The following is a 72,089-nucleotide window of genomic DNA, read 5'->3' as shown; positions in this document are numbered from 1 at the left end:
GGATGTCGACCATCTACTCCCCAAAACCCAAATTTACCGTTCATTTCAAGTCATTTAAGTAATTATTTTTTAACCAGGGTTATTTACATAAATAATAAATTTTTTTGAGTCATTTAAGTAAATAGCCTATAATTTGACTTTTCAATTTTATTATTGTTATTTGATATTTAAAAAACACATTTTTTATTGGACACGAATAATTTTTGAATAAAATAGGATGAAAGTACTAATACTAAAGTGGGAAAAAACACTTGAGTACTAAGGTTGAAAAAACGAGCATAATTCAGGACCTATGACTTAAGCCTATTATTAAATATTTGATTAAAATTTACATTTTTTATAAACTTATTCAAGAGATCATTATACTATAAGGTCGGAAGTAATCAAGTTTCTTTCGGAAGAAAAAGAATCAATTTAGTCTATTTACTATTAAAAGTGGGCAGAACAAGACAGTTAATACTTGCATTAATTATTTTCATTAATAAATAATTAGGGTCTGTTTGGACAACATAGAGTAATTGAATGAAAGTGTAATTATTACATTACACTCTCTAGTAATTACAAAGAATTGTAATTTCAAAGCGTGTTTGGTGGCGGAATGTAATTATATCGTAATTCCTTATTGCATGTTTGATAGTGCAAATTGTAATTACAGTTGTATAATTTATATTTTTTAAAAATATTAATTACTATAAAAATAGTATGATAAAAATCATTTCTAAACTAGTAACCAATATTAAAATCAAATCATCATTTGTATTATGTTAGTCTAAAAAGGAGTTGATAATACGAATACTAATAAAAACAACAAGGAAAATAAACATCATGTGCAATTTTATCTAATTGTTCTAGTGCATATTTGTTGAGTTATTCCTTTTAATATTTAACATATGCTCATTATCATCATCTGTTGGTCGTTGATCGAGTTCATCATCATCTGAATTTGAATATGCATCATTAAGATTATCAAGACCTCTTTATTCTATTTATTTTTCAAGTATGAACCATCTTAATTTCACTTGATTGAAGTTATGAAATATGCAACATGCTAGTAGGATTCAACATTATTATTTTTATACTATACTAAGGTGATATTAATATGAGAAATATTTTTTTAAAACAAAAAAGTATTCTCAACCAAATTTTGAAGCCTTCAATGCCTAAAATTAAAGAGTTCATGAGTTACCTATAGTGCTTTTGTCTGACACCATTCTCTCAAATAGTATAATGCTCAGGATATGGTACAAGAAAAATATTTTGTATTTATATAATTAGTATCGACCTTACAGTATTTGGGTTCACAGTCAAATAGTTTAAAGCTTTAATTATAAAAAAATTATATAAATTTAATTTGGAGAAAAACTTATGCTAAGTTATATTTTTATAATATATAAATCAAATAAAAATAATATAAAATTTATAATATATAACCTTTAAAAATAGGGTAAACTACAACCATGGTCACTTTTGTTTACCTTAGGTTACGTTTAGTCACTTATGTTTGAAATGTTACGTTTTAGTCATTTACGTTATCATGTTGTAACATTTTAGTCACTGAGCCGTTAATAAATCGTTAATGGTGTAACGGTAAGTTGACGTGGCACGTTAAATCATCATTTCAAACAAAATTTTAGGTTAAATTATAAAATTGATCCTCATATTTTTTTCGTTTTAAGTAATTTAATTTTTTTTCTTTTATGTTCTTTAAACTTTCTTCTTTTTTTCCATTCTCTTTTGTTTCTCCCTCTGTTTTCATATCTTTCTCATTTCTTTTAACATATTAGGAAGTCGAATTGGCAGTGAAAAAAGAAGTAGGAAGTCGACTATCATCATTTGCCTATAACCAAAACCCATAAACCCATACCATGCTTCTTTCTTCACTACCAATTCGACTTCCTGGTATGTTAAAAGAAATAAAGAAGGTAGGAAAACAGAGCGAGAAGCAGAAGAGAATGGAAAATAAAGAAAATAAAGAAAGAAAGTTAAAAGAACATAAAAGAATTAAATTGCTCAAAATGAAAAATTTTGGGGACCAATTGTATAATTTAACCTAAAGTTTTTGTTTGAAATGATAATTTAACGTGTCACGTCAGCTTACCATTACACCATTAATGACAATTAACGGCTCAGTGACTAAAATGTTACAACACAATAACGTAAGTGACTAAAACGTAACATTTCAAACATAAGTGACTGAAATGTAACCTAAGGTAAACAAAAGTGACCATGGGTGTAGTTTACCCTTAAAAATAATGTTTTATAAATTGTACAATAAGTTTCATAACATTTCTTATAAACAGTATAAATTTTTGTCATAAATTTTTAAAGTTACTTTTTATAAATAAGTTATGATAAAAAATTATAACATTTTTCTATGAATAAGTATATTATTTTTATAATATATAGAATAGACACAAAAATAAGTTATATCAATACTTCTTGACCATAAATTTTTATAAATAAATATATTATAACACTTTTAATACATATAAATTATTTGTTATAATAAATATTTTGATCATAACTTTAAAAATCTTTTACTATTTAAATAATGTAATTTTTGTTATGACTTTATAAAATATACAAATTATTTTTATAATATAATTTTTTAAAATTTATAATATAATAATTTTTTATCATAACTATCCGAAACACATATATATTCATGCTTATAATATAATTTTTACAAATAGTATAAAAATAACTTTTCAAAATTAGATTTGTTTGGGTCTGGAAAAGTGTCTTGCACGGTGAGATCTGCTTCTTAAAAAGATTGATTGGCAAGTCCAGAATGGTCAAAGGTTATGCATTAATCAACGAAAGGCACTTTATACAAGTCTAATGATCAAAAATGAAAGAAGGGATATCCTAGTAAAAAAAAAACTAATGCATGAGGTAAGGGAATCAGAATAAAAAAAACCACCACTTTTTCTACCATGGACTCAAAAAGCAAAGCCAAATTACAAAGCAAAAGTTTGTCCATGATTGGAGGTGAAGACCAACTTGTTTGCAATTTTTCTATAGGAAACTACACAATGCAGTCAGGTTACTCTACATGTTTTCAAGATATCTATAGTGGTTCAATTGATCGAAGCCTTGATATGTGGGTGAGAAGTCATTAAAAAAAAAAACTATGGTCATATGTGGGCGAGAAGTCATTAAAAAAAAAACTACGGTCATTTAAAATTCCATGTAATGTTACACTCTTCTTGTGGAAAATCTGTATAAGATGCTTACCTAGCAAAAAGATCTCAAACTGCATTGAACTCTACCTGTTCACCATGTGGGATCTGATGATGTTGATAATCCTTTCCTGGAATGTTGTTTTGCCAAAGATATGTGGTTTGGAAGTAACCTAGGCATAAAAACTAAGGAAGTCCTTAATGGGAATGTCAAGAACTTTATTCTTCAATACTCATTCTTTGTTTATAGGAAACACGCGCGCGCACACATTCTTGTTCATTGCCCTCTTATGGAATAAATGGTTACAGAGAAACAAAGTTTGTTCTAAAAATGGAAAGTTGATGATGCTAAGCTATTGGAAACATCCGATTCGAAAACGGATTTTTTATATAGTGAAAAATAAAAATTTGACAACCGAGTCGGTTTGTGATATTTATGGCAATAAACGTTTTTCAAAATATACCTATGCTTTGAGCGAGGCAGGTTCTTGTCGTTCCCAACTTTCAACTGAACGACCTTTTCCGCTATTTTCGTACCACGAACTACTTCGAGTGTGGGCTCGAACAATTTCAAATCAAACACAGAACCATAAATTATTTACTTTTACTTTCACTCGGAAAGTAAAACTCACTCTCTAATAGAAACCAATAGAATTGTTATTCCTAAAAAATAGAATTTATACTTAGAAATAAATTCTCACTATTTTCTAATATAATAACAATATCTCAAAAGTTGTGTACAACTTATTATCTTTTTAGCCCTACCAATGACATCTATTTATAGGGAGAAGAAGTGAAACCCTTGTTGAATTAGTAGAAGCATTTAGTGCATATTTAATAGAAAACCAATCTCCTAGTTGATCTAGGAGAGAGGGACTAATAAGGTATGTTTCCCTTCATATGTATTATGATAGGGATTCGGGCCTCTCTTGTATTAGGTCCAATTATATGTGCTTCCTGAACTTTTAATCTAACACTTTATAATTTAATCCAATCAAGTACATGTTTTCTATTTTTCAAAATAGACATTATTTATTAAATTAATTTGAATTAAATAATTTTTGATTAAATTATTTTCTCATTAATTCTAATTTCGTTAAAATCATTACACTTTATTGTAAAAGAATTTATGAGAAAATATATTTAATTTCTACATTCAAAGGATTTCATAATGACCAATTAATTTAATTCTATTTCGAACTTTAATTATTTAATTAAATAATTAAATAATAATTTGAAAATCATAAATTAATTCTTAGGCCATTTTCATACTTAGTGAGAAAATCACATTCATTTCTGAATGTGACCCATTTATGAGAAAACCACATTCATTTCTGAATGTGGCCCATTTATCTAACTTTATCATTTCTATCCATTTCTGTTCATTTAGTTCAACATGTAGTTCATTTATGGTTTCAACGAGCTAGCAGAAGGACTGATTGAACATATGTGATTAGAGCTCAAATGATTTATATTTAAGTTTCAGGATTTTGCCTATTGATTATAAACTTATTTAGTCACGAAGTCATTCTACTATAGTATCGTAACTGAGCTCTCCCTAATGACATATCATTACAAAAGCTATTTGATCAGTGCTCGTCCAATGACCTTTTCATAAGTGTGTTACCCTCATATGATATCCTTAATCTTTTGGGGATAAATTCACTTTCCGAATATGATCCTATTTTATCTCATGGTAACTATTACATCATCTTTAATAAAAATTCAATTACTATCAAATAGTAATTAATTCATTCATCACCAAGACGAACGACTCGTAGCCACGTTTACTTTTCATCTATTCGGTATGCAAATGAGAGGGTATCATTTACCCATGTATTGGGCAATGAACTCTATTAGTATGAATGATGCTACATACTGCAGAAGTCATATACCCAACGCACCAACTTTCGGTTCCTTATCTATTTGAATTTAGACTTTTACTTACATCAAAGTATACGAGTCAAACATACATAATCCATCTGTAACAACCCATTTTTCAGTGGTGTCGAAAATAGTGGTTTCAGAACCACAACTCCGACGTGTCAGTCCATAAATATTATTTATTTAAATGTTTACAAGGTCGTTAATGTTGTACTAAATTTTGGTTAAGAAATTTTATTGTTTAAATAGTTAATTAAGTAAAAGGACTAAATTGTAAAAGTCTGTAAAAGTTAGTTTCTATTAGTTAAATTTATCAAGTGATAATGAGAAATATAGAATAAGGACCTTAAATAGTAATTATACTATTAGAGAAGTTAGTGGACAATGTTGGCTTATATTTAGCCAAAATTGTATGTGTTAATTAAGGGTAAAATTGTAACCAAAATTGTATGTGTTAATTAAGGGTAAAATTATAAATTAGTAAATAAATGATTTTATAAAAAATTAAGTAGGAAAACATTTCCATCTTTTTTCATTTTTCCTTATAAACCCAAAAACCCTAGAAGAAATTAGAGAAAGCTTCAGTCAAACTTTGACCTTTTGATTTGGTGAGTAAACATTGCCAATTTGGAGGTGTTATCTAAGTTCATTCGAAAATCCAGAAACCATTTTGAAATAGTAAAATAATTAAAGTCAACACACAGTGAATAAAACTCCAGTTTATTTGAGGAAAACATCCTTTTAAATAATCCATTAGTTTTGCTGATAATTACTTGTAAAATCACTTAGTTTTGTAGCGAATTTTCTTAGTTAAATAAAGTTTTGGAAAACATGATTTAATTTTGAAATCCATCACTTGTAGAAAGATTTGGCATCATCTAAACGATTCTAAATGAAAAATAAAAATAAAACCATATTTAAAACAGTCCAAAAAAAAATCCAAAACGGTCCTAAAAGTCCAAAACAGTCAAACAAAACGAAAATAAATTAATCTAGACAAAATTTAAGGAAATACAGAGCAAATATGTAAAATCGAGCTCCTGTCACATCGATTCGCCTTATGTTTGAGGATTACCTGAGAACCAAACAAACAGAAAGTGAGTTTACGAGCTTAGTTTGTAACTGATACAGACATCGATGCATAGCAGATACAGATTCAAATGCATAACAGTTATAGATTCAAATGCATAACAGATACAGATTTAGATCCTATCCCCATCCGCTACACATCATTTCCGACCATCTTTACACACCAATTAGGGTATTAAATACCCATCCAGTCCCATACACCGCTAAATGATCATATATCACTTTACAGAATATATGCAGACTACCTGCCAAATCAAAATGCAATAACCTACCTGAAATAGATATATGTGACTGAGCCACCAAATACGGTAGATAAATTAAATTGCCCACACTTCCTCCATAATTATAATCCCACCCCAATGCACATACAAAACTAAACAAATATCATATACGTGTATGACATACAAGCTTTACACATCATATTCAGATAATATTAGCATATAACAAAACATGCTATCTCAAATATCATACTACTCATGCGTTCGTAAGTTATATTTAACATTAATAGAACATTAGAAATTATGATTTACGGCTAAATCTATACCATACAGACCCTACAAAAGGGCTGCATTCGATTCGCACGACGAGTACGACCCTAGGAAAAATTTTCAGAATTTGGGCTCACACGTGGACCACACGGCCTGTCACATGGCTGTGTGGCGTCGACAGTCCAGCTTTTCGGCTTTCAGCCATTCACAATTTTTAGGTTTTCATTACACACCTTGACTGACTTTGATGCGAATTCACCCACGAGACTAGAAATACTTAACTATGAAAAAATTTAACAAATCATAAAATCAAATATTTGGGGCATTACATCGCATTTTATTCTAAGGCCTGAATTGAAAGTTATGCTTGTTTCGGTTTAGGGACTAAATTGAATAAATTGAAAAATATGTATGACTTTGAAATTGAATATGATTTGATATTGAATTTGATACTGTATTATTATAGAATTATTATTCGTAGCTAAAGACAACGCAAAAATGTCGAGAGGGAAAAGAAAGGCGAGAGTGGACGACGAATGACGCAAGCTTTCAGTTTTTATTTCTATGATTTGGGAACCAGTAATTTTTTGCATGTCCATCTTAATTTGCATCATATAATATTGAGGTGAGTTAATATTGGATTTTTGAATTGAATTGCTTCGGTTGAGATTGAATATCGAAATAGAGACTAAATTGAATAAAATAGAAAGTTGTATGGCTTAACTGATATAGGAAATTGGTATGAAATTGAGTTGAATTATGTTATAATATATGATGAATTGATTTTGAATTGAGAATGATGGAACGTGAATTGAACTATGTGATGAAATTGGAAATTGGTTACTCTATTAACTGTATAGGTTTATACTTCGGTATATTCGATTATGCATTTATGTGCTAGTATATTTTCTTCAGCTTATTCGATAATGCACTTACGTGCTAGTATGATTACTTCAGTTTATTCGATGATGCACTATGTGTGCTAGTGTAATTTCTTTGGTTCATCCTATGATGCACCTTGTGTGCCAGTATAATTACTTTTTCTTGCTCGATGATGTACTATGTGTGTCAGTATCTTTCCTTCTTTTTATTCGACGATGCACGACGGTGCCAGATTGAGATGCAAGGTGACAGATCCACGTATCTGGTATGAGTCCATGTTGGTTAATAGGGTTACAAATGAATGAATTGTATAAATGTTATGTGATGTGATATATGAATTTAAATTGTAATATGCGAAACAAATGGAAAATGAGCCTTAGAGGCCGATTAAGTACGAATAACATTATGGACTCGAAAACAATTGAAATGGTAACATGGGATTGAATATAAATATATGTATAAATAAGTTCAAAATGATGAATTTATATCTGTTAATTGAATGGTATGTTTAGATTCTCATGTGATGAATTGAGTTGTAAAAAAAAATTTGCACAAGTTAAGTAGAAATGATAGTTTTAACATGAATAGGTAAATGAATTGGTATGTAAGATTTGTATAAGCATAACTATATGAAATTGAAAGTGTTTGACATAAAATGGTAAGAGATTAGGTTAGGAATTGAAAATGTTCATTTTGCATAATCTTGTTATTTTTTCTTGAATCATAGAGTTACCACTAAGTGTATTTGCTTAGTGTATGATTTGTTTTTCTCCGTGTACAAGTAAAGTAGATTCTGGTGGTTTGAGTAGTTGATCCAGTATCTAGCAATCGATCCCCGACTTAGCAAAGTTCGTGCAAATTTTTTTTTTCTAAGTTTAGCATGTACCTAGGTTGAGTCATTTTAGGTATAACTATGTTACATGCATTTTGGTTCAAAAAGTTGATGAATTTGGTTAGTTGATTATGGCCTGTAAAAAGATTTAAGTTTAGTTTGAAATGGTATTGTATGCTAAAATAGTAATGGCCTTGGTTAAATAGGTATGAATTTATCTAAGTTGAATGTATTTCAATAGGTATTAAACTTATAGATGATAAAACATTTGTAAAGCATTTGCATTTTGTTGAGTAAGGCATTAAAGTACTTGAATTGAAGTTAGAGGGTTACATATGTTAGCTAAATATGAATTGATTGTATTTAGAGATTGATTGGAAGGAAATTGCATGTTGATGTGTATTAAAACTACAAAAGCAATATGTGACGTTGCGACGACATTGGACTTTGATCTTTGCGTCGAGGCTAGACAGTATGTGACATCAACTCAATGTTTTAAACTTTTTACAAATTGGCCCGTTCTGTTCTCGGTTTAACTTTGGAGCTTCCGTAAGCTTGTATAAGACCCGAAAGCTGTCATATATTGTATTGTATGCTTATTGAGTTGAAAATTGAACATTTGACAGAATGAATTGGCTATGATTGTTTGTAGTTGCTCTAGAAATGGATGTGACACCTTATAACTTAGACCCGGTGATTGGGTCGGGTATTGGGGTGTTACAGTTCCAGTTTGCTTTACGTACAAAAATCGTAGGGGACAATATACAAAGAATATTAATGTAATCAATAGATATTTTATTTAATCAATTTGTTCCAAAAATACAAGTATACGTAGATGAAAAGACTACACTAAGGGCATTAAATCTAACATATAGTTGTGCCATTAGCACCAATAGCTCTACAAAAACCAATAAAAACCTTTTATATGTTATCAGTTAGTTAGATCAAAGGTGAGGCTTTCATGATAATGAATACAAATTGATAATATTTAACATAATACTGTAGTACAATAGGAAGCCAACAACAAAACTAGTTGTAAACTACACATTTTAGGAAACACCTTATCGAGGGCAAAGAAGCTAGAAATTAGGGTTGGATTCCATATGAAGAAAGGCAATCAAGTCATACAAATCCTAAAGGGTGGGTTTGTACATTGGCATTGGAATAATAAGTTTTCAGTAGAAAACATCAAAGTACTGAGGCATCAATGTAACACCCCTATACCCTGTCTAACCCTTGGAACTCGATATAGGAATATTACATTTGGTGCCAAAGCAATCATGGCTAATCACTAGGTTCTTTGAACAATAAACAATGAAATTTTAATTTAATCAATCTGATAATATTATTTTAGAAGTTTAGGGACATTACTGGTTAACCGAGTATGTTTAGAATAGAATTAAATATGATTTTCAATCAATAAATGGGACAAGTATTGATACTAAAACATGAGGCATCTATACCTATATAAAATTATCTACACCTCTGATAAGTATCAATACCAAAATATCATTCTGGAACTCAGAAATTTCAAAATTTTGATAAATGTATCAATACCTGATACGAGTCACAAAGGCCCAACCCAAGTTTAAGAACGTGATGGGCTCAAATTACCACAAGGCCCAATAATGATATCAAAGGCCCAACAAATGCGTTCCAAACTAAATGGTACCATTCAGGAGTTCGTTAGCAAGGCCTTAGATGCGTACACAAAAGAACGAGAAAATCAAGATTCACTTTCTTGTTTTCAAGAAAATCAAGAAACCGAATATTGGCCCAATTTTGCTGTTTGGAGCGATTTCAAGAATCAAGAAAATCAAGATTTCAAATCTTGGAAATCTTGGTCCAAGAAACCGAATCTTGCAGCCAAAGCGCATTGGATCTCCATCACGAGCATCAACAACTCAATTTCGGTAAAAGATGGATCACAAGCCCAAGTTCTTGAAGGCAAGGCCCAATAAGAATATTCCAAGCCCAATCAAGAAATACACCCATATTTAGTTGAAAATTAGGCCAAATTGTCAAAGGGCCCAATTTGTAAACATTTTAATTGTTAATTTAAATTTTAGGCTTTAGGAATGTTACATGTTAAAATTCGGCCCAAAACAGTCCACTTAAGTGCATGGCCGAATTTGCCTATTATTTTTATTAATTAGGTTTAATTTTTAAGTTTTCTAATAAGATTAGATTAGTCTAAGGCCTATTTAAAGGCATGGCTGGCCACCCTTGTACTCATTACTTAGAATTTTATTGAAATTTCAGATTTGTTGAGTGCAGAATTTTCTTTGAAGTTTTCTCCAAGAATTCTCTCTTGAGTTTTCTTTAGAAGTAGTTTTAACAATCTTTTTGATTGTGGGAGTCATCTTCAGCCTTCTTCTTGCCATTGTTCTTCATTGGAGGGGAGATTAGAGCCGTTTGAAGGGAGTTGTGAAATCTTTATCGATTTCAAGGCTTCTTAGGACTTATCTTTTAATTTCTTGCTGTCAATTTTTTCTTTTAAATTCTGCTGTGTCGATTTTATTTAATCACTTTGTTTGTTGTTCTTGTTGTGTTTCAGGCGTTCCAAAGCATTCCAAATTTGATTCGCCCTCTTCTTTACTAAAGATCGGATCGCCCCTTTTGTTCTTGGCAGCAAAATTAGTTCAAAATCCCTAAATTCCTTGTTCTTGCCGATTTCTTCTTTTCAAATTTGGGTTGTTTTGATTGCTGGAATTTTGGGGAAATTTAAAATTGCTGTTTGTGTCTTTCTTTTCAGATTCGGCAGATTGGAGTATTCTTTGGGTTCAATTACATGTTCTTGATTCCCCAAGAACCTTTATTAACATTTATTCCTATTCTCAATTTGATTCTTTGCTGATTTGGGGATTTTTACTCCAGATCTGGAAATTCAAAGTTCTAATATTTTAATTTCTGTTTTGTTTCAGATCTGTTTATTTAGAGCCTCGTAGGAGTTTTCTCGTGACTTGGCAACTCGATCTTGGTCCGCGCGCAACCCTCTATCAATACCTTAGGATTAGGTATCGATATCTAGCCTTCAATGTCGATACCAAAATTATTTTAGATACCAAAATTTCTTTTTGTCTCAATTTTTTTTTATTTTAGGGATCAGGTATCAATACTTTACCCCCTGGTATTCATACATTGGATTAAATTAAGGAAAAATCAGTTGGAAAAATTGCTAAAAACCCCATGCATTGATTCAAAAGAATCAAACACTTCAAAACCAATTCAATTAACCTCTAACTCATTAAAGTTCATCACAATAGCCATATAATAACATCATATATGGATGCATATGTTAAACTCTTATAAATTCATTTCCAATACTAACAAAAGATATCATTAGATCACCAAAGTAACAAGGTTTCCAAAGTTTGCATTTTAGTCCATTTAACATTCACTTATACCAAGAACCTACGTACACACCATACTAACCCCATAATTCATACATACAATCTTGCCACTTGGAGTGGTGATGAGACGGGATGCATTTTACCTCCATATTAGCTCGATGGGATCTATTGTACCCATGCGTTAGAAAATTAACGCGCTAAGTCTGTAAAAACTTAGTAAGTACTTCAATTTTTTTTAAAAATCTACTACTAATAAAATTAAATTGCATTCATTATATACTCATATAATTCATATCAAATTTAGTCTCTGAAGTTCAACATTTTCCAAAATCATACTTAGCATTACTTACCGTAACCTATTAATTGAAAGTAGCTAAATTACGATATTGTAGCCTAATGTAGACTAATTGAATGCTTAGGATATACGAAAATGAATTGATAATGCATTGTTAATAAATATCATATATCACTAAGAACATGGTGCAAATAAAAATAAGCACTGAAGTGCAAAATAATATCGATAAGCACCGAAATGCAAATTTTATAATGATGAGCATCGAAGTGAGAAATAATACTATAAGCGCGCTAATTTTCCTTAATGGTATGCCTTCTATATCCTAATAGTTTGGGACTCGTCTACATGGGCTTTTCTTATTATCAAACCTTTAAATTCATTCACTTGACAGGAAATAATAAAACTTTGTAATTTTTATAATTTAGTCCTTATTACAATAAGGACACTAAAACTTGTAAATTTCTATTCATTTTAATCACATACAACACCATACTTTTGCATTAATTTATCTAAACCATTTTCCACATATTCAAAATATCATAACATATTTGAATTTATTTCGATTTAGTCCTTTTGACTATCATCACAATTCATCATATAATGGTACACCAAAACTACAATTTATAATATTTACATTACCTCATAAGGTTAGTAAATAGATCATTACATATAAATCCCTAGTAACTCATGGCATATTCTTGATAAACATTTAGGCTTTATCCATAATCCATCACCCATACATATATGCTTTACACATACTTTTATTGAAATCATATGGTTAATAGATAGTAAGTAAACAATACATCTATAAAACATAACATATATAAAAAATGGATTCCATGCATATTTCATCCATCACACGATAAATCATCATCCATTTTCATTTTGTATATGCATATTCATCTTTCCATATAATATGAACATTTAGTCTTTATACATGCCTTTCCATTGACCTTTTCTAATCCGTTAACCATTTCGAATAACATCGGATACACATAATACCTTCTCATGTAAATATAACCTTTCCTTTTCCTTTTCAATAATGCTCACATGAGTTGTGGGTTAAGACGGTAGCTACATGATGCTGCTCACATGAGCTATGGAGAATCTGCAACACATGCTAGATCTCAGCCATCGGTAGAACCTCTAAGACCAGCACCCAATACATATACTTCCTAATGACATGTCATTTGTATCCTAAGCATTGTCTAGGCTCAACAGGTCTTTTTCTATATCCTTATCTCTATCCTTCAGTCTCATATAACCATCCATGAAATTTACATGCTCATAAATTCACCATAACTCACTTTAATTATTAAATATAATATCATCATCCATGTTATACATAATAATCCATCCAAAATCCATTTATATACATAATAATCCATCCAAAATCCATTTATCTTACTTTTTGCTTTCATTATATATATTTTTTCAATATACAATTCCTTCACCATAATTCCCTTTTTATTATTTTACCCAAACCAAAGCACTATGTCATTCAATTTAATTAACATCATATTTTGGTCTATATTACTATAATATTGTATAATTGTAAATCTAATTATTTATAACATAGTAATTATAAATATGACATACAAAATAATTTATAATAACTTAATCCTTATATGAACTTACCTCGATTGAAATGGTTACTAAAACGAAGTCGACAACTAGCCCGAAACTTTAGCTTTTCTTGATTTAAATTTAATTATGGTGTTTCTTGATCTAAATAATAATTCATCCCAATTAATACATTTCTAGCATTCTAACAAGTAATTTTATGCAATTAAACCCTCCCATTAATAATTTACAAATTTGCCCCAATATTTTAACTTTATACAATTTAGTCCCTAAACCTAAAACTTGCAAATTTATCATTTTTAGCTAAAATTCATGTTAACTGATTTTACCTAATCTCATAAAACCCATATTTATCATCAATTCACAATATTTTCCTTGAATTTTACCATCATAAATAAGTCCTTCAACTTTAAAATCATAAAAAATTACTCAATAAAACATGTCTATTTAACAACCAAGCTTAACAATATATCATAAAACTTCAAAAATATATCAAATCCATTCATGGCATAATCTATAACATTTAAAAATTTTACAAATTGACTCCCGGGCAAGCTAGATTAAGCTACAACGATCTCAAAACCATAAAAATTACTAGAAACGAATTAAAAATACATACCATGCAAGTGTAATAGCCTTGACCGAAGCTTAGAAAGTTCAAAATGGTGTTCTTCACCTAACATTCGGTAGGGCGTTGAAATGAAGATGATAACTCATTTGTCATATTCTGTTTATTTTAATTTATTTAATAATTTACCATTATAACCTTTGTAATTTAATTAAAATTGATTAACTTTACACCTCGAAACCGTCCACTATAATAAACAAGGTATATTTACATTTTAAAACCTTAATTCATTGTTCCTTAGCCATTTTGTACAAATAAACTAATAGCGTTTGACTTTTACAACTTTTACGATTTAGTCCTTTTCCTTAATTAACTATCTAAACATTAAAATTTATTAACCAAATTTTAATACGACATTAATAACACTTCGTAAATATTTAATAAAATATTTATGGCTCGATTTATAGAAACGAGGTCTCGATACCTCATTTTCTAAAACTACTTGACTTTAGGGACATACTACTTGAACCTAATTATTCTTTCATTTAACATAAATCATTAAATCAAATTTTATTATAACACTATATTTAACTCGAAAATATTAAATAGTAATATTTACGGACTCACACGTTAGATTTGTGTCCCCAAAAACGCTATTTCGACACCACAGAGAAATGGGTTGTTACAAAAATAGCGTTCTAGAACTCTAAAATTTCAAAATTTTGATGAAAGTATCGATACCTTAGGCTTAGGTATCGATACCTAGCCTTTAATGTCGATACCAAAATAATTACCGATACCAATATTGCTTTCTGTTTCGAAAATTTTTTATTTTAGGGCCTAGGTATCAATGCCTTACCCCCTGGTATCGATACCTTGGATTAAATTGAGGCAAAATCAGTTGGAAAAATTGCTAAAATCCCTCATGCATTGATTCAAAACAATCAAACACTTCAAAATCAATTCAATTAACCTCAAACTCATTAAAGTTCATCACAATAGCCATATAATAACATCATATATGTATGCATATGTTAAACTCTTATAAATTCATTTCCATTAATAACCAAATATATCATTAGATCACCAACGTAACAAGGTTTCTAAAGTTTGCATTTTAGTCTATCGAACATTCACTTATACCAAGAACCTATATGCATGCCATACTAACCCCAAAATTCATACATACAATCTTGTCACTTGGAGTGGTGATTAGATGGGATGCATTCGACCTCCATATTATCCCGACGGGATCTACTGTACCCACGCATTAGAAAATTAACATGCTAAATTTGTAAAGACTTAGGAAGTAATTCATTTTTTTTTAAAATCTACTAATAATAAAATTAAATTGCATTCATTATATACTCATATAATTCATATCAAATTTAGCCTCTGAAGTTCAACATTTTCCAAAATCATACTTACCATTACTTACCGTAACCCATTAATTGAAAGTAGCTAAATTACGATACTGTATCCCAATGTAGACTAGCTGAATGCTTAGGATATACGAAAATGAATCGATAATGCAATGTTAATGCATATAATATATCACTAAGCACATGGTCCAAATAAGATAAGCACTGAAGTGCAAAATAATATCGATAAACACCGAATTGCAAATTTTACAACGATAAGTATCCAAGTGCGAAATAATACGATAAGCGCGTTAATTTTCCTTAATGGTATGCCATCTATATCCTAATAGTTCAGGACTCGTTTACATGGACTTTTCTTATTATTAAACCTTTAAATTCATTCACTTAACATAAAATAATAAAACTTTGTAATTTTTACAATTTAGTCCTTATTACAATAATAACACTAAAACTTGTAAATTTCTATTCATTTTAAGCACATACAACACCAGAATTTTTGCATCAATTTATCTAAACCATTTTTCCACATATTAAAAATATCATAACATATTTGAAATTCTTTCAATTTAGTCCTTTTCACTATCATCACAATTCATCATATAATGGTACACCAAAACTACAATTTATAATATTTACATTACTTACCTCTACTAAATACTTCTCATAGAACCATTAATATAATAATTAAACTACTTAATTAACATAAATATCTAATTAACATAACTTAAACAAAATTAACTACTTGAAGTACTTACAACCAAAATTTGAGATGATTTGTTCTTTCCTTCTTACTCTTTGACCTTCTCTTTTCCTTTTCCTTCACTTTTACCCTCAAACTTCTTCTCTTTTCTTAAACAACATATCAAACACATAGTATTCATATGTTAAAATCTAATCAAACAAATTTCCTATACCATATAGTGAAATAAACATGTATGTTATGAGAGTTTCCATCATTTCTTACCTTAATATCTTAAAATCACTAACTAATTCTTACTTTCTCTCTCCTTTAACTCCTCTATGGAATCTCTCCTCACAAAACTAAGGTATCTAATAGCTTCATCTATTGTTTTTATTAAAGAAACATCAAAGAAATGGAAGAAAATAAGCTTGATATGGCTTAGAAATTGAGAAAAGACCTAAATGGAATTAAAAAAAAAACTTGGTGAAAACGAGAAAGGGGTGACGACTGGCTTGCTCAAGAAAGAGATGAATGCTTTTCTCTTTCTCTATATCTTTCTACACGTTTCTTAAGAAAAAATCTAATGATTTTAATAAAAATGGTAAATTTTCTATTTAGTTCTCCGACCATCAATCTTTACACTTTAGCCCCTAATAATTACACCCCAAAATATATTATTTAATTAATTACTATTTTTCCTTAATCATTTTCACAATTCCATGTATGAATCATATTTTAATTTGAAAAATTTTCTATTAGGCCTTACTTATTTTTCCACTACTTACATAAATTCTCATAACCTTCTAAATTCCTACTTCCACCATAATAATTTTTATACTCTTTCAATTTAGTCTAAGTTTATACTTAAATTTTCCTATCTTGGAAAGATTTTCTACTTTCTTATTGGGTCTAAGTACTTCCTAATTTAATACTAAAAATCCCCATTTAGTCTATTTCAAAAATTCTCCACTATTTCCTGACTCGATCCATCACTGTACCTAGCTTCGAGTCAAAACATGGCCGTTACAATCAAGTTCTGATAATGAATTGTAGTTAATAGTAGTTGTCTATAGTAAATAAAGTAAGGAAATAGGCTAAAATAGTAACTAAAAATAAAATTATGTATAGTTTTGTTTAAGCTCACATTTTTATGTTGTTTGTGGTAGTTTCCTTGTAAGAACTTTGCTTGTAACGACCCGTTTTCAATGAAATCGGAACAATAGTTTCGGGACTACAAATTTAAAGTTAAAAAATTTATTTTAATATTATTTTGTAGTCTACAGCAAGATAGTATGATTATACAAAAAATTTCGTTAAGAAATTTTACCGTTTGTATGCTCAATTTATAAAAAAGGACTAAATCGTGTAAAATGCGAAAGTTGTGTTCTATTAGCTAAAGGTGTTATATAGCTATAGAAATTTATAGTGGAGGTCCTTATATGGTAATTAGACCATTAAAGGTGATAGTGGATGTGCATGGCTTGGTAATTGTGTAATTTTTAAAGTTAGGTAATGGTAAAATGATAATTAGGTAATAAAAGCTGAATTAAATCAAACGAAACAAAATAGGCCATCATCTTTGTGTTTTATTCCACTGAAAATCACAGAAAAGAGGAGCCTTTAAAAATCTTGAAAATTTTCAAAGAAAATTCCTTGCATGTAAGTGATTTCTAAGCTCGTTTTTGATGATTTTTATGTTTTCGGGATTGTTGTAGCTTAACCTAGCTAACTAGGGGACTAAATTGCAAAACTATTGAATAGTTTGAGATTTTCCATTGATGAAAATGCTAGGGTTTTGAAGTTTAATGGAAGAAAATGAATCCTTGTTGTTAGTTAAACAACATTTGTAAAGAGATTTTTAATGGAATTGTCAATTAGGGGCTAAATTGAGAAATGTGAAAATTGTGTGTTAAATGTGTGAAATTGTTAAATGTATGGGTTGCTATATGCACATATATTTGGCTAGGCTTACATAGGGTTGAAATTGCATAAATTTCATTTTACGAGCCTAGGGACTAAATTGTAAAGAAGTCAAAAGTATAGGGGGCAAAATGGTAATTTTACCATAACATGAAATTTGGATTGAATTTAATATAATGATGCCTAAATTAGTTAAATTTGATTATATATATCAAGAAAAACCACATTCGGATTTAAATCGGGGAAAAGACAAAGTAGTTGACTAACCGATCGTTTTATCTTCGTACGAGTTTGAGGTAAGTTCGTGTAATTAAATTGTGTATTTATATGTTTTAACTGAAATATATGTATGTGAATGGTTTAATTATTATGTATAATTATCAAGCGCATAACTGACGACATACAAAGAATACCGAGCCCCGTTTGAACCTTAGGAATTCGTAGGATACAAATGACATGTCATTAGGGTTACTATTTTGGTTGAGGTCCTGCATGTGTTGTGGACTCACCACAGCTAGTAAGAGCTTACTGATTCACAGCTCGTATGAGCTTACCGATCTTCAGCTCGGAGGAGCTTACAGTTTATCACTCGTATGGGCCTACATGTATAGGAATCAACATATTATAGTTCAGTACACCTCGTATGTACTACCCGCGTATCTAACGAGATTTTAAGTGGTTCAACCGGCATAGTGTTATTACGAGATTACACAGGTTCAATACGAACTAGTACAGGTATTTACATGGAAATGGTTTATAAATGATATACAGATACACGGTATAGATGGTACATGTACATGGAATTTAATAATTGTTGAATTCATACATGATTCTTGATTTTATATGAATACATGGCTAACTTGGTTAATGGTTATGTGATAAGCTTTGACCAAATTGAATTATGTTATGCTTTGGGTTACTTATCTAAATTTGTGGTTAAATGGTAAGTTTAATTTTGTATTATACGAACTTACTAAGCTTAATTGCTTACTCTGTTTATTTTTCAGTGTTTTATAGTGATTCGGAAGCTCGTTCGGATTGGAAGTTATCGGAGACCACATCACACTATCAAACTTTATTTTCGTACTTTTGACTTTATATTTTGGGTTAAGCAGCATGTATAGGTCATTTTGGCTAATGGTAGCCTATATGTCTTGTTGTGTTTTGGCCATTTGTGTTAGCTTGTTTTGTGAACATATTTTGGTTATGCAAATATGTAAATAGCCTTTGTATATGGTGTATAGTTTCCATGTGAATGCCTTGTTTGTGAATTGGTATTTTGGGTATCAAATGGTTGAAATGGATAAGTGACATATATGTTATGTTTTAGGCACAATGATGCATGTAGGTGTTTTGACCATTTAGGTATGTTTGAGATACATAGATTGCATGAATATATGTAGTCAATTGAATTGCTTATGGATATCATGATGGTGTGTGATATTTTAACATGTTACAAACTTCATATTGGTTGGTTTTGAATGCCTATTTATGCCATGGTTGTATGTACATTGTTGAGCTTAGGTTGGTACCATTTTGGGTGAGAAATATGGCTTGGGAAATGATTTATTTTTGTCTACACAGTAGAGACACGGGCCTGTGTCTTAGTCGTGTGTCAAGTGGCATAGCCGTGTGTCCCCTGATACTTCTATAGAAATCAAGCCAGTAGCTTCACATGGCCTAGCACACAGCCTGGCACATGGGTGCGTGAGGCCATTTTGAAGGGTACACGGCCTGGCACATGGGCATGTGGTTTGGCCGTGTGACCCAAGTCAGTGAGTTACACGGGCGTGTGGCCCATTACGAATGCCCACACAGCCTGAGACACGGCCGTGTTCCCCTGCACTTTGAAAAATTTTAGTATTTTCCTAAAAATTTCTTGAGTACTCAGTTTAGTCCCGAACCATTTTTAATGTCTATTTTGGGCCTCGAGGGCTCGTAATTGGGACCATATGAATGTTTATGAATGGTTTTTGAATTGAATGAGAAATGTACATGAAATGTTTGATTGATTGAGTTATAAGTTCGGTAATGCTCTATAACCCTGTTCCGGTGTCGGATATGGGTTAGGGGTGTTACATTGCTTGCCTTGGTAATAGAAAAAAATGTACTTTTTCTTATACATTAGAAGTTTCAACTCACACCCCCATACACACACATATTACACTACCACATAAGCAAATTTGCAAATCAAACCCTGGTCTCAAGCTTGAATGAATCACTTCAGCCAAAACACTTACTACTTGAGTTAAAAAACTTCTAATAATATAATAAAGAGATCTCTTGAATATTTATTCCTTTTAATACTCTTTTTTAAGGGTAAACTATAATAGAGGTCACCCAGCTATTAGTAAATTCTTTTTTTGGTCACCTAACTACGAAAAATTATAAAATGATCATTTAACTATTCAATTTTATCTTTTTTAGTCACCAACTGGCTAACGTAAAAATGCAAATACCCTAAAACCCAGGATAGTTGGGTGACACAAAAGAAATTTACTAATAGTTGGGTGACCCAAAAATGAAAATGACCATAGTTGGGTGACTACTAATATAATTTACCCTTTTTTTTAAAGCAAATCCTTTTATACTCATATTAAGTGCTTGGGTCTTCCTTTTTATACTTAACCAAGATAGTTAACACTGTACCAATGGGTGTTTTGTCTTTAACCTAGTACTAGTGTCACGGGCCAAAGTGCAAAGCCCGTGACCATGCCACAAGAAGTGCCCCATGGAGGTCTATCGATTAGATGGGGGACATTTAGCCCACGAGAATTGGCCTGATTCAGAGAGCTATTAAAGAAGCCTATCAGATTGAAGCCTGGTTGGCCCGATGATGAAGACATGGCAACTTAGGCTAACTTTGGTAACTAATCTTAGAAGATAGAGAGAATCATATCTTGTAAAGATTAGATTAAATTTGATATGGTAAATCTTGTAAATCACTAAAATCAAGGGATATAATGAATCTCGTCCGTCGATGTAAATGTATCTTGACCGTCGGTTTAGGGGGAGCTCAACTATAAATAGAGAGCCTCCCCCTCATTTGTAATCATCCATTGTAACTTGAATTCTTAAGAGTAATAAAATTCTTGAGCATTTACTCAAACACTTTGTGGGCATTCTTTCTTTGGCTTTCTGTTGTTCTCTTGTGGCTTCTTTTAGCACAATCGCTTCCGCTATACAAATTGGTGCCTTGGAGGAGTTCTAAGGAATCCTTACTTTTGGGCGTAAAGGCTGACTTGGGCGAGTTTGGAGCAAACGGATCGCCTAAGGCCGCACGGTTTGCGAGACGAAAGGTCTAGCCCCGTGATAAGTGGTATCAGAGCAGGTTTTGAACCAAGTGATATTCGAGTTGGTTCGAAGGCACCGTTGGGATGTCGAAAGAAGTCGTTGGTCAGAGTGAGCCAATGGAGACTCGTGGGAGGGCCAGAAAATCCAGTCGCTCGAGGGAAATGCTGACAGCTTTGGAAAATCAAGTGGTGAATCTCGAGGAATCCATCGGGAACGTGAAAGAGACGCTTGAATTGGTCGAATGACGCACGGATGGGTTTGACTCAATGGAGGAGCAACTCAGAGATTTTGTGTTGGAGTCTCTCGATGCCAATAAGGAAAAGATGAATGATTTACTCGAGTCCACTGCGGGAAAGCTGGCAGAAAGAAATAAAGGAGCTCAAAGGGGAGCTCGGGATCTACAAAGCTGCTTTGAGTAATGGGATGTTGTCTTTAAGACCGAAGCAACAAGCAATGGATGTTCCCAAACCGGAGAAGTTTAAGGGTGCACGATCCGCAAGGGATGTGGACAACTTCTTGTGGGAAATGGAGCAATATTTCCGAGCGATGGGCATCGAGGATGATGCCATTAAGGTAAATACAGCTTCAATCTATTTTACTGATGTAGCTCTCTTGTGGTGGCGTCGTAGGTCCACGGATAAGAAACGTGGTGGGAACGTAATTGGGACGTGGGAGGAGTTCCAAAGAGAGGTGAAGAAGCAGTTTTACCCACAGTATACCGAGAAGGAGGCTCGGGCTAAGTTGCGTCACCTCACGCAACAAGGTACTGTTCGGGAGTATGTTCGGGCATTTAGCGAGTGGATGCTTCAAATCTCCGACTTGAGCGAAAAAGAAGCATTCTATTGGTTCGAGGATGGGTTAAAGTCGTGGGTAAAACATGAGTTGTGAAGGCAAAGAATCACTGAACTTACTGTAGCCATTGCAGAAGCAGAGTCCTTTGTTGAGCTTGGTCCGGCGGGAGACGAGCTTGAGGCATCTAAGCCCAATGGAAAGGGCAATGGTGAAAGAAACCATGAAGAAGATGAGGAGGGACATAGCGATAATGGCAACAGTACCGACAACACAAGTGGCAATGGGAAACTACGAAATGCGAATCGGGGATTCGACAACCCAAGGGACAAGAGGAAGAAGATAAAATGCTTCCTTTGTCAAGGACCACACATAGCGCGGAAATGTCCAAATAAAGTGATGGTTTCGACAAAGAAAGATGAGCCGAAGGAAGAGGCGAAGCCTACTGAGGCAAAGACATCGAAAGTCAATTCAATGGTGCTCATTCCTGGGAAGAGGAATGGTGCAAATGGGTTGATGTTTGTGGACATCAACATTGCGGGTCAGAAGCGGAGTGCTCTTATTGATACGGGAGCATCGGACTTGTTCATGTCAGAAAAGGCTGCAAAGAAGCTTGGTCTGGCGATTAGAAAATCGAATAAGAAGATCAAGGTGGCAACTTCTGAGAAAGCCCCAACTGTGGGAGTAGTTCGTGATGTGGAACTACAAATCGGCGAATGGAAGAGCAAGGAAGAATTCGAGGTAATCTGATTAGATGATTACGATTTTGTGCTTGGCTTAAACTTCCTTATCAGGATTCAGGCAACTCTGCAACCATGGGCCGATCAAATCCATATTGCCACCGGTTCATCAACAAAGAGTATTGTGCCGGTGCATCGGGATGTGAAAGTTGGGACTAAGGTGTTATCGTCAATCCAACTAGTCGAAGATGTTTCGTATGGGAGAAACATTAAATCGTCGAAACGAAATTCTACGAAAGCCCCTTCGGAAGTGTTAGTGGCACAAGGGACCGATATGAAGCCTGCGGGACCGACTGTGGAGCCGACACCTTTGGGAAATGTGGGTGGTGCATCGAGCTTCAAGGGAAAAGGAGCGATGCAAAGACAGTCGAGACGAGTAAATGCAACGAGTAAGGTACATTGCAAACACTCTGATAATGTTTTGAATTCTGACTTGTTGGCTTGGCAAAGTCATAGGGGCCCTTTCAAAGTTCATAAGCAATGAGGCCAAGGAACTGTGGTCGGGACGAAGCCGAGGTGTGAGAATCGAGGGGATTCCAACATAAACAAGTCAAAATTAGGGCAAGTTAAAACGGAGACTTCTTGCCAGCAGAATGTACCAACGAGTGGAATGGTTCAAGATAAGAGGCGACGGAAGTTGAGGCATAAGTTCCGAAGGAAGGGACAACCCGATCGCAAGACGAGTCGGGAAGAAGCCGAGACAACGAGAAAGCTTCAAAGTGAATCAAGTCAGTGTCATCCAGAAAATGCAACGAGGGCGTTGCGAGATTGGGTGGGGGAGAATGTCACGAGCCAAAGTGCAAAGCTCGTGACCATGCCACAAGAAGTGCCCCATGGAGGTCTATCGATTAGATGGGGGACATTTAGCCCACGAGAACTGGCCCGATTCAGAGAGCTATTAAAGAAGCCTATCAGATTGAAGCCTGGTTGACCCGATGATGAAAACATGGCAACTTAGGCTAACTTTGGTAACTAATCTTAGAAGATAGAGAGAATCGTATCTTGTAAAGATTAGATTAGATTTGATATAGTAAATCTTGTAAATCCCTAAAATCAAGGGATATAATAAATCTCGTCCGTCGATGTAAATGCATCTTGACCGTCGGTTTAGGGGGAGCTCAACTATAAATAGAGAGCTTCCCCCTCATTTGTAATCATCCATTGTAACTTGAATTCTTAAGAGTAATAGAATTCTTGAGCATTTACTCAAACACTTTGTGGGCATTCTTTCTTTGGCTTTCTGTTGTTCTCTTGTGGCTTCTTTTGGCACAATCGCTTCCGCTATACAAATTGGTGCCTTGGAGGAGTTCTAAGGAATCCTTACTTTTGGGCGTAAAGGCTGACTTTGGCGAGTTTGGAGCAAACGGATCGCCTAAGGCCGCACGGTTTGCGAGACGAAAGGTCTAGCCCCGTGACACTAGTGTCATGGGGCTAGAATTTTAGTCTGGCAAACCGCATGACCTTAGGCGTTTTTTTTTTTGGTTCAAATCTGCCTAAGTCAACCAAATTCTCTAAAAGTGAGAATTCTCGCGGAAATTCTCTAAAGCATCGAAAATAAATCAAAAGCAACTCAAAAGTGAAAGAGCAATGAAAAACATGAAAATCCATAAGAAAGCAATGCATATCAAGTGTTTGAGTAAATGCTCTCAAATATATATTTTAACTTAAGAATGAAATTACAATGAGATTATTGCAAATGAGGGGGAATACCTTTTTTTATAGTTGAGCTCCCCTAGATCCAACGACATAGATTGAATTTCAGCAACGACTGAGATTAGTGCCTATCTACAATATGAGAGTTTTAAAGGATTTAAACTCTATACATCTTTATCCTTTGGTAACTCTAGTTTTACTGGAGTGTTTCACTGGATCACTAAGGCTTAAAGTAAATAAGCTTCTCCATTTGTTCCACGAATCGAGCCAGTTCAATTGGGTAAAATGGGCCCTATTTAATTAATTGATTTCCATGGGACTTTTTTGTGCGCATTGGTCAAGAGCTTTTATCCACGGCTCGTGACACTAGTACATACTAGTACCGGTGTGCTTTGGTATGTCGTTTTAGATTTATTATTGTTTTTAAATATTTTTCACACATGTTTTTATAGTCTAATGTTTAGTTTCTTAATAAATTATATATTTTATATATACAAATATATTTCAATTACATTTATATGTAAATATAAATTATTTAAAATAAAAACTTAAAATATTTATGATAAAAAAAAAAAAGAGAAGAAGTTTAAAATGTTGAGATTTTGTATCAATTGGTAAAAGATGGTAATGGAAGGGAAACAAAACTTAGTAGACCATACTAAAACGATTGAAATATAGCTTAACGCTGTACAACAAGAAGGAAAAGTCTTTATCGTGTTGGGTAATCTCAGTCCCATCAAATACATACATGCTTGTCAACATGATTTTGCACTAATCTTTAACAAAGGCCTTGATTAATATCATCATCTTCAACAAAAATTCCCCACCTATATCTTCTAATTTTCCTGCCTGGATTCAACTTATTGAAATTATAGGCTTTCAAATCTTGCCATTATTACTCAAGGTTTTGGTGGCTTTAAATCCTTTTCTTTTCAATTTCACACCCGAAATTACAAAAACAATAAAGGAGGGAGGAGATTCGTTGTTAAATTTAATTATGAATCTTTCAAAAATCTTTAATGAAAATATTGGGTGATCAGTTTACATACACTTCACGCTGGCATAACACTATTTATCTTACATCAACAAATAATTTTAAAAATTATAAAAATATTAAAATATCTAAAAGTTCATAAACATTAATAGGAGTACATGTGGATTATTATGATAGTTGTCATGTTAATAAAATTAACATTTTATTAAAACCTTTGTTAAAAACTAATCTAACTCTTTTTAAATGGTTGATAGTCAAATTTAATTAAAAATAAAAATAAGAAAAATAAATTTTAAAATTATATTTGTCATTATACCTTAATCAATTAACATTTTTCAATGTGATGCATGGGATCGATGGGTTTTCTTTTTGGGTTATATTATCTTTGTTTGTCCTTTTCTTAGTGATCTATAAATATGTTCCTTGTATATTTTCGTCATTAAAAATTCTTTTACTCTTCTATCTTTTTATTCTTCACAATTTAGTTTTTTTATTTTCAGATTTTAAAATTATTTTGTTAAATTCTATTTCACTATAGTAATTTTTAATTATATTATTACCGATATTTTTATTTCAAAATGTTATATTAAATAATATTTTTTATTTAAAATAATGTTAGTAAATAAATTTAAATTTTAAAATTTGTGAACGTGTAGAATATTTGAACTTTTTATCTGAAAATTTTAGAACTCAACTGCATGTAAGATTATTATAGGAATGAGAACACAATAATAACCTTTCCTGTAAATATCTAAAGCAAGTGTACAAAAATTAAGAAATTAGAACTAAAAATACCCCAAAATGCCACATCATGGCATCAATCATTTTTACCTCTCTTTTATTATTTATTAGTTTACATATAAGCATGTTTCATCCGCAAAGTCTGCTCCTTCAAAATAAAAATCTCTTCTTCTGTTTTTATTTTTTGGGTTAAAAGTCCAAATATTTCACAGCTTGGATTGAAGAACAGAAGCTGAAAGCTCTCACGATTGAGAACACTTTCTTCTTTCTCTTGGTGGCTTATTGGAGAATCGCAGAATGGGAAGATTGAAGGAAAGATTTCAGGCTTTCGTGAACAATAGATGGCTGGTTTTTGTGGCTGCAATGTGGATACAATCTTGTGCTGGGGTTGGGTATATATTTGGTAGCATATCACCTGTGATAAAGAGTTCTTTGAATTATAATCAAAGACAGCTTTCAAAGTTGGGTGTGGCCAAAGATCTTGGAGATAGTGTTGGGTTTCTTGCTGGTAGTTTATCTGACAGATTGCCTTTATGGGGTGCTTTGCTTGTTGGTGCTTTTCAGAACCTTATAGGTTATGGTTGGGTTTGGTTGATTGTTACGGGCAGAGCTCCAGTTTTGCCTTTGTGGGCTGTGAGTATCACTTTAAAACCTCTCTTTTTTATTACTATTTTTAAAGATCAAGATTGATATAATCTGACTCTTTTTGTTTGTGTGTGTTTGTGTTCATTGATCTTGATTGGAAGACAATTGTTTTGATTGCTTGATTCAAGTCTGTCACTTTGTAAGGTCTTTTCCAGTTCTCCTGTTTCCCTTCTGTTGGAAATGATTTGATTCTCTGTTTCTTCTTCCATTTGAGCATTTTGGTTCATACAGTAATGTTTTTAACATGTCAATTATGTCTTTTAAAGTCTCAATATGAACTGTAAACATGCTTGTTGAGTCATAATTTGATCATTTTAACATTTTGGTGATTGGCTTTTTTATTTGATTGCAGTGATTGAATTCTTTAAAAAAGCAATATGTCAAAACAAGAAACTTGGGTTATGAGGGAAAAGAAAAGAAAGAAGAAATAAAGTAGAATTAGATTTGGGTTTGAGGTAGTAAACTAAGGTGGTTGAGTGATCGATTGATTCCATGTTTAACTGAAATAATTTCCAGCTGGCTTAGGACACAAGGTTTTGCATCTGGAGAAACTTTTAATGCATACAGTATTTGGCATTGCTTAGATAATTAATCCTTCTTAGAATGCAGATGTGCATCTTAATATTCGTGGGAAACAATGGTGAAACCTACTTCAATACAGCTGCTCTGGTTTCTTGTGTGCAAAACTTTCCCAAAAGCAGGGGTCCAGTGGTAGGGATACTCAAGGGCTTTGCGGGTTTAAGTGGTGCAATTTTGACTCAGATATACACGATGATCAATTTCCCAGATCAAGCATCTTTAATATTCATGATCGCGGTCGGGCCAGCAATGGTAGTTATTGCTCTAATGTTCATTATCAGACCTGTTGGAGGTCACAGACAAGTACGGCCATCCGATGGTTTAAGTTTTACCTTTATTTATAGCGTGTGCCTCCTATTGGCTGCTTACTTGATGGGAGTCATGCTTCTGGAAGATCTTGTTAGTGTGAGCCACACTTTGGTCACAATTTTTACAGTGATTTTGTTCTTTCTTCTTATCACTCCCATAATTGTTCCTATTGCATTGAGTTTCTCCGAAGAGCCTAGAGATCCGGTAGAAGAAGTTCTTCTACCAAAGTCGGAGCAACAAGAAGCTGGAAAACCTGAGCAGAGTGATCAGGAACATGAAGTGATATTCAGTGAGGTTGAAGATGAGAAACCTGTGGAAGTAGACTTGCTTCCAGCATCAGAACGGCAAAAAAGAATTGCTCAGTTGCAAGCAGAACTTTTCCAGGCTGCCGCTAAAGGAGCAGTAAGGGTGAAGAGAAAGAGAGGTCCTCATAGAGGAGAAGACTTTACCTTGATGCAGGCTTTGATCAAAGCTGACTTTTGGCTCATCTTTTTCTCTCTTCTATTAGGTTCAGGATCAGGTTTGACTGTGATAGATAATCTTGGTCAGATGAGCCAGTCTCTGGGGTATGATAATACTCACATATTTGTATCCATGATTAGCATTTGGAACTTTCTTGGTCGTGTTGGTGGGGGTTACTTCTCAGAGATTATAGTGAGGTACTGACTGATGCCTTTCTCATATTGATGCCAATTGCTTCAGACTTTAATTTAGTAATGGTTCTGACTCATTTTGATTACCTTTTTGCTGTGACATCACTGTATATAGGGATCATGCTTATCCAAGGCCAGTATCTATGGCTGTTGCTCAGCTTGTTATGGCTGTTGGCCATGTTTTCTTTGCTATGGGATGGCCTGGGGCCATGTACATTGGTACTTTATTAATTGGGCTTGGCTATGGTGCTCATTGGGCAATTGTCCCAGCTGCTGCCTCTGAGTTGTTTGGCTTGAAAAAGTTTGGGGCTCTGTACAATTTCCTCACGCTGGCAAATCCTGCAGGTTCACTTGTCTTCTCAGGTGTAATTGCTAGCAGTATTTACGACCATGAAGCAGAGAAGCAAGCTCATCAACATCATATCCAGCTGCAGATGTCAGGCTTACTTTTCTCAGGGTTGTATGGTCAGGATGAAGTGCTCAAGTGTGAAGGTTCTGTATGCTTCTTTCTGACTTCCATGATCATGTCTGGATTTTGTGTCATTGCAGCTGTTTTAAGCATGATACTTGTGTACCGTACTAAGACTGTTTATGCCAACCTTTATGGAAAGTCTCGCACTTGATTTCAAGAATGCAATCTAGGAAGGTCTCTCATGGATGTTTTGTCCCTTTTAAGTGGCATTTTTTCGTGAAAACTGAGATTGTATTAGTTTTCACTAAGTTTGTGATAACAGTGTTGTAATGATGGTACTGCAGAATCTGGTTCAGTGATTCCATTTACTTGTTAAAAGACTCTGCTTTAAGTGTTGAAGTGGTGTACTTCACATGTTATTTATACTACGTTTGATTTTGATGATGTATGTTTTTCAACATTTTCCACTGCAGATGGTCTAGATTCTAGATTATAATTCCATCTTGATCATGGGGATTGTACTTGTCTTGATAATTAAATGAGGTTTTGGTGGTACATTTAGAGATGGCATTACTTAATAGCCATCTCCGTTATTCTTAGGATGAAATTAGCACTTGCAGGGTCCCTGGAGAGTCCATCCGTCAACTGTTTCGATACAAGAATCGGTAAGAAAATCCTAGCATTGCAAAAGACGAGGGATGTACCAATTACCAAATGAAGAGAACACCGGCCATCGAGCAGTCAGTACTTCTTCTTCACTCGTTTTCGAGTTCATTTGACCATTGAGAACATGATGATGAAGGTAAGCAAAAGAATTTAACAAAAGCAGTATTGTTGACCTTATAGATGTTGAAACTCTTGTCGGTAGTTTGACATGGTATGAAACAAGCATTTCTGGGTACAATAAATAAAAGGAACAATTGTGTAATTCATGTTGGTTTCACATGGTTGAGACCAACAAAGATGGAGAATTCATTGCAAAGATTTTCTTTGAAACATCCCTACTAGGATTGAAGGCTGGCTTATCTATCACCAAGTTGATGTAGAAGGAACATAGCAACTTCAGTTTCTTGGTAACATTAGAGGTTTCTATTGAAGATAATTTATGATCTCTAGCCAGGTCATTTTCTTAATTGTTATGGAAGGCATTGAGAGGTCATTTTCTTAATTGTTATGGAAGGCATTGAGAAAACTAAAAGCTTCTTTGCACCTAATATGTATGGAAATTTAAGTTTTTTATGTTGCGAAAATTTTGAATTGTTGGTGAGGAAAATCTCGAATACATTATCTCACATACAAGTAGTGGTGCCAAATCTTAAGCGCAAATACCACAACAGTTAATTCCAAGCCTTGGGCTGGGTAATTACGCTCATGTGGCTTCAACTGTCTCGAGGCATATGCCACAACCTTACCATTCTGCATCAACACACAATCGAATCCCGTATACAAAGCATCACTATAAACCACAAAATCATTCCCTAACTCCTGCTGAATCAACATAGGTTCCTCAGCCAAAATTGATTTAAGCTGCTCGAAGCTTTTCTATCTTTTTTTCGTCCATTCAAACACTATATTCTTATGCGGTAACTTCGTTAAGGGTGCAACAATAATAGAAAACCCCTCAATGAATCTACAATAATTAACCGTGTGTGCGTGTTCCCATAAAACAAATGATTTTATAAAGTAATTTTAAAGTGCGGTTTTACTGCAAGTGTATAGGTTAGTTGTAATATTTATAGTTCCGACGGAACATGAAGTATTCCAAGGAGGCGAACCCAAAGGTTTGGATATCGTGATACCCAAAGTGGATATTGCGATATCACTAAAGGGTGATCTCCAATCTTCAAGTCTGTTAGAGGTATTGTGATTCCAAGATTTGGATATCACGATACCCTTTCCTTTGGTACTATTTTCACTCGTTTTCAACCTCCAACACGCCCCTATAACACTTAGCCACATGTTAGGGCCCTCAATGACACTATTGGCTAAATTGGGTCACAAAAATGAGTAAAAATAAGACATTTACGCTTATTAACCTAAAATCTAAAAATTAAGAAAAACTACGAAAAAGATGCTACTTTGCTTGAGAATAAGACCCTTAAGTATATCGGGAAAGCCTAGTTTTCCATATCAAATTATGGCAGATCAATAACAACCAGTCATACCTAAGAAACTTCGAACCTTGGAAACACTCTTTGGCAGTTTCCATTCCAAAATCGCCTCAACCATTTTCGGATCCACACGACTTTCGTCTACCGATACAACATGGCCTAAGAATGTCACATCCTTTAGCCAGAATTCGCACTTGTTCAACTTCGCATAAAGTTTCTTTTCCCATAATATTTGCAAAACAAGCCACAGATATGCATCGTGATCCTCTTCAGTATGTGAATACACTAAGACGTTGTCTATAAATACAACTACAAATTGATCTAGATATGAATGGAAAACACAATTCATTAAGTCCATGAACGCGGTAGGAGCATTTGTTAAACCAAATGGCTTGACCAAAAACTCATAATGCCCATACTGAGTCTTGAATGTAGTCTTTAATATGTCTGACTCTTTCACCTTAAGTTGATAATACCCTGACCTCAAATCGATTTTTGAAAACACAGTCGCTTTTCATAATTGATCAAATAGGTCATCGATCCAAGTCAAAGGATAATTGTTCTAGATGGTCAACTTATTCAGTTGTCTATAGTCAATGCACAACCTCAATGTACCATCCTTTTTCTTTACAAAACCAGCGCACTCCACGTAGATGCACTTGGTCGAATGAAACCTCGGTCAAGCAATTCTTGCAACTGTATCTTCAACTCCTTAAGATCTTTTGTTACCATGTGATAGGATGCAATAGACACTGGTACAGTACTAGGGAAGAGCTTAATGCCGAACAATACTTCACGACCTGGTAGCAAACTAGACAACTCCTTTAGTAGCATGTCAGGAAAATCTCTTACGGTACAAATATCCTGAACTCTCAGTTCTTTGTTGCTCGAATTTAGCCCATAAGACAGATAAGCTTCACAACCTTTACCCATTATTTTCTCAGTCTTGGTCATCGAAACCACATTAGATAGAAATTCAGGTCTCTCCCTGACAACTACGATCTCCATCTAATCACTACTTCGTGAAGTAATCTGTTTAGACTCAAATTCTACCTTTGCCTTATGCTTGGTTAATCAATCCATACCGAGAATTACATCAAATCTATAAAAAGGCAAGTCCATCAAATCTACGGGAAGACATGTCCCTAAATTATTAGGGGGCACCTACAGTATACCTGATTCACCACAATGCTTTCACTGAAGGAACTAGTGACAGTCATACCCAAACTAATAACCTCTACTGGAATCCCCAACTCACTAGCCAAATCACTCAAGATGTACGAATGTGTAAAACCAGAATCAACCAAAGAAAATAACGAAATAGTCTACAAAGTGAAAGTACCTGAAATAACGTTGATTGAATCTCAATCCTACAACTTCCTAATAGTAGAGACTCGAGTTGGTCCTCCTGTCTCAACTTGGGTAGCAACAGTGTGGGCAATGGTTCTCTACCCAGCCTATCTTTCATTGCCATTTCTACCTCAGCCACAACCTCTTACAGGCACAAGTGCAAAACTTTGAGCCTATGAAACCTCGACTCTTTTTGGAAAATCCCTCACATATATTCCTTAGAGCCACACCTGAAACATCCCCCAGTTAGTTTTTGACATACACCAGGGTGCCTACGGTCACAGTGTCCATAAAATGGCCATCCCGAAACTCCCAATGACCTACTAGTACTAACCACAACATTATTTTACTGCCTAGACTGACTCGGTTGAAACCCATGCTTATTACCTCTACTAGAACCCTGAATATCACACCCTCTCTTAGGCGGTTGTCTAGATGCACCAACCAATGTCTCCTTAATAGCCTTGGCATTCTCAGCCAATGTTTAGATTCAGTCACCATTGATCGCGGCGGCTCAACCAATGTCTTCTCAATAACCTTGTCTTTCCCAACCATTTCATCAAAAATCTTAGTATTTTGAGCCACCAAATGAACTCGAATATCCTGATTCATCCCAAAACGGAACCTTTTGCATCAGTCTTTCTCAATAAGAACAATCTCATGAGCATATGAACTGAGTTGCACAAACTCTGACTCGTACTCAACCACAGTTATACCTCCTTGAACCAGGTCAAAAAACTCACTAGTCATACCCCAAACCCGACCGAGACAATCCGACTCGAATCTGGCACGACACATTAGTCACCGAAGTGACCTAGAACACAACACAACATTTTTGCATACCATTAACTGATCGTTTTCTTTTTCAAACAATGACAGAAGTCTTATGCATGCATTCAACTCATATATATACATATACATAACTAAACAATTGAAACCTAGTCGAATGTTTTTTCTAACAAAATTTACTCAAACGAGGCATAAGGGAAAAAACATCATTTTATGTCCAATTTACGCAAACACACGTGTATCATCGATTTAAAGGTACATTTTAATTCTAAAATCTTTTTAGGAACACTTGTTAAGGAATTAGTTTAATCTGACTAGCAATTCTAGGTTAATTTTAAAAACAAATATCTTAGAGACTAAATCGAAATAATGAAAAAATATTAAAAATAATCGAATTATAGAATTATAAGTATATTTACAAATTAAACATCTAAGACCTTATTATGAAAATATTTAAAGTATTTCGTAAACGTTTAGGACTCCAATTACATTACCAAAACCTAAGGACTAAATTACAAAGATGTGAAAACATGTCATGGGCAAGCTAGATACCACGTCGAGATGACGTGATGCAGCACGTCGGGACGAGCTCTGAAAGAGGTCTCTCATTGAGAGACTCAACAAAGGAAGTCACAACATCGATCCCACGTCGAAACGTCACCCGAATGAGGTCGAGACGTTGACTACAATTCTAGTCCGAAACTTGCATTTTTCAAGTTTAAACACTGCCACACATACCATTTTTGTGCATTTGAGGCAATTTCTCACTTCAAACATGTCATATTACCTTCAAACAATAATTAGAATATGCTCACATAACCATAACATATCATAGCGAAATTTGACATACTATATAACCATCATGTTAGCAACCATACTTTTATTCCAAGAAATCATTACTCAACATAACAAATAAGCATCTCAAGGTTTCCTAAGGATCCTAAATGTCCATTTTGAACTATTAGGTCATTTAAACATGCTCAAAATTTCCATAATACTAATTTAAGGCCATTAACACTTTTTAACCATTTTACATGCCACTTTATTATATATTCATCAAGAAAACATCGCATGCATCCTCAATCTCATTCCCAAGCATCAAAATATCCATAATCAAAGTCCAAAACATTATCAACAATCCAGGAGTCTAGTCCCAAAATAACAACCACATTGCCTTTATTCAAAATTTTCAAAACTATAAAAACATACTCAACCACGATGCCTTGTGCGGATCACTTCCTTACCCACTTCACACTTCCTGAATGCACTATTTTTCTGCAGAATTTAAAAGAAGAGTGTGAGCTCAAACAAGCTCAGTGAATGTTCATAAGTACCACTGAGCATACATAACAACATAAGTTAAAAAAGAGCATATTAAAAGTAAGTACACAAACACTTTCTCATCATGTCAAAACATCAGTTTAACGTTTCACTTGTTCACATAAATAGACATATATTCTTTCAAAAGACACTTGAGTTACAAATTATACATTCCATTTTGATATATTGGCTCTTTGAGATTATGAAACATAAGTGAACCCAATCACACTCATTGGATAAACGGATCTCCAACACACCAATGACTCAAAGAGTCTAACATGTCCCATTAAGTGTAGCCTTAAGCTAAACACTTTACAAGACATCAAACATGTCTCGTTGAATAGAGCATAGCTCAACATTCCGTTATTTCTCCAACCTATCTTGAGGCCTCAATCGCCCTATCACAAAACACAAGGGTGAGTACTCACAATCATATGGCATGCCAACTATATCTAACGGTTTCAAAAGATCACAAGGCCAACATATCCACATTAACACACGATTACTTACTGTTTTATTGCACAATTCCTCTATTTTGATCATCATATACACAACACTATCACTTTCACATAGCATGCTTATCATACTCACAATTGATGCACTTACAAGTGCTAACACAATGCTCAATAAGGGACAATCTCATTAGATCACATATGAGTGCATTAAAACCAATAAATCCCATGACACTTACTGACATAAATCACGTATCACCTTTTTTTTGTTGCATCAATTACCACACCTCGCAACACATAATCACCATTTTGTAAAAAAAAAAAAAGGCACAAGGAATATGAAGGCTTACTCTCGGGGACATAGGATAGGTGTTTAAGCTAACCTAAGCTTCCGATTAACACAATGAATTGTGCATACCAACAACGACTCCAGAATATTCACCGATTTTTCTTTTTCTTGCTAGCTTAAAACTTAAACAAGCTTCGCCTTGCTCTTAGAGGGCTTCGACAGTTCTGAAACTTCACAGGCATAATACACTCTACAAATCATTAACAGTGGCACACACATCAGAAATCAAATAAAAACGTAGATTCAATCTAGCTCCTCCTAAACCAAAAATTTCGACTAGTTTAGTTAAATCCTAAATTTCTTGATCTGAATCTATTTCTATTGCTTGGAACTAATTCTAAACATCAGATAATCAATTTATAACATATCTAAACCACTTATAACCCCTAAAATCTCAAAGTTGAATATTTTTTCTCGAAAATCACCTATGAGCACCTTGAAGAAAAATTATCAAATCTTTAAAAATCTCTCAATGATTTGTTAAATTAAGATTAGAACCCTCTTAATCTTATCAAATATATTAAAACCATTTAAAATAAAGGTTTAACTTAGAGATTCAAATTTCACCATTAATACGATCAATTTCGACTAAAATCGTTAGATCCATAACATTCTTGATATCATGGATCAAAACTTGTTTTCAAAAGCTTAATAATCTTAGAACTTAACAAGGAAATAGAAACTCACGTTGATTCGAGAAGGAAAATGAATTGGAGATTGAATTTCATGAAAATCCTATAGAAAACGAATGAAGAAATGATGTTGTTCTTGATGGTTTCCTTTGAAATTGGGAGAGATTTTAGTGTTTGGGAGAAGTGAAAATCAAATTGAAGAATTTGCTTGAAAGAAAATAGGCTGATTTAAAAACATTGGTACAATTGTATTTGGGCTACTCCCAAATTTTACCTTTTTACAAATCAGTTCCCTTTTTTGGTTAAAAGTCTTTTTCTCGTTTCTTTTTAAAATTGATTTTGTTTTTGAAAGCCATTTAAAGGAAAATATTTTTCGATTACTTAATTCTGAATCCTCAAACCTAATTTTGGCTCTAATTTCTGAAAATTAATTTTGAGGCCTAATTTGATAAAACTCGGTTCACTAACCTGGAACTACTAGGCTGAATTTTAGGATGTGACATTTTATTTATAGTTATTGGAACAATATATATATTTTAAAAATGTTCCAACAATCTCCCCCTCTTATTTCTATAATATTATAGATTTTAATAATCTTGAAAACCAATCTACATAAATGAAGGTATCTTACAATTGAACATTCACTTAGTGAAAACATGTTAAAGTTAATCGAAATTGCATGGTAATATTTACTTTTGATATGTCATCCAAATGAAATCTCATTTCTATTTACATGAATTCTCATATCTCTTCATAGAGAACTAACTTTTCAATAGATATCGCTTTTGAATAATTACACTCTTAAGTAACATCTCTTAAATAGATATAACTATTCAAGTACATCTCTTAAATAGATTTAAATAGTTATAATTATTTATTAAAAATCAAGTGATATAACTCTTCGTATTTAAGATACATAACTCATTATTATGAATAGACATAACTTTTGATTAATAATCAAAATTTATAATTTTTATTACTTACATCCTCTCATGTACAATTATTATAACATTATATATATAGGACAACCAACTTTCTTTGAACTACCTATGTGGCATGTATTTGAACATTGAAGTATGGAGTAAGATTCTCCAAAAATATGATTTTTTTTAAAAATGTGAGCAAATCCGTTACGACTTTCATTTATCATGGAAATCACGTTATTTATCTCACCCACTCATAAAATTTTGGTCAAATTTTATTATTTGTTTTTGCATTATTTGTTTGTTATTTTAATTAATATATTTCTAAATTTGAAATTTTAATCCTATCTTGAATCATAATAGTTAAATTACATTGTTTTCAAAATATTGTAACAAATCATATGTCATGTCACATTACTTTGCTATTTTCATGTAATATGCACAAAAAATCGGTCATTTTAGTTCATAGATTTAATCATTACCAATTGAGTTAAGAGCGCTTCAAATTTTAAAAGTAAAGGGAATAAAATGATTAAATTGGAGAACATAGACTTATGCATGGTATAGGATTAATAATGAAATTTGACCTACTGGATTTTATTGATAAGTAAAATTTGTATAGAATTAAAATAAATTAAATTTAAATCCAAATTGTTATATAAAAAGAATGTGAAATTAGAGTATCTACAACTTACTCAACTAATAACTGAAACTTGTTTTTTCTTCCCATATGCGATGCGAGTTCAACGATATCTTTGATCTGGATTTACAGGATACAAAGGTCAGCCTAATAAGTAAAAATTTTCTAAAGGCACATGGCACTGGCAAGAATTAGAAAATTCAGACATTGTGAAAAGAAAACTAATCTTTTGTTTAAAGCAACACTTGGGTTCAAAATTACATATTCTTTTTTCCAATTTCATGGCCAATTAAACAAGTTTGCTGCCAGCTAATGGAATACTTTATTGCATAACAAAGACAAGAAGTATACAAGTTTGTAACTGCAGAATGTCCTTTTGTTGTCTGAATTACAATATATGTAAATAAATGATCAAGAATTAATCATTTTGAATGAATGCTTATTATCTGATGAAGACAAAGAATGAGAGGTAATATGAAGCTCCTTAGTTAAAGGCTGTGCAGTCTACCTTTATCTCTCCGTGTTTACCAGTCTTAACTCCCACCCTTCCGAGCTTCCTCATTGCTGTAATGAAGGCTTCTTTAAACACATTTTGTTTCTTCGAAAATGGAACCACTGTTGGTCTAGATGCTCGATTAGTGTACAGCACCTTGTCTGATGTAAACAACCCCTTCTTAGCAACCAGATTCTTGAAGTACTTATTGTCAAAAGTTCGTGGGGTTACAGGATCCATGTTGATGGCGATACTGGGGTCTACATTCTGAGGACACGCTTGCTTTAATTGTTTCACGTATGTAGGATCGAGGTCGGGATCCACGGGAGAAGATGGTGAAAACGAATACAAGCGGTTTGCGAAGCGACTGCAGTGGGAGAAGCCTACAATATGAGCACCTGAGAGTGCAATCATATCAGTTTGTGTAAGGTTGTGTTGGGCAAACATGGAGTTGAGTTGATTGAGATTGAAATTAGGCCCCGGTAGCTGTCCGGCTACCCTTGATGCTTTCGATACAAATCCATCACGACGTCCCAATTCTACTTCGAATGAAGGACCTCCAGCCTGGACATTGAAAGACAGCAAGGAAGATATATGAGATTTTTTTCTCAGGGATGTTGAAACAATGGCAGCAGCAAACATCAAACAAAGTTACAATACAGTGTTTGCAAGACTGAAGCAAGAAGAATCAAAGCAAAGAAAAAGCAAAGCAAAGCAAAATAAACAAAATTGAATACTCAAAGAAAGTTGTAATCTGAACATTACATTTTTCATTCAAAATTTGAAATAAAAGGAGTTACAATTTGTTCATTTGATGCTTACCTACTAATCTAACGCCTCCACTAATTTACAACCAATGTAAGCATAAGTCAAATACAAAATGAGTCGACATATCGCCTTTTACATCACCTATCTAATCACTAACTTAATCTTACTAACTATTAAAGCTAGTTGCAATTAAACTGAACTAAATTACAACAAAACAAAACAAAGAATGCCGCTTGCTTCATTTGGTCCAAAACCATTCGTGCGCACCAAGCAAAATGAGTGAGCTCGATAGTCACGATCTCGATAGTAGCTTGCTTCGCTCCATGTTGCATTGCGTCCACTTTCAACACTCCTCCTTGGACTGTATGCAACACATTCCAATTGCACTTCTCAAAGATTCAAATCGAAAGCGACCCTAAGGGCTTGGTCATTATGTCGACCAATTGTGCCCCTAAGTCGCAATGCACAAGGTCGACTTCCTTTGCTTGTTCAAATTTCTCTAACAAAATGCGCTTTGATTTTAAAATGCTTAGTCTTACCATGGAACACGGATTCTTGGCTATTGCAATCGCAGATCGATTATCCACCCAAATTTCGGTTGCTTCATCTTGAGTTTCATTAAGGTCATGAAGCGCCTTCTTTAGCCAAATGGCTCGATTAATCGCTCCTCGCTGCAAAGAATGTACTCGCTTCACCGTGGATCGAAAGCAACAGCTTGTTTGCTTTTTGAACTCCAAAAAACATCCCGATCCAAGTGTAAAGAAGTATCCCGAGGTACTCTTCATGTCATCAAGGATCCCGCCATCCACCGTCGAGTAGCCTTCTAGTTTCAGTTGGTTCCCACTTTCAAACATTACACCAAAACTAGCAGTGCCCTTGATGTATCTAAGGACCCTCTTTGCTGCTTTCAAATGTGCTTCATTGCAACAATGCATGAATCTCGATAACAGGCTGACACCAAACATGATGTCTGGCCTGGTTGCTGTTAGATACAACAGACAACCAACTAGGCTTCGATAGTGCCTCTCATCAACCCTCTGCTTATCACTACTGCTAGTCAGCTTTTCTCCTTGAGCCACAGGTGTGCTGACTGCTTTACAGTTATGCATGCAAAATTTGTCTAGGATCTTCAAAGCAAATGAGTGTTGGCTGATGAAGATACCTCGATCAGACTGGTGCACTTCCATGCCAAGGAAGTAAGTCATGATCCCCAAATCTGTCATCTCAAACACTTGCTGCATTTGGACCTTGAACTCATCAATGAGCTCAACTTTGCTCCCTGTCACAAGCAAATCATCTACATACAAGGAGACAATCAGCAAGGTTTCATGTTCTGACCTTTTAACATACAGGGTAGGTTCACTAAGACTCTTCACAAATCCAAGATTGGTCAGGTAAGCATCAACTCTGTCATACCAGGCCCTTGGTGCCTGCTTTGCACCATAGAGGGCCTTTCTCAACTTGTACACTTTGTCTTCATGTCCAACAACTTTAAAACCTTCAGGTTGCTCGATGAAGATCTCCTCCTTGAGAAAACCATTCAGAAATGCTGATTTGACATCCAATTGGTGAACTCTCCACTGCTTCTGAGCTGCTAAAGCAAACAGCAGCTTAATTGTATCCAGTCTTGCCACTGGAGCAAAAGTCTCTAGGTAGTCAACACCATACTGCTGACTGTAGCCCTTCACCACAAGCCTGGCCTTGTGCTTGTTCAGTGAGCCATCAGCATTGTACTTGGCCCGGTACACCCATTTAACTCCTATGACCCTCTTGTGTTCTGGTCTGCTCACCAACTCCCAAGTCTGATTTTTGTTGATCATTTCCAACTCAGCTTCCATAGCTTTCATCCAGCTTCTGTTCTTAGCAGCCTCTTCAAAGTCTGAAGGTTCAATCACAGCAACATTGCACCTCTGATAGACATCAGCCAAAGTTCTAGTGCCCCTCACTGGTATGTCATCTACAACATCTTCTCCTGGTCCCTCTTCTATGGGTTCAGCAACCAAGTCCAACTGGTCCATTTCAGACATGTCAGCTTCAACACCATTCCAATTCCACACTTTTTCCTCATCAAACTTTACATCCCTGTTGACTAAGACCTTCTTTGCTGTAGGATCATACACTCTATAGCCCTTCTTGTTGCTGCTGTAGCCAACAAAGATTCCTGGAGTTGCTCTGCTCTCAAGCTTGGTCCTTTTCTCTACTGGAATAAGTGCATAACATACACAGCCAAACACTTTTAAGTGTGTTACCACAGGTTTGACTCCATGCCAAGCCTCAAAAGGAGTCTTATCCTTGACTGCTCGAGTTGGTAGTCTGTTGAGCAGATACACTGAGGTGTTGACTGCCTCAGCCCAAAACTGGCTTGGAAGCTTGCCTTGAAACAAGAGGCATCTGGCCATGTTCAGTACAGTCCTATTCTTTCTCTCACAGACTCCATTCTGTTGAGGAGTATAGACTGTTGTGAGCTGATGGTGAATCCCAGCACTGTCACAAAGCTTCTGAAATCTTTCAGACACATATTCAGAGCCATTATCACCCTCAAGGCTCTAATTTTGCAACTGACCGATTTTCAAAGATAAGCCTTGAATTTGCGTAAGGCTTCAAACACTTCTGACTTTAGCTTCAAGAAGTAGACCCAGCACAACCTTGTTAAATCATCTATAAACAGGGCAAAATACCTGTTCTCACTGATTGAGGGTGTTCTCATAGGGCCACAAACATCGAGTGCACCAATTGAGCTTGTTTTGAGCTCTCCAAGCACCGTCGGCAGGAAAAGGTAGTCTAGCTTGCTTACCAAGTCGACAAACCTCACAAACATTCCCACTAACCTCAATTTTGAAATGTCATCAACTAAATTCAGCCTATGTAGAAAATCAAGAGATCTAAAATTGGCATGGCCTAGTCTCTTATGCCACAAATCGTGTTATCAAGCAAGGTGGTGTATGCCTTTCTTTCTACTTGGCTAACATCCAACATGAAGCATCTATCAGTCATAGAGACTGAGATTAACTCCAGACCATTCATGTCTTGAACAGTACAACAACCATCCTTGAAAACTAATGTATAGCCCTTTTCAACTAATTGGCCTACACTAAGCAAATTCTGGTCTAAATCAGGTACAAAAAGCACATCTGTGATCAGCTTGTTACCTGAACCAGTGCTAACCAGCACACTGCCCTTGCCCTTAGCCTCAATCAGCTTGCCATCTCCAATTCTAATCCTCGAGTGGAAGCTTCTGTCTAGGCCCTTGAACAGCTTCTCGTCTGCTGCCATATGGTGTGAGCAACCACTGTCTAGTAGCCAATCATTGCTGGCCTTGGTTGTGCCAACAAAGCAAGTTGCTGTGAACACATGCTCCTCCTGAGCTTGAATGTCCTCAGCAGGTCTAGCTTGTTGCAGAGCAGCCTCCATTGGTTTGCCCTTGCACACCTTCTCCACATGGCCAAACTGCTTGCACTTTCTACACTGAATATCTGGCCTAAACCAGCAATACTTTTCTGAATGTGTTGTCTTCTTGCAATGAACACATGGTGGGAACACCCTTTTTGCTTCATCTTTTCCTGACTTGACCCTTCTATTATGCCAGGGCTTCTTGCCTTTTGCACTCACACTCGAGCCTTCACTGGCTTTAGCCTGGAAAGCAGCTTCAGGATTCTCCTCCTGCCTATTTGCCCTCCTTTGCTCAAGTGCATACAGGAGTTTATCACTCGCACAATGAAATGGTGATAAGTCCCTTGAGTCCTCAAGTGAAGAGATTTTGACTCAAATTTCTCGGGGAGAGTTGTAATGACCTTTTCAACAACTCGCTCTCGTGAAGTCCACTCCCAGGAGCCTAATGCTGTTGACAATGGCCATTATCCTGTCTGAGTACTGCTTGATGGTCTCAGACTCCTTCATCCTCAAATTCTCAAAGTCTCTCCTGAGGTTAATCACTTGCTGTTGCCTTGTCTTATCAGTCCCCATGAACTCCTCCTTCAGCTTCTCCCAAGCCTGCTTTGGTGAGTCACAGCCATGATGCGAGTAAAATCACATCGAGACTCCATTTTGCAAGCAGGCCATAGCCTTATGCTTCTTGGCTCGCTCCTCAGTATGTTGCCTCATCTGTGCAATGGTGGGATTGGCTCTTAATGGAGGTGGTTCAGCATCATTCTCGATCACACTCCAAAGATCATGTGCCTGGAGATAAGTCTTCATTTTAACTATCCAAATGTGATAGTTTTCACCAGTGAACACTGGTGGAGGTGGTGGAGTGAAACTCATTCTGCTAAACTGATTTTAAGTGCTTCGATCCTTTCTGATTTTAAGCTTTGCTGATGGTTTTGATTTAAACTCAACAAAGTACAAAAAATGGCCTCTCAAAGATTCGGGCTCATGATACCATTTGTTGGAACAATGGCAGCAGCAAACATCAAACAAAGTTACAATACAGTGTTTGCAAGACTGAAGCAAGAAGAATCAAAGCAAAGAAAAAGCAAAGCAAAGCAAAAATAAACAAAAATTGAATACTCAAAGAAAGTTGTAATCGAACATTACATTTTTCATTCAAAATTTGAAATAAAAGGAGTTACAATTTGTTCATTTGATGCTTACCTACTAATCTAACTCGCCTCCACTAATTTACAACCAATGTAAGCATAAGTCAAATACAAAATGAGTGACATATCGCTTTTACATCACTATCTAATCACTAACTTAATCTTACTAACTATTAAAGCTAGTTGCAATTAAACTGAACTAAATTACAACAAAACAAAACAGCAATGCCGCTTGCTTCATTTGGTCCAAAACCATTCGTGCGCACCAAGCAAAATGAGTGAGCTCGATAGTCTGCGATCTCGATAGTAGCATGCTTCTGGCTCCATGTTGCATTGCAGTCCAGCTTTCAACAAGGGATCATGTATTTCAGGTAAAATTGTTGGGGCATTTCTTACCAGGACTATAACATCTCTAGAGGCAATGGCCAATATGTCTGCACAAGAGACTACTTTAGGACATTTAGCTTCCACTGCTTTCTTGGCCTTTATTACGGTATCGAATCCATCTCCTGCTAGGGACAGATTGTCTGGAGCATCCTTCTCTGCATCCCCATTTGGCGATGCGATCATGATCGATGCATCACAACCCTGGAAAAACACAATAAAAGAACTCGAACTTAACTCAATTGGTTCATGTAGTCAATCTTAAGAAATTGATTGATGGTACTAACGTACTTCGACAAAGCAGTCATGGAAAAACAGTCGTAGGGTGGCGGTGGCGGGGACGGTGACGAAGGTTTGGCTAAACTTTTCCTCTACAACCTTTCTTACAATAGATTCCACATTCGGACAAGTGGAGTTGTAGAAGGCTTGAGATAATTTTCCCTCTCCAACCTGCAGAATTATGACAAGTATGAACAATGTGAAACATCTCCTAATTATCTCCATTTTCTTCCTTAGCTCGAACTTCTCTTTGACTTTCAACCTTTTCACAGGCATTGTTCATATAAGAATGATTATATATATATATATATACATACAAGGAAGATACAAAGAAGTAAAAAGTCTTTTGATTCTGTTATAAGTTGCTTGATGGATTGATTAACTGGCCTAAGCATATAAATATGTATTAATTCAACAAGCAGCCATATTAAATGTTTTTAGCCCTTTGTTCAGAATTACTCGTTTCTTCTACGAACGTCCAAGTGGAGAATTGCAGATGAGCTTAGACCCTGAAGTGCACCTCCCCTGCTTGTAATTAGATATGAAAACAACACGATACTGGCAATAACCAAGTCAAATCATCATTTATCCCTTCACATGGGCCAAAAATATAATAATAATAATAATAATAATAATAAGGGTTAATACATAGAGTGTGCTCCAACTTGGTAATCTATACTTATTTGAAACCTAAATTTCAAACTCGGTTGGAGAAGTAATTAAAATATCTTTTCATATTTAAAATAAAATATATTATTATTATAATAATATTTTTATATATATTTTTATTTTAATAAAACTAATAAAATCTTGCATAGGATGAGTTTGAACCCTTGACACCAATAGCATTACCATTTTCACCAAAACTACAAATACAAACTAAAAAACAATTGCATTATATTCAATATTCTTAATCCTATGTGTTAGATTTACACATATGCAATAACAATAACTTATTAAGGTCAAATGCGGAGGTTTTCACAGTTGGCATGAAGCATTCCAACCTTCTCTCCGACAACTAAACCATTGTTGGCAATGGCATGTTACTTGATCAAATGATTAATTGAGAAAAGTAGTAAATAACTTGATAGGGCAATTAATTAATGACTTTTATTGTATGTATGAACAAGTAAACAGTCTTGAAATCTACTTCAGCAACGTATTCCTTTTATTGTATGATGATTTACAAAAGAACAATCGCATCCATCTTTCAATGCATTGACAAGCACGCACCACGAACACAATCACTTTTAAGCATCTTTAAATTTTGTGCAGTCCATTCTTATCTCTCCTTCATTCCCGGTTTTGACTCCCACCCTCCCAAGTTTCCTCATTGCTGTGATAAAGGCTCCATTAAAGTTGCCAGGGTTGCTAGCAAAATCACTTACGGTTGGTTGAGATGCTGGATCACTGAAAAGCACCTCGTCTGAAGTGAACAAGCCCTTCCCAGAAACAAGATTCTGGTAATACACATTGTCGAAAGTTCTTGGGGTTTCAGGGTCCATGTTGATGGCAATGCTGGGGTCTACATTTTGAGGGCAGGCTTGCATCAACTGTTGTGCGTAGTTTGGGTCCAAACTAGGATCAACAACTGAAGATGAAGAGAAGGAGTATAAGCGATTCGAAAAGCGATTGCAATGAGAGAAGCCTAGAGTATGAGCTCCTGAGAGTGCAATCATATCGAATTGCGTAAGGTTGTTTTTAGCAAAAATGGTGTTGAGTTGAACAAGGTTGAATTCTGGATCTGGTAAGTTCCCTGCTACCTTGGATGCTTGGGATACGAGGCCATCTCGACGTCCTAATTCTACTTCCCAAGAAGGGCCACCAGCCTATGATTTTATTCACACATAATCAGTTTGGTTATGTATTGCGAGAGACTAGTTTTAGTTTTGCCAGGAAATGGTTGAGCATTCCTTACCAGTACTACAACATCCCTTGCTGCAAGTGCTAAAATATCGGCACAAGATACAATTCCAGGGCATTGTACTTCCACTGCCTGCTTTGCCTTGATTACGGTGTCGAATCCATCTCCTGCGAGGGAGAGATTGTCTTGAGCATCCTTTTCTGCATCTCCATTTGGTGATGCTATCATGACTGATGCATCACATCCCTGCAAAAGATAGCACTTTATATTAATGTGTCTGTTATTGACAACAAAACAGGTGATATCATTCGTTGTTAGACCTTCCCTGTTTCACCATGTCCAGGTCGATCAGCCTCCAATTATGACCATGACTAAAAAAAGAAGTAATTCAGAGAAACAGGAAAACACCAACCATAACAAGTTTTGATCTTTTTCAGCTACTTTCATCAGGGCTATAAGGAATTAAGGATGGTTGCACTGTACAGAATATATCTATTAATGTATGATACCCGTATTATACTCCTGATCATAACCTACCCAATACTCGATACAATCAAAGCAACATTCGTGTTCGAGTATGTGCCAAACATGAATACTTTACGAAGGATAAAGAATCAAAGCAACAGAGCATTACAAGCATGCATGCAGGGGTGACATACAATTTTGCAGGTAAATCATAAATCCATTGAAACCAAAGACAAACTGCATACAACATCTAAAGTAATCATGCTATTCTTCCAACGTACCTCGACAAAGCAATCATGGAAGAACAAGCGCAGCGTAGCAGGGATCGTAACAAATGTTTGGGTGAACTTGGTGGACACTACTTGTTTCACTATCATTTCTAGATTCGGACAAGTACCCCTATAGAAATTCTCAAATAATTGCCCCTCTCCTCTCTGAAAAACCATGAAAACCATTAACAACACCAACCCTCTCTGTAATACCTCCATTTGCTTTTTCTTTCTCTAGAGCTTTTATTTCCCTTTCAGCCTATCCACAAGCCATAAGTGAAAGTGTGAAACTCTAATATATAGAAGAAACATATAACAGGACAGATTTAACAATAAACTATTAGGTTTGCCTTGGTAGCTAATACTTGGTCTAAGCTAATCTAATATACCTAAACATGCTTACTCCCTTTCTTGTTAGAATATCTAATCAATAATGCAAATATTTTTATAACAATAATAAATTTTTTAAGTACAAACAAAGATCACATTAATCCATGTCTACAAGACTTGAAGTTGCCAATGTTGTTAAAAACCAAAAGTTAGCCAAATACAAGGGGTGTTGCAATTGTAGTAGAAAGGCAGTTCCCTATCACCTAAATTTTGAAAAAAATATGCTATAATTGACTTGGTGGATTATTTGGTGTTTGCAGCTCATCCTATTTTCTAGATGAGCTGAGACTTTTTTTAAAGATGAACCTGGATTAATTTCTTGAAGTGCATAATGAAAGGGACATGGCAACAAATCAATGTCTGAACAAGAACGTGTAAGATTTCACATGGGGCATATTTGATGATCGGGGTTAATGTTGTTCAGAATCAATTTCAATTCAAATTTATAAACTGGAATATGTATAAATTTGGAGAATTGGATTACAACTTCCAATCACAAGCACGCTTAATATTTATGAATAAAAGTTTAAACCTACCCCCATGAATGAGTTGCGTCTCAAAGGGGTCTTGGTATTACTTTAGGAGTTTCGTATTTTGACTAAACTTTCCTTAAGAAACTGTAGTGTATGATGACGTCCTTCTTACTGATTTTTCTTCCACAAATAGAGTCTCGCTTAACGACTTTGAATATGTACATCCATAGCTGCTACAATGCTGTCTTCCGGTTTGCATTATTGTTCTCTAGGTACGGATATATACGTATGGTTATGAATTATGTGATTAAACAAGCTAAACCATTTTTTTTTATTAAAATATGCAACTCTTCACAAATTTAAAGTTTAATTTTTTAATTTTTAAATTGATTGGTGTGATATTTTGAATGAAAGAAAATATTCATTTCATGATAGCATAACTAAAAAAATAACGCTATAATAAAATCGAACTTAACAAAATAATCTTATGAGTGTTAAAAGTTAGATCTAAATTTTGAAATCATGATTAAATTTTAAAAATTAAATTCTAAATTTATGAAAATAAACTTATGACATATTTTATTTTTTTCTGCTAAAACTTCAAAACATAGGATTTTCTTTTCTGATTTGTTAACAACCCAACCCAATTCACTCAGTCATATTATTAAGAATGTATGTAGTTTTGGGATTCGATATATTCAAATAAATTGGTATTCTTATTTTTAAAATGTTGAATTATAATTTATTATTTCATTTTTTGAATTAATAATTTGAATTTCTATATAATTATTTACTTTTATTTCTATAAATAAATATATTTATTAATAAATCAAATATCATTGTTTGAGTAGTAATAGAGCATAATCCAAAAGTATTCTCTTTGGTTTCTACCACTAAAGTCATATTTTCAAAAAAGAAAAATGCAATTTAAAGAATGAATATCAATTGATCTGGCTAGAACAATTGATTTTTATATTTTGTAAAATGTACTATTTTATGTTTGAGTTTAAATATTTGAAAATGTAAAAGTACCAAAATTTTAAAAGTTTTGTGATTTTAAAAGAAGAAAACTTCAGATTATACTATTAAGTGATGACATTTTCTATAAGGTTTTGTTCAATGGGACATTTTATATTTAAAATTTGTTACTGACTTCACAAATATAAAATGGTGAGAAATTTTAAAATAAAAGGGTTAGAATGAGTTAGAAGTATAAGATTAATATAATTAATTTCATAGCTTAAACCATCTAATGATTGATGTCCAATTGACCACTATATTAAAATGAATTGACTTGAATTCACTAATATTAACAATTTGCAAATCTATCTTAGTTTCTTACAATTAAGCATTTTTCATCTTGTGATAGTTGTCGATTCCACCAATATAATCCTACACCCACTACAATAAAATAGACTTTTAACGGCGTTTTTTTAGACCTTTAGCGGTGCTTTTAAGCCCTACTAAAAGTAAAAGCACTGCAAAAATTGTCGCTATAGACAACGCCGCTAAATTTAGAAGCGTTTATGTGAAAAAACGCCGCTAAAGATCATGGCCTTTAGCGGCGCTTTTATCACAAACACCGCTAAAGATCACGACCTTTAGCGGTGCTTTTGTCATAAACGCCGCTAAAGGTCATGGCCTTTTAGCGGTGCTTTTATCACAAACGCCGCTAAAGAACATGACCTTTAGCGACGCTTTTTATCACAAATGCCGCTATAGAACAAACCTTTAGCGACGCTTCTCGCAAAAACGCCGCTAAAAACATAAGCTTTAAAAAAAATTATTTTCATCAAATAATATTTATTTTTATGATAAATATTATATTATGTTTTATTTTTTTAATTTGAACTTTAAATATACTTTTAAGGATAAATAAAAAATATTATTTAAATTAAATTTTCTATGAAAATTTTAACTTTAAAACTAAATATAACACAATTAAAATCCAAAAGTTAGAACTCAAGTTGGCGTAAATATTAAAGTAAAAATAAAAATTTAGAATCAAAACTAAAATAAATAATATACATGAGAAACAGACAGACTAGTTGAACCTGCCTATGACTATACACATTGCAAGGTAATAAAAAATGCAATGCATTTTCTTAATCAATTAAATCTTGGTAATAAAAGATATAATACATTTACTTAATCAAGGAAATCTTGTAATGAAGTCAAAGCAATGAGCCTTAGAGAAAAACTTTTGAGCATGGCTTCGAATTTGAACTGCAGATTTAGTACCTACATGCTCTGCATGAAAATAAGAGTAAACTGTTCAAACCATAGTGAACATGGCAAAGATAAGTAAATCAGTTCAACTCATTGTGGACTTACCTTCTATTTGGCAGCAGCCACGACCATACAACCTTAAAGCTCCAAGAAACCTCTGATGCTTCAAGAAATGAAGATGAAGAAATGGATGCTAATGCTGACAATCTGGTATTCCTCAACTTAGTTGAGCCATCTGGTATGATAGGTCATGTTCTTCCACTATTTTGTCCAAGTCTTAGCCAATTTGATCCAAAAACCACCCTTCATCGATTCAAGCACATGTCAAAAGCCTAAAACCTAATTTGTTTCTCCCTAAAATGTTCAGTGGAAGAAGCAAAGCATATATTATATGTTCTTGCTACTCCAATTTCCATCAAGAAACTTTTCGCAACAAAAAGAAAATATTAATATATGAATCATCAATTAAAATGCCTAAATATTCAAGGAAAAATTACTCATTAACTTGCAATAGTTTTCAGTACATTGTGGATTAAACTACCTCTCACTCATAAAAACCTGAAGCACCTGGGAATAATGGCAGCCCAAGAAAGAGTTCAGCAACTATGCAGCCAAAGGACCACATGTCAATAGCTGTTGTATATCTAATCAAGTGGTCAAGGTTCAAACTAGAACTAACGATCAAGACCAAAGAAAAAATCGGAATTAGGGAATATAATCATCAAAGACAATAATGAATCACAAGAACTGAATATTTTAAATAGGCATTTTCTAATTATTACTGCCAAAGGCTTGAAACATGAGTAATTTAGGTAGTAGCAGCATGCTAAAAAGAATAGCAATATGAATCTTCTACGTCATTGCTCCAAAGAGATCTTCATATAGAAATAAAAAGTTGAACCTTTCAAGGTTTAATCCACAGAAGATGTGACTAATATAGAGTACTGGACTAGAACTTCTGTGGAAAACTATTGCAAGTTAATGACTAATATAGGAGAAAAAATGTGGAAACAACATGTTAACCACTGGCCAATGCAACATAAAATAAATTATTCATGGAATAAGAATCTGAAAATCGACTGCAGCCCGAAAAATTTTCCTGTTTTACACAGACTCTTAATAGAAAAAGAAAAAAGTTCAACAAAAATTTCACAATTAAGCATTATAAAATTTTCATAGGTGGAACAGAATCATTTGTAAATATTCTACTCAACTAATGAAGCACCATGAAAAAAGACTAAACTCAGTACATATAGTATAGAGTAGTGGAAAGAAGTCACTAAGAATGGGAAACCAATTCTCTTGTCACACTGTAATGTGACCATAGGATGGAATAAAGATCAGGATTCGGGGAAATCTTAGAAAATCCTACTACTAATAAATTTTACAAGAGTCCACTGCTAGTATGAAAAATGATACATGTTCGTATTGGCCCGTGCTGTAAAATTTGTACTAAGTTCTCTATCAAGGAGTGACATAAGATTCATAGTGTGAATCTCAAACCTAATTTTTGTGCATCAGTTACTTGAAAGCTAAAGGACGAGTAGAAATAGTTGGTACTTAGAGCCTCAAGGTGAGCTCAATAAAGTCAAGAATGAGAGTTACCGATTTTCTCAACACTCATGAGTGTTGGATACAGGTTTTAACTTACCAAGCTTGTTGCTTTGAGAATAAACGACTTCTATTACTTGAGGGCTCACCATGACTGCTCCAATCGGCATATATTCAAACATTGTCCCAAGCCTCCCAAATGCAGAAATAACCTAAAATGCAATGCACAAAACCTCACTTATGAACAAACCATCCAAACATCTCTCATATGTTACTTGGACTTGAGCACGAGTGTCGGAGGAAACGGTTATAGGAAATATTTCAAGCAAAATGAAGAGCCGGAAATCGAGATTTAGCAAAATACCTCGTCTGCAATGAAAAGTATGTCGTATTTTTTCACAACAGCTTGTACCTGCATGGTATTTGACAATGCTACATTAGTAAAGCCATGTTCATTATTATCAATATAAGCCATTTTAAGAACTCTCACCTTCTCAAAATAAGTAGCAGGAGGAGGTATAACACCACCTGCTCCCATCACAGGCTCAGCAATAAATGCAGCAATCTGATATATATAAAACCAGCTATGATTAGCCACACATACAAGGCTCTTGTAGTTGCAAAAGGGTTCCTCATTTCATTTTCAAAAAACTTACTGTCTCTAGACCCTCTTTGAGAACAAGGTTTTCTAAATTGTTGGCTAATCTTGTTGAGAAATGCTCCTCAGTTTCACCTTATGAATTGAAACAATAAACATGGCTATATCAATTTTTAAACACCAAAACTTATATCCATGAAACAGATTGGTCAAAAAAAAAAAAAGAAGAAAAAAACCTGGTAGATGATAGCGCCAATAATGAGGGCAATCAGTGTGCAACACAAATGGAGGTGGCAGGTTGAAGTTTTGATACAGAGGTGGAAGTCTGTAATGGTAAATCTATATATATATCTGTTAAACAATCTGTTCAAAGGTGGCAACTACAGCAGCATCATGCAAGAAACCATGCAAAAATCACGTTGCATGCATGGAACCAGGAACTCAGCAGGAGCATGCTAAAGTCCATGGTGTAATTCGACAGTAGCTTTGTTTATCCAGTTGACTTTTGTTAGCCTATGGTGTAATCATTATTTGCTTTGATCAGCTAAGGTTAAATGTGTGCTTAGCTGATTTAGTAGTCAATTTAGGTTGTCTTTTGTTGATGTAAACCTTTAGTTACTTGCACAAGCAAGCTTTGTTTTCTTTCTATGTATTTTGATCTATTTATGTAAGCAACTATGTTCTTATTCGGGTAATGAAGAAAACACTTTGTTCATTCATTTTTCAGCTTGTTTTGCTTCTGTTTTTAAGCTTTCAAACACTTAAACAATTGTTTTGATTGTTTTTGAACCTTGTTGCTAAGTTAAAAAACCAACACAATCAAGTAAAACCATTTTTTACCAATAAAAATAAGTAACATTTTTACCCTGAAAGACTAGCTGATATCCAAGTTGAACCATGGTATCTGAAGAAATTTAAAGAAAGAGAAATTATGTTATGCAAGTGAACTAAATAATGACACATGGTTTGAGGAAAATGGAAATTTAGATTTAAACCCTCAAAAATGTTTGAATTTCCATTAGTCGTCCATAGTTTATGTATCTTTTAGATTTTTTCATTTGAAAATTGAAATGAACTAATTAAAGTGACATAATAAATAGACACAATAAGTAAAGTTTAAATAAAGAAGTTATGACAACAAATTATGATATGATATGAAGACATAAATGCTCTGAAATTAAAAAATGACTTGTAAATAATGAGACAACAATAGAAAATACTAGAAAGGAATTAACAAACAAGGAACCTGTTTTCAGCCTACTGCTGCAAGGTAATTGAACTTTTGATTAATAAAGTAGCTAGACTCAAATGTGAAGGAAATCAAATTTATAAACTCTAGTAGAAGAAGAGCAGGAAATTGTTGCTTTAGTTCAAAAATACTGCTACTTCTAAGCTTGTCACAAGTGGAAAATGCAAAAATTAAATAGATTTGACTTAAAGAATGATTTTGACACTTGCTGCACTAACTTAACTTAAATAACAAGTATATTTCTCCAAAAATGGAATTTGGAAAGCTAGAAATAAGTAATACCTAGGCACAAATGTGACATTGGTAAAAATCGAGATATTGTTGCTTTAGTTAAAAAATTAATGCTACTTCTGAGCTTTAGATATAGAATTAAATAGATTTTGTTTAAAGAGCAAATAATTCCAATCCTTGTTGCACTTACTTATAAGGTTAAATAACCAACACACAATCCCTTCAAGCTCCTATATAAACAAATAATCATTAATCCTATTCCCTACATCCCAATCTGACAAGCTTAGAGTAGTCAATAAACCAATTATTCATTAATGTATAATAGCAAAAGAATCGAACATTTGGTCTCTATAACGCAAATTAAATGACAGCTTTAGATGAAATTAAAATAGGAGACACCACACTACAGTGTAGAACATACAAAGATAAGGAAAAGAAGTAGCAAATTATTTCTTACATGCATTGTATGAGTCTTCCCGCTACTTGTCACGCCATAAGCAAAAATGGTGCCTGTGGACAGAATTTAACACTTTAAGGTATAGGTAATAATCTTCAAACTGATTGAATATGAGGAAAACAAATCAAACATGAAGCATTGCAGTTTCTTGTTCAGTTTTCTCAAACAGTGCCTTACGAAGCTCACCAACTTCTTGCTCTAATTGCTCTACCTAAAGAAGAGAAACAGATGTTCAGTATGCAATAATATTCCTGCCAAACATTAGTTTGGTCTGTAATAAAATATTGTATTCATCAAAAGGAAAACTTATGTACTACCTGCTGTTGAAGATCTGTTAAGTATGACTCCTATTTTCAGTCAAATTTGAAAAAAATAATCTTTTAGTTAAACTTTGTTTATTTATTTCAGTCAAACACTGATTAGTTTAGATTATTTTATTATTATTTGATATATGAATTTAACCTATAAATAGGCTCTTTTACAACCTTAGATAAAACACCCATTAGATATTAGAACTCATAACACATTTAGAGAATTCTGTGTTTACGTTTTAAGGGTTCTTTGTTTTCGGGTTTTTGGGGTTTTGTTTTATCTCCATCTTTTGTACTCTTCGTTCTTTTGCCATTATAGTAAAATTATCTTTGCCCGTAGTTTTTTATCCTCTTTGGAGGAGTTTTTTCACGTTAAATTTGTGTGTCAATTTCTCAATTTATTCCGCTATTTTTACTTGTTGCTTAATCGGGACGATCCTAACAAGTGGTATCAGAGCTAGTTCAAAGATCAGCCCATTCGGATATAGCAACAACAAGGTTTGAAATTGAGAAGTTCGATGGTGAGACAAATTTCAATCTGTGGCAAGTTCGAATGATGACAATTCTAGTTCAATCCAGTTTGAAAAAGGTTGTTACTGGGAAAAAGTCTGAGAATCTAAATAAAATAGAATGGGAAGAGCTTGATGAAAAGGCTTTGTCTGCAATCCAGTTGTGCCTCGCGAATACGGTATTGCAGGAGGTATTGATGGAGAAGACCTCATCCGCATTGTGGAAAAGGTTAGAAACTCTTTATGCGACTAAGTCTCTGGCTAACCGTTTAGTGTTGAAACAATGTCTATTTACGTTTCGCATGAACAAAGGTGAGCTTCTTAGAGATCACATCAGTCAATTCATTACTCTTTTAAATGATTTAAAGAACGTTGAGGTTCATATTGATGATGAAGATCAAGCTATGCTATTATTGTGCTATTTACCCCCTTCATACAAGTGTTTCAGGGAGACCCTGATTTATGGCAGAGACAAACTCTCGTTTGAATATGTGAAGGGTCATTTGTTGAGTAGAGACAAACTTGAAAATGAGCTTCATTTGGATAGCAAGGTAGATAGGCAAGCTTCCGTTTTGATAGCATCAAAGAAACGAGACAAAAGGTGTCGCTATTGTAAAAAGTTAGGTTACGTCAAAGCAGATTGTTATAAACTGCGAAATAAAAGAGCTGCTGAGAGTAACGAGGAAGATGTAGCTGGTGCTAATTTGATTGATGAAAGCGGTGATGATTTCTTGTTAGTGTTTACGAGCGATAAATCCAAGCTCACGTCCGAGTGGATCCTAGATTCGGGATGTTCTTTCTACATGTGTCCCAATAGAGAATGGTTCTCTACATACAGTTCGGTTGAAGGAGGAGTTGTGCGCATGGGAAACGATTCATCTAGTAAGGTAATTGGTATTGGTACTGTTAAAATTAGGATACACATGGGACGATTAGGACACTCTCAGATGTCAAGTATGTACCTGATTTACGAAAGAATCTCATCTCCTTGAGTATTTTAGACTTGAAAGGATGTAGAATCAACATCGAGTCAAGCGGCACTAAAGTATCTCGTGGAGCTCTCGTTTTGTTAAAAGGTAAAAGAACTGGAAGTTTTTATATTCTGGAAGGTTCTACAGTGACCGGTGAAATTGGACGTCCCTCGTCCTTTACAGAGTCAAAGTCAACTCGTTTGGAGCGGAGGCAACTTGGTCATAGGAGGGAAAAATGTATGACCGTTTCGTTGAAGAGAGGTTTTCTTTTTGATGCAGGTTTTGAAAAGTTAGGGCACTGTGTTCGTGAAAATTAGACCCGGGTTAGTTTTGATTTGGCAGTGTACAAGTTGAAGGCTAGAAGTCTTCCAATTTCTAAGCACAGATTCGACTCAGTTAATTCCCTGCATAGTTCAAGATAAGCTCGTGGCGGGCTTTGGCAAAGATGGCGTTGTAGAAATATGAGTCAAGGTGGAGATTTGTTAAGTATGACTCCTATTTTTAGTCAAATTTGAAAAAAATAATCTTTTAGTTAAACTCTGTTTATTTATTTCAGTCAAACACTGATTAGTTTAGATTATTTTATTATTATTTGATATATGAATTTAACCTATAAATAGGCTCTTTTACAACCTTAGATAAAACACCCATTAGATATTAGAACTCATAACACATTTAGAGAATTCTGTGTTTACGTTTTGAGGGTTCTTTATTTTCCGGTTTTTGGGATTTAGTTTTATCTCCATCTTTTGTACTCTTCGTTCTTTTGCCATTATAGTAAAATTATCTTTGCCCGTGGTTTTTTATCCTCTTTGGAGGAGTTTTTTCACGTTAAATTTGTGTGTCAATTTCTCAATTTATTCCGCTATTTTTACTTATTGCTTAATCGGGACGATCCTAACAAGATCTGGAACAAAAAAAAAAGAAGAAGAAAAAAGAATTTTTTTGAGCAAAGACAGAAAAAGAAACTGAAACAGAGATTCTTCACCTTCTTCAACCTTTTTTTTTATCTCTTTATTTCAGCGAACAACCAATGGCGTCTTAGTAAAGGCAATGTAAAAGAAAGGGGGAAAACAAAGCGCAAAAACCTTAACAGATCGAGAGAAACGGAGTAGCTATGGTGAGTGAATTCAGTGCAGTGAAATGAAAAGGAAAAAGAAGTGTGATTGGTGTAGGTGTATTGACTGGTGTTGTTGGAAATGGAAAATTTGGGGGATTTTAGCTGAAGAAAAACAAACTTTTATTTGGGGATTTAGGGCGCACGATGGAGATGAGAAGAAGAGGGACTAACGAGATGGTAACCAAAAATCATTTTTTGGAGTGAGCGGGATTTTGATTACCTTTTCCGGCGTTTTTTACAAAAATGCTCTTATTGCTTATTTTTTTGCGGATTTTCAACAAAATGATAAAATATATAATATTATTTGTATATATTTTGAGGAAAATTATAATATTATTATATATAATCAATGCAAAATTTTTAAGGCACCTTATTAAAAATGGTAAAATAATTTTGTAGTCTTTAATGTTTGTAATTTTTATTTATTTGGTCTTTTCTTTAAAAGTATATAAATATTTAAAATTTCTAAAAATTTAAAATCTTTTAAAATTCATTTTAAAATTTTAAATCATGGAAAATATAAAACCTTACAAAATTTAGAAAAATATATGTTATTTACTCTTTAAATGATAATTAGAAATGTTCACTAACCATACAACCCACCTAGTCCAAAATATGGTTAGGCTTAGATTTATATTTTTTAATCTTAGGCTAGTCGAACTTAGCCTATTTTACCATTTAAAATAATAAAAATATAAACAGGTTATATTGATATTATGTTTAATAATTAAACTTAAATATAAAATAATTTTTATTGTTTTTAAACAATGAAATGGATGATTCGGGTAAAACGAGCTTGAAGTTGGAAAAGTTTTTAAAATTGGACATTAGCACAGCTTGGTCTGGCTTGGCCCACTAATTAATTCAATATTTTAAAACATTTGCAAAGTTTAATTTATTCAATCAATTCGTATTTGATCACGGCGGGGGCAAGGCAAAACACGCAAAAAATTGAACCGAATAAAAAAAACTGAACCGAGCACTAAAAATACTGAACCATGATGGGATAAGATGGGGATATCCTTGGATATAGCTTATATCGATTTTGAAGAACCAAATCTTCACTCGATTTTGAAGAACCAAATTAATTTTATCTCTTTTACAATTATATAAGAAATTAATTAATATATAAATTAGAAAACACTAGTTAATCTAAACCCTAAACCATAAATCTAAACCCTAAAACCATAAACCCTTAACACATAACCTCTAAACCTTAAACCCCATCCTTTAAACCATAAACCATAATCCCTAAACCCATAATCCATAAACCTTAAAATGGTAACACTTAAACCTATCTAAACCATATACCCTAAACCAAAAACCCTAAACCCATAATCCATAACCTTAAAATGGTAACACCTAAACCTATCTAAACCATATACCCTAAACCAAAAACCCTAAACTATAGTGATAATTAATTTAATATTTTAAAATTAATACTATCTCTTTTACGATAAGAAATTATTTAATATATAAATTAAAAAAATCAGTAATGTACCCAAAAAACTTTAAAATTATTTTAAATAATAGTATTTTAATTATTCTATTTTTAACAAATATTTTAAATTATTTTAAATCCCTGAGCATTAGCGGCGATTTCTTAAAAACGCCGCTAAATCCTCGAAAGCTCAAAAAACGGCGTCGTTGGGCTTAGGTTTTTTGCGGCGCTTTCTTAAAAACGCCGCTAAAGCTCGAACGACGTTTTGCAAAAAACGCCGCTAATGCGCGATCTTTAGCGGCGTTTTCTAAAAAGCACCGCTAATGCTCAATCTTTAGCAGCGTTTTTTATCCAAACGCCGCTAAAAGCCTGTTCTGGTGTAGTGACCTAATTTGCAAACTTGAGCAGTATAGGGAGTAGGGTCGATCCCTCAGAGATTGGGTTCATGTAAAATTATTGCTCTTTCTCGACTAGATTCGTGTCTGGGCAGTTGTCATGCCCAAGAAATTTGGGGGGAGGATGAAAATTGAAAACCTGAAATAAACAGAAAAAAATACGTAAAAATTAAAAGCTGAAAACAAATAATAAAAGCAGTTATATAAATATGAAGAAAGATTAATTAAACTTAGCTCAGCTTCAGGCATAGGTTTTTCCTCGTCTTTGAACCGATCCTCAAAATTAGATGAACTCCTCTTTTCCAATAAGCTAGTTATAGCTACCAAGGACGCCTCGGACACCAACTCTTCCTTGTATAAATTAGTTATGGAACGTCCTATAACTAACCCTTACCGATCGAACAACCAATGAAACGTTCGTGGTTTAGAACTCCAACAGCTTTGCATTCTAGAAGAGCCTAGCTCAAACCAATTTCCTCAACCGCGTGGGACATTTAAATCCGGTAACTACTTCCCTTGACGGAACCAAACAATAATCCCCACTTGGCACGCCAATGTGTTCACAGAAAACCGATTAGACAATCCATCCTTTAGGAATTCTAACTGTACATCGAACCACACTAACTCAAACGATGTCTTTTTTGACTTAGTGTTGATTTGACTTTGTGAGTTGATGAAGTCATGCTCTTAATTCGGAGAAGTAATAAATACTAAAAATTAGGAATTGAATTGCTCGGGTTCGTAACTCACGGATCTTGACGAAGCTAACATCGACCTAAAGCTGAAATGGATTTAGTTGACTAAGGTTTGGGGCATATTAGAGTTGGGCATATCTGGAGAGGGTTGGATAAATGAAATAGGGTTGAAATGGGTAAAAAGTGGGTGGTTTAAGTATGCGGCTGGAATTTTGTTTAGGTATAAAAATGGGTTTAGCCTACTGAGAATTAGAAAAAGGTTTGAAAAAGAAAATGTAAGTGGTGTAGGTTGGTGACAAGCTGGAAATTAATAAATTGAAAGTACAAGGAACCGAAGACAACAAATAATTTCGTGAGAAGGAAGGAGATTATATTCAAAAGATGAAAAGTTGATTGAAAACTTGATGAATGAATGAACATAGAAGCTCCTATTTATACTAGTGGCCTTGAACAAATTTGCCTAATTAAAGGCCACTAGCCATAGAAAATTAAGGAAAAATATTCCCATGATATCAAAAATCCCTACATAATCTCCCACTAAGTCAAAATAAAATTTTAGCTAATTACATCTTGGAAAAATTCTGTTTTGGCCCGCCTTCTTTGCTCCTTTCTTCAATCTAGCCCAATTGTTTCCTTTTTTTCTATTTAGCCCCAAATTGCACTCCTGTATAAAATTCAATATAAACATGGAAAATCCAGTGGTGCATTCTCATAAATTGACCAATTAAATTACATGAAATATGTATTTTTAGCATTTAATCATCTGGTTAAGGAGAATAATATTAGTACCCAAAAAAATAATAGCATTCAAAAATGATTTGAAGGTATATTATTTAATTTATTACTTACTGTTACCGACTCGTTATCCAGTTACTCAACTGGGTCTTGACCCACACTCTACACGGTTCGTACTTTGAGTTCACATTTAAGGTGCCCGCACCCTTCTGTGAGACTGCTCGATGTGAGTTCCCACTATCATGTAGGCGAACCCACATCTAGAAAACACGTGTTAACCCTATAGTAGGGTATGTGTCAACATGCATGAGAACCTACCTATAATATGAATACACAGTTAACCCATCTGAACGACACACACTCTAAAATACTCAACAATTTGGTGCGGTGAGCGTGGACAAACTTCCGATATTCAGATTTTCAGATTGCTAAAAAACCAAAATGACACCTTAACGAGAATTTCCCCACTCATCTCCTATCAGGCCAGGTAAGAGGATCTGGCACTGGCAATCAACCAGTGAGGTAGACATTTTTGCTAGTTGGTTTGCTGATCGACCAAAGAATTTGGGTAACTTAGGCCATGCAGGTGCTTCCAACTCTTTCGGTCTCAATGCTCTATTTGGTCAAGGGCCATCATTTCCCTCTAATCAGGGAGCATCGCTACAAAAATTGTTTGGTTTGCAGAGGTAGTTGAGGTTGATGAAGGAATAGATGGTTTAACCAAGTTCTAGGTTCAAACATTAACAAGTGTTTCAGTAGGAATTGTTAAGATAGAATGAAGAATTGAGGAGGAAGATGCAGTTTGACAATTTCAATCTTCAAGATCCTGTTACACCTACCCAGGAGGAGGCTATAGGGGCACATGCAAAGCCATGATAGAATGAAATGGATGCTTTGCATAGAGATGTGCGAGCATTGCATCCTGATGTGCAAGACATGGATTGATTATTTTGTTCTAACAACCTATTGTCTTCTGAAATAACAACTGTAAGCCTACCAATTGAGTTTAAGGTTCTAAAAGAAATGCTTGAAAGAAGAAGGGATCCTTGAGCACATCTCATGTAGTATAATGATTATATGAATGTGCTAGGGGCTTCCGGTGCAACAAAATCTAAAGCTTTCTCAACGAACCTTAGAGGAAGTGTGAAAGATTGGTATTTGTTTTTACCACAAAGTTCCATTCAAAGTTTATCGTATCTGGGCCAGATGTTCTTAGGAAGATTTCGAGCTCATAGAATAATAATGAGCACTCTTATGGGTTTGATGTTAGTGAAACAGATGGATGGAGAATCCTTGCAAGATTATGTCAAACAATTTTATGGAACTACGTTAAACACAAAGAATTTGGAGGACCAGTGGGCTATTGATGCCTTCATCATAAAAGCCCAAAATGAGCACTTGCAATATTCGTTTACTGATAATAGGCCATAGAGTTTGGCAGATTTGTATGAAAGGGCCCAAAAGTTCCAAAACAAAGGAAATTAATAGGGCAGCTCGTAATACTTTCCAGAGGGATGACAGATAATTTAGAGGTTGACAGGGAGTTCTTAGTTATCAGGGTCCTCATTCTCAGAGTTTGTGGATATAGTATGGGGGACAACAAAGGAGCTATCCGTAGAATGAATCACCGAGGGCATTTTAGAGACCTTAGGTTGAGCACACAAGAAGGTACGTTCCTCATGGCAAGTTTGAAACTTATAGTCTTTTAAATGCTACATGTGCATACATTCTTAGTCAGGTTATAAGTTTGGACATTTTTACAAGCCCTCCACCCATTTAACGAAATTAGTTAAGAGCCAACTCGAGAGACATGTAATTTTCACAATGATAGGTGACATAAGACTGAGGATTATTTTTCTTTGAAAGATGCTATTGAAGAGGTAGTTAAAAATTGCGAGTTAAAAGATTTTAAGGCTCAAGATGCTACATCGTCAGGTCAGAGTTTACGGGGTATTGATAAGGGTAAAAAAATTGTATAGGCATAATACATGTGATAATTGGTATAAATGAATAGTAGAGGACCTCTAACACGAAGAGAAAGACTCAACTTAGAAGTGTAATGTCATTCAGTTCACTGAAGAGGCTGCGCGTTAACAAAAAAATGGAAGGTAGAGTTTAATGACGAGGATGAGGATTCGATATGTGATGAAGAAGGGAATGATCTAATGGTTGTGTCAATAATTATAACAGGATTTGAGGTGAAGATAATTTTGGTTGATAGTTGTAGTGTTGTGGAGGTTTTGACTTGGGATGCATACTAGAAGGTGGGGTTAAAGGAGCAAGCTTTGAGGAGGGCAATCCCTTTGTATGGTTTCGTGAACCATCGACTGGAGGTGAAATAATGCATTACCCTGCCTGTTTCCTAGGGGGATGGCAAGCACGCCACCACAGAATATGTTCAGTTCTTTATAGTAGATCAACCAATGACTTATAATGTCATTTTTGGATGACCCATTATGAGAATGGCTAAAATGAAGATTGCAAGTTTTTGCATGAAGATTAAGTTTCCTACTAGGACAAGAATATGTTTTATGAAGTCTGACCAACGAACAACTAGACAGTGTTATATGTTGTCAGTCAAGCAAACACGTGAACAGGTACAGTCGGGTCAGAGTTTGCAACAGATAAAAGTTTCTATTCAAGTTTGAGATTTGGATAGTTTGGATGTCAGAAGTGAGGAGAGAATTCACAATTCAGAACCAACAAAGGTCACAGAAACTTTGCAATTGTTCTATGATAACATGGATAAGTTGTAAGGATTTTATCAGCATTGGTAGAAGAGTAAAAAAGGGACTTGGTTCAATGTTTAAAAAAGAATTCAGACATTCTGTCATGGTCAGTTGCAGACATGCCTGATGTGGATCCTCAAGCAACTGTTCATCAGTTAAATGTGTCTCCTGAGATCAAGCTAGTCAAATAGAAAAAAGAAAGCTTGCTCTAAAGGTTGTAGAATCCATTAGGCATGATGTAGGAAAGCGGCTTTCAGTGGGATTCATTAGGGAAGTGGCATACCAAGACTAGGTATCAAATGTTGTAATGGTAAATAAGGCTAATGGAAAGTGGAGAATGTGCCTTAATTTCACCAGCCTTAAGAAAGCTTGCCCGAAGGATAGTTTTCCTTTACCCTTGATCGATAGGCTAGTGGATGCTTCCCCGAGCCATAAATTTATAAGCTTTATGGATGCATTCTTGGGTAATAACAAAATTTTCATGGCTCCAGAAGATTGGGATAAAATAACTTTTGTCACGGAAGAAGGCTTGTTTTGCTATTGAGTTATGCCTTTTGGGTTGAAGAATACAGGTGCAACCTATCAGAGATTGGTTAATAAGATTTTCAGAGAGAAAATTGGTCACAGCGTTGAGGTTGTTGGAAAAATCCCGGTCTGAAAACAGTTTTCTTACACAGCGAAAAATTAAAATTTCAAAAACTGACCCAGTTTGTGATACTTATAACAATAAACCATAACCGAATTTGTACCTCTGTTTTTTGCTTAGCAGACTTTCATTATTCCCGACTTTCAACCAAGCAATCCTCTCTGCTATTCTCGTACCATGAACTGCTTTGAGTGTAGGCTCAAACCAATTGAATCGAACACAAAACTAGAAAAAGTTCTCTTTTTGGGGTGAAAACGAAAATTCTCTATTCTTAATAGAAACCAATAGAATTGTTATTCAGAAAAAATATATGTGATAGTTGAGAATAATTCTCTCTATTTTTTGACAAAATAGCAATCTCTTAAAGTTGTGTTAATAGCTCTGCCGGAGCCATTTATTTATATGAAGAGAAGGTAGAACCCTTGTTGAGTTGTAGTGGTTTATTTCAAGTATAAAAAAAATCCTACTTATAATAGGACTAGGGTGGACGACACACCCTAGTATTCCTACTAGGGTTGCCACCCTCTTCATGTTCATGAGAGGTTTTGGGACCTATCTCACATCGGGTCCAATTACGATTACTTCTTGGGCTTTTTTGACCCAGTACTTTGTAATATGATCCAACCCGGTTCAATTCTTCTATTTCCCAAAATAAACTTTAATATTTATATATAAAATAATTTTCTCATCTCTATTTTACCCCCAGCAAAATTTTGATGATTTTACCCCTGGTAAAATTTTAAGAAAATATGTTCAGTATTTCACAACTCAACATTTTCACTATGGCCAAATGGTTTATTTTCATTTTTGGATTTTAAAATAGTCCAAAAACATAAACTCATTCTTCTGATCATTTTTTAAGTAATCCATATAGGATTGCAAATGGATCAATTCCATTTTAATCTACATTTTCATTTTTGGAAACCTACATTTATTTAGAAAAGATTTTGTTTCTCTATTTCAGAGAAAACCATAATTATCCCTGAATGTTTCTCATTTCTCCTTTCCTATTCATTCCGTTCATTTCTATTCAAACACGGAATTCATTTCTGGTTTAAACGAGCTAGTGGATGGACCGATTAGACATATGTAGTTAAGGCTCAAATGATATATAATTAAGTTCTGGCTTTTCACCTATTAATTATAAACTCATTTAGTCATGAAGTCATTCCACTCTAGTATCGTGACTGAACTCTCCCCAATGACATACCATTACGAAAGCAACTACTTAGTGCTCATCTAATGACCTTTTCATTAGTGTGTTACCCTCATATGATATCCTTGATCTCTTTGGGATAATAAATGTTCTCCCAGTATTATCTTATTTTATTTCGTGGTAACCATTACATCTTCCTTCGTGAAAAGTCAAACACTATTAGATAGTGATCAAGTCATCTATCACAAAGATGGACAACCTGTGGCCACGTTTACTTTTTATCAACCATGTAATACCAATGAGAGGATATCATTTACCCATGTTTTGAGCTATGATTTCCACTATTGTGAATGATGCTACATACTACAAAAGTCGTACACCCAATGCACCAACTTTCGGTTCCTTACTATTTGAACTCAGCCTTTTACTTATATCAAAGTGTACGAGTCAAACATACATAGTCCGCCTTCCACTCAAGATTTAGGTATGCCACACTATGAAAGTCACAAGTAAATAAATTCATAAACGGATTTAAAACATATTCAAGTTAGGTCATGTCCGATGCACTATCAGTCCTGTCAGTCACATTTATGTCTCTATCTTTTGGGAGTCATCCACTTCGATGCCCAAGAAAAAGAATCTCCCCAATTGGACTTGATAAACAACAATTACTCTTTTAGTTAGTTTGATCATTTTTTATTAGACTAAGAACATGTTTAATTCATCTACTAATATAAGGTTTCTTTCCGTACTACAATCTGACCACATAATACCACTTAGTATTAGTTAAACATTTAGAGAACCAATGAGAAAAATTTGCTTCCATTTTGGTTTGCATGCAAAAACTATTTGAGGAAAATTATACGAAGTATATTAATGTAATTAATGAATTTGTTTTATTAACCAATCTGTTAAAAAAAAGTTGCAAGTTTACAAACGAATATACTACACTCAAGGCACCAAATCCAACAGTCACCCACTTGCCCTACTTAAATAGATGAGCCATCTTCCGTATTCCCATGCTCTCCACGTGTTTCTCAAAACTCCTAGCTAGTAGTATTCGTAAATGGGTCGACAAGGTTGTCGTCAGATGCGGCCTTCACTACATCCATAGTTCCATCTGCAACTGCCCATTTATGATATGATACTTTCGATCAATATGTTTCATCCTCTTCTGGTTTATCATCTCTTTGGTATTAGCTATTGTCGCACTGTTGTCATAATACAGTGTGATAGGTTTTTCATACCAGGAATGACTTCAAGATCCGTGAGGAAATTTCGAAGCCATATTACTTCTTTAGTAGCCTCAAAAGCAGCCACATATTCAGCCTCCATAATAGAGTCAACGGTACAAGTCTATTTTACTCTTCTCCACACAATAGACACACTGCCTAAGACAAAAACAAAGTCTGGTGTCAATTTCCTCAGATCTCAACACTTTTGAAAGTTAGAATTAGTATATCTGATAGGAGTAAGGTTTTGTCTAGAATACACAAGCATATAACCCATCGTTCTCTGTAAATACTGGAGTATATGCTTAACTGCTTGCCAGTACCTTGGTCCTGGATTCGTCTGATGTTGACTTACCAACCCCACTACAAACTATATATTTGGGCATGTTTACAGTATAACATACATGAGACTTCCTACTACTGAAGCATAAGGAACCTTTCTCATGTTCTATCTTTCTTTCACTGTCTTAGAATAGTCCTCTAAAGAGATGAAATCTCGATACAAAGAATTGATTTCCCTTTTTCAAACCGGTCATCGCATAACTCTCTAATATATTGTCTATGTATAAATCCTGAGACAGTGTTATCACTTTGATCTTTCGATCCCTCAGGATTCGAATACTTATAACAAAATTAGCTTCTCCCAAGTCCTTCATGCTAAATTGTTGGGTTAACCACAGTTTAACTGATGACAATGTCCCTACATCATTCTTAATGAGTAGAATATCATTAACATATAGAACGAGAAATATCACCTTTCCATCCCCTAAACGTTTACAAATATAAGGTTCATCTACATTTTGCTCAAATCCAAAGGTCTTGATCGCATAATTGAATATTTGATTCCATAACCGAGACGCTTGCTTAAATCCATATATGGATCTAAGTATTTTGTAAACTTTATGCTCGTTTCCTTTAGCTATATATCGAGTGTGTTGCATCATGTAGATGCTTTCTTCAATATAGTCATTCAAAAATGTTGTATTGGCATTCATTTGCTAGATCTCGTAATCGAGAGACACCGTAATGGATAATATATGCAGATTGACTTGAGTATAGATTGATGCCTTCTTTCTGAGTATAACGTTTTGCTACAAGTCTGGCCTTATAAGTTTCCACTTTTCAATCCGCATTTATTTTTCCTCTTGTAGATCCACTTACACCCTATGGATTTTATCCATTTCGGTAAGTCTACAAGTTCCTATCATCGAGTTGAAATACATAGAGTCCATATCAAATTTCATAGTTATTTCCCAAAGCTTAGAATTAGCACTCTGCATTCCTTCGTCATATGTGAATGGGTTATCATCTTCCTGTTCGGTAGACTCAGAGTTAAAAACACTTCTGCAAATTGGAGGAACTCAGGCCTATGAGAGACCCTCCTACTCCAACAAAGCTCCCTATGCTAGTGATCTTTTGCAGGTCTACTATTAGGAGTTGGTTTAGGGACCATTTTCGTAGGGTTTTGTATATATCCCAAAATCTCATCGTGTACCTCTTTACTCCGAGGTTTGAAGTCATTCATGAAAATTTTTTCATGAAAAGTAGCATGAGTTGAGACTATAACAATTTGCTCTTTCGGGTTATAAAACAAACCACCATTTGTTCCCTTTGGATATCCTACAAACATACACAATTTTGTCTATGAGTCCAACTTCCTCGCATCTTTATCCAATACACGGGTTGGGCATCCTCAAATCCTAAAATGGTTAAGACTCAACTTCCTTCCATGCCACAATTTGTATGGGGTTTTCGATGTTTCCTTAGTTGGCGAATCATTTAGAATATAGCAAATCATTTGTACAACATATCCCTAAAAAGAGATTGGCAGCTTCCAATAACTTAATATCGAACGTATCATGTCTAACATATTTCAATTTATCCTCTCTACCATGCCATTCTGTTGTGGATTACCCAACATGGTTAACTAGATAGAATCTCATTCTCTATGAGGTGCCTTAAGAACTTATTAGATATATATTCCCCACCTCGATTAGACTGAAGTGCCTTTATTGGTAAACCTAGTTGTTTCTCCACCTTCCAACAAAACTCTTTGAATTTATCAAAGGTTTCACTTTTACGGTGCATCAAGTATACATACCCACATCTAGAATAGTCATCAATAAAGGTTACATAATACTCGTAACCACCTCTGGCATTAACGCTCATAGGGCCACATACATTAGTGTGCACAAGTTCTAGTGGTTTCCCGACCCACATTCCTTTTGCATTAAAAGATCGCTTAGTCATCTTACCTTCCAAGAAAGATTCACATTGTGGAAGATCAAATTCTTTAAACAAACTTAAGATGTCATTTTTCACAAGTCTAGTGATTCTTTGTTAATTAATATGACTAAGTCTCAAATGCCAAAGGTACACCTCATTAGAGTGAGAAGTTTTAAGTCTTTTATTCGATATTTCAATTTCAAGCAGTGTGTATATCTTCAGCTTAATAAAATAAAGATTATTTAACATCCATCTATTGTAGATAGGATTGCGACTTCTAAATATTTCAATTTCATTATTAAAAGTCATGGTCAAACCGTCTTTATATAAACATGCAACGAAAATTAAGTTTCTTTTGAAACTTGGTACATAGAAAATGTGTTTTAAAATAATCTTCCTAAAATAATCAAAATAAAGATGTACATCTCTCACTACTTCAACTGCCACAGTTGTCTCGTTGCCAATCCACAATGATAAGTTCTTATCTTTAAGATGTTTCGTCTCCTCAAACTCCTGTAGAGAAACACGAACATGATTAGTGGCTCCCGAATCAATGACCCAATAGTCTATTGAGTCTTCCATTATAAAAGCTTCTATCATCTAGAGTTCCATACCTTTGCCTTTGGTAGCTAGGTATTCTTTCTACTCTTTATAGTTTGCCTTGAAATACTCTTTCTTGCTGTAGAAGAAGCATTTTGACTTAGATAAGTCTTTTGGCATTTTGGTTATCTTCCTTTGCACTTGTAGTGGCCAAGAGACCTTAGTTTTGCCTTTCTTAGTGCTTTTTCTCTTCCTTTTTGAGGAAGAAGCGATGATTATATTTGCTTATGCTTTTCAGGTCGGTTGACCACCGTTCAACATCAACTCATAGGATTGTAACTCATTCATGAGTTGCGAAAGCATTAGGTTTTTGTTGCCAAGGTTATATGTGGCCTAAAAACTAGCAAAATCTTTGAACAAGCTTTTAGACACCATCTTTATTTTGGTGTTTTGGTCCAAATTGGCCTTATTGTCGACGTCTTCAACAAAGTAGCCCATAAGAGTGATCTTATGGACTTTAACTAGAGTATTAGGCTTTTCTTGGGCATTTATTATGCTAGTTATAGTAGACCATCGAGCCAAGGTAGTTTGACCTTTGAATATGTCTTTTAGCTTATCTAGAATTGTTTTAGCAGTCTTACAACTCTCCAGTTGCTTATACAGAATGTTGGCCACGCTTGCCAGCATATAGCAATGAGTTATCTCATTAGACTCTTTCCAGTGTTTTCTAGCCTCAACTTGAGTGGCCGGAGGGCACTTAGTATCAAGAATTATTTTAAGTTTCTCACAGCACAAAACAAGTATCAAGTTCTTTTTCCATTCCTTATAGTTGTTTCCATTCAGTTTTTTTTTCAAAGAGTATGTTTAGTAAGGGAGTTGGTGCCATTTTCGAACTGAAAATAAAACATTCATATATTAATATATTCATATTAAGAAAATATTTGAAAACATTACAATATGCATTAAGATGATGCATGTGTCTTATATTAAACCTTGAAAACATTTTTATGTCATTGCAACGATAATTCCCACACCCATTGAATCAAGCCACTGTGGGGTGATCATGACCAACTAGTAAGAACATGGATTTCCATTCAATTAGTACATGAACATAATTCCTTAGGCATTCACACGTACCAATAATCGTGTAACGTTTGGCCATCATTTTAACTTAAGTAGAGCTTCATGGGGAGTTACTTAACTAAAAGATCTTGAGTGTATAAGCATCAATTTAACACATATCGCATTATGCACCACAAATCAGTCATCGTAGGACAATCTCACTAAGTAGCTTGCTTTGACTAGTTTTCCTCTTTGTAGATAGAATTTCTTAACCTATCGCATGATAATGCCTACCACATGGGCCAGTCCATTTATCATTTAATCATAATAGAATTCTTCTTACTTTTAGGAAATCTACTTAGTGAAATCTACATAGCAATCTTATTATGGGATAGACCATTGATGGAGATTGTAGGTCTTGTTTAGGGACCCTTTCCTAGTCAATATTTTAAAAAAACATGCAAGGTTTTTATAATCTTCGGTTTTAATCATGTGACATTCTTTCCTAAACTATATGGCATGCTTACCTCATATATGCATGACATGCTATGAAAATTTTATAATATTCACATTAAATTATTCACAAGAGTCAATCAAACAATTTTGATTCTCCATAGTTTTTCTTTTAAGGGAAAAATCGAAGAAGTGAATCTGAACCATGCACTAGGTAATTTCCTAAGAAAGGGAGGTGAGTCGTATTTGACTACTTAAAAACAAATTCTTTCTTTACCAGATCCAATCCTAGACATACACATTCTCATTACCACACATCTCACAGTAATTGAATAACCTAAAGAAGTGAGTGGAACAATACAACACAAGTATCTTCTCATTACCATATTTCTTATCTTTAATAGATCAATTATGGACCATCTCATACATATATATCATAGTTATATTATATAAAAATATTAAACAAATATATAATGAGATGAATAATAAAATAAAATTGCCAACTAAGGTTTCCATGGCTATATTTCTAGAAAATAAATGAAAAAAATTACATAATTTTTTGTCACAAGGTATTCATTATGTCTTCGACTGCCATTGCTCCATCTTCTCCTCATCATAAACTTCTTTTTGGAAAAAAAAAATGACATGTATGTCCTATGTTCGTTTTGACTCACAAGAATTCCATTAATAAAAAATAATCCTGCATGGAGATGATACTCCACGGTCTATTTCCTAAGAACAACAACATTGGAAAAAAATAGTAATTATATTAAAAAATATATAATATTGCATTCATTCACATACATTTCCCAAAACATGCGAATAATTACAAGAATGCCATCATATCAAATATTAATCAAACAAGATGAATAGAGAGATTTGGTCTCGGTTTACACCATAAATATAACACAACCTGGTGCTTTGATACAAATTATTGGAAAAATCTTGATTTGAAAACGATTTTCTTGTACAGTGAAATATTAAAAATTTGAAAATCGACCAGGTTTGTGATATTTATAGCAATAAACCTTAATGGAATACATACCTATGTTTTCGACTTAGCAGGCGTTCCTTGTTCCTGACTTTCAACCAAATGATCTTATCTAATATTCTCGTAAACTCGGTGAAAACCAATTAAATCAAAACACGTTAGAAAAATTTTCTCCTTTTAGGATGAAAATGAAAATTCTCTATTCTTAAAAGAAACAGATAGAATTGTTTTTCCGGAAAAATATATGAATAATTGAGTATAAATTTTATCTATTTTTCAGTAGAATAACAATCTCACAAAGTTGTTTAAATATCTCTACCGGTTCCATCTATTTAGAAGAGGACAAAATAGAACACTTTTTAAGTTGTAGTGGTTTATTTCAAAAGAAGGAAAAAAACAACTTCCTATTTAGAGTGGGAGAGGGGTGGACGACACAACCTAGTGTTTCCTACTAGGGTTGCAACCTTCTTCATGTTATGTGAGAGGTTTTGGGCCTCCCTTATATAGGGTCCAATTACGAGTATTATTGAGCCTTTTGACCTAGGACTTTGTAATGTTATCCAACCCGATTCAGGTTTCTTTATTTTCCAAAATAAAATTTAATCTTTAAATATAAAACAAGTTTCCCATCCCTATTTTATCCTTAGCAAAAGTTTGACGATTTTACCCTTGATAAAATTTTGATGATTTTGCCACTAGTAAAATTTCGAGAAAATATGTTCAATATTTCACAACTCAACATGTTCACTATGATCAAATGCTTCAAAATAGTCCAAAAACAAAAACCCATTCTTCTGATCATTTTAAGGTAATCCATATAGGCTTGCAAATGGATCATTTCCATTTCTATTTCCATTTTTGGAAACCTACATTTATTTATAAATGATTTCATTTCTCAATTTCAGAGAAAACTATAATCATTCCTGAATGTTTCCCATTTCTCTTTTCATATTCATTCTATTAATTTCTATTCAAACATGCAATTCGTTTCTGGTTTCAACGAGCTAGCGGAGGGATAGATTGGACATATGGAGTTGAGGCTCAAAATGATTTATACTTACATTCTGACTTCCTATTAATTATAAATTCATTTATTCATGAAGTCATTCCACTATACTATCTCGTG

The 72,089-nt window shown here is 34.2% G+C and overlaps 4 protein-coding genes across 5 annotated transcripts; 1 reads left to right on the top strand and 3 right to left on the bottom strand.

The window, feature by feature from the left end:
- Positions 1-26,477: 26,477 nt before the first annotated feature.
- Positions 26,478-29,394, top strand: LOC105779777 (protein NUCLEAR FUSION DEFECTIVE 4). Its single transcript, XM_012603699.2, has 3 exons — positions 26,478-26,985; positions 27,607-28,544; positions 28,654-29,394. The coding sequence occupies exons 1-3, from the start codon at positions 26,650-26,652 to the stop codon at positions 29,159-29,161; spliced, it is 1,782 nt and encodes a 593-aa protein (XP_012459153.1). The 5' UTR covers positions 26,478-26,649; the 3' UTR covers positions 29,162-29,394.
- Positions 29,395-31,688: 2,294 nt separating this feature from the next.
- Positions 31,689-32,966, bottom strand: LOC128040483 (uncharacterized). Its single transcript, XM_052629246.1, has 3 exons — positions 32,799-32,966; positions 32,237-32,386; positions 31,689-32,069 (listed from the first exon to the last, which is right to left on the bottom strand). Exons 1-3 carry the CDS (start codon positions 32,964-32,966, stop codon positions 31,689-31,691), a joined length of 699 nt encoding a protein of 232 aa, XP_052485206.1.
- A 5,027-nt stretch (positions 32,967-37,993) lies between these two features.
- On the bottom strand, positions 37,994-44,224 carry LOC128040652 (peroxidase 45-like). Of its 2 annotated transcripts, none has more exons than XM_052629929.1 (3): positions 43,988-44,224; positions 43,709-43,900; positions 37,994-38,573 (listed from the first exon to the last, which is right to left on the bottom strand). In XM_052629929.1, the coding sequence occupies exons 1-3, from the start codon at positions 44,198-44,200 to the stop codon at positions 38,001-38,003; spliced, it is 978 nt and encodes a 325-aa protein (XP_052485889.1). In that variant the 5' UTR covers positions 44,201-44,224; the 3' UTR covers positions 37,994-38,000. The 2 variants fall into 2 exon arrangements, with proteins under 2 accessions (XP_052485889.1, XP_052485890.1); XM_052629930.1 differs by having other exon boundaries at positions 43,715-43,900.
- An 839-nt stretch (positions 44,225-45,063) lies between these two features.
- LOC105779778 (peroxidase 55) lies at positions 45,064-47,110 on the bottom strand. The gene is made up of 3 exons (XM_012603700.2): positions 46,586-47,110; positions 45,894-46,085; positions 45,064-45,804 (listed from the first exon to the last, which is right to left on the bottom strand). Exons 1-3 carry the CDS (start codon positions 46,790-46,792, stop codon positions 45,226-45,228), a joined length of 978 nt encoding a protein of 325 aa, XP_012459154.2. The 5' UTR covers positions 46,793-47,110; the 3' UTR covers positions 45,064-45,225.
- Between the last annotated feature and the right edge of the window lie 24,979 nt (positions 47,111-72,089).

This window comes from Gossypium raimondii, chromosome 4, assembly GCF_025698545.1.
Source record: "Gossypium raimondii isolate GPD5lz chromosome 4, ASM2569854v1, whole genome shotgun sequence".
In the NCBI taxonomy this organism is placed as follows: Eukaryota; Viridiplantae; Streptophyta; class Magnoliopsida; order Malvales; family Malvaceae; genus Gossypium; species Gossypium raimondii.
This window is presented reverse-complemented; position numbering and strand designations above follow the sequence as displayed.

Coding starts and splice junctions, on each gene's coding strand:
- LOC105779777 (XM_012603699.2), top strand. CDS start 26,650: ATGGGAAGATTGAAGGAAAGATTTCAGGCTTTCGTGAACAATAGATGG. Junction 26,986..27,606: donor CAGTTTTGCCTTTGTGGGCT/GTGAGTATCACT, acceptor CTTAGAATGCAG/ATGTGCATCTTAATATTCGT. Junction 28,545..28,653: donor TTCTCAGAGATTATAGTGAG/GTACTGACTGAT, acceptor CACTGTATATAG/GGATCATGCTTATCCAAGGC.
- LOC128040483 (XM_052629246.1), bottom strand. CDS start 32,966: ATGGTTGGGAAAGACAAGGTTATTGAGAAGACATTGGTTGAGCCGCCG. Junction 32,387..32,798: donor TATTCAGGGTTCTAGTAGAG/GTAATAAGCATG, acceptor TTCACTTTGTAG/ACTATTTCGTTATTTTCTTT. Junction 32,070..32,236: donor AAAGCATTGTGGTGAATCAG/GTATACTGTAGG, acceptor AGTAGTGATTAG/ATGGAGATCGTAGTTGTCAG.
- LOC128040652 (XM_052629929.1), bottom strand. CDS start 44,200: ATGGAGATAATTAGGAGATGTTTCACATTGTTCATACTTGTCATAATT. Junction 43,901..43,987: donor TCCATGACTGCTTTGTCGAA/GTACGTTAGTAC, acceptor GTGTTTTTCCAG/GGTTGTGATGCATCGATCAT. Junction 38,574..43,708: donor CTAGAGATGTTATAGTCCTG/GTAAGAAATGCC, acceptor TTCAATGTCCAG/GCTGGAGGTCCTTCATTCGA.
- LOC105779778 (XM_012603700.2), bottom strand. CDS start 46,792: ATGGAGGTATTACAGAGAGGGTTGGTGTTGTTAATGGTTTTCATGGTT. Junction 46,086..46,585: donor TCCATGATTGCTTTGTCGAG/GTACGTTGGAAG, acceptor TATCTTTTGCAG/GGATGTGATGCATCAGTCAT. Junction 45,805..45,893: donor CAAGGGATGTTGTAGTACTG/GTAAGGAATGCT, acceptor ATAAAATCATAG/GCTGGTGGCCCTTCTTGGGA.